This window comes from Vigna umbellata, chromosome 5 (genome assembly GCF_029865625.1).
Source record: "Vigna umbellata cultivar VRB3 chromosome 5, Vumbellata_1.0, whole genome shotgun sequence".
NCBI lineage: Eukaryota > Viridiplantae > Streptophyta > Magnoliopsida > Fabales > Fabaceae > Vigna > Vigna umbellata.
Genome location: NC_142169.1, coordinates 25,353,158 through 25,425,246, shown reverse-complemented (window position 1 = coordinate 25,425,246; position 72,089 = coordinate 25,353,158). Strand labels below are relative to the sequence as shown.

Below are 72,089 nucleotides of genomic sequence, written 5' to 3'. Positions count from 1 at the left end.
CATATCTGTTCACCTATTTCTTCATTCTTCTTCTCACAAACACCAAACCTCTTTCTTCCCTTCACCGTCGTGAATCACAATTTCACCACCATTTGTCCTTATCAGAGATATTATCACCATAGCCAGTACGAGCAAAGCCTTCCGTTCTCAAACATAAAAAACGAAGTTAATGTCAATTTCCTTGGTCTAGCGAGACACCACTATGCGACTTCACCACTGATTGTCCCCCTTCACACCTAAATCGAAGCCGCCACATTTCAACTTCTTCATTCAACCACACACCAACTCCACTCCTTCAACCAATTACACACAAAAGCCACAAAAACCTACTTCATCCCCTTCTCTAATTATTCACCTTCCAACATAACCTTCATCTTCTTCACCACTTTCAATTCTTCCTTTATTCAAATCTAGTGAGACATAACCTATAAAGAACACACAACATTTACTACTCCTCACACTCGAACCAATGCACATAAAGAGACAATCATTTATCCATTCAAACATATAATGAAAGAAGAAGAAAGAGAGGGTGTTGGCTGTGACTAGAGTTTGTTCCTAGAGTGTACAATGATCTTGGGCGAGAGAGAGAAGGAGAAAAGGGATGTGCCAATGACAATCACGATTGTTGGCGCAGTGATGACGATGGCTAGAGATGTAAGTCATTATCATGGAGGAACGAGCGAAAGAGAAACCCCTTAGAAGCATTGGCCTAGATCTCACATAGGGAAGAAGATGAATATCCTTGGTGGCTCTCATTTTAGAGAAGAGTAAGGAAGCCTCACGCGAACAGGTATCTCCGGTGTCGCTAGTGACAAACGACAACAACGCTATGATGGAAAATGGAAACACTAGTAGAACGCAATTGAGACGACTAGAGGTGACCTTGGTGCAAGCTATGGGTCACACGTAAAAGGAGGAGCATTAGGGTTTGGTTATTGGAAGAAGATGAAGTTTATTAGACCAATCTTTTACACATTTAAACAAATTAATTGTTATCCAAAAAAAATTAGACATGTGACACCACATGTCACTATCCATTGATTAGTTAGTTGTATACGTTGTTAAGTAAGAAAAAAATTAAGAATGTTGATTATGGAAAACTAAATTGCTCACTGTCTAAAAGGAATGGATGAAAATGAATTAAATTTTGAGAGAAAAACACAAATCAAAATTCTTGATAATTTAGGAAAAAAAATATCTAATCCAAAAATAAACTATCATTATCTAATTAAATATTGACGATCTTAATACTAAAAAAAAATTTATTGATAATAAGTTACAATTAAAAATGGGGTATGAAAAAAAAATAGTCAACATTGTTTTCATATTTATAAAAAATTTACTATACAAAATATTTATGAGATAAAAAAATATATGAAATTAATATTTCACTTTCAAGAAGAAAAAATATATTTTTCTTCAATAATGAAAGATGAAAAGTAAAGAAAATATATGAAACTAATATTTCACTGTCAAGAAGAAAAAATATTTTTTTCTTCAATAATGAAAGATGAAAAATAAAGTAAAAACAATAAGTTTGTGTTTAATTTTTTTTCTTTAAAAAAAATAGCACGTGGAAGAGAGTAAAGATAAAGAGATAAACACAAAAATAAAATAATTCAAGAGACAAATAGAGAGAAAGTAAAAAAAATATCATAATAAATTTTTTATTTTTTATTATATTTAATTTTATATTTTCCATTTATTAACATTAAATGACATATTTTATAAAATAAATTAAAAATTTATCTAATTAGTCTTCATAAATGTTTATTATACATACACAAAATTTTAAAAGTTCAGGAGGTTAATACCTTTCTAGCCCAAGAAAATCCATCTCTGTTTAAATGTGTTATCTTTATCCTTTTATGTCTATAATTTAAATGTAAAATAGATAATTAATTTTTTATTGTGTTGTGTAGACTTTTAAATTTTACTATGCATATCTATATATTGAAGTAAAATGAAAAGTATAAAACATAATATTAGGTTACGAAAAGGAGACAAAGACGAGTCTAGCATCTACTGGTTAAAACGCGCTGCATATGGAAAGATTCACCAAAAAAAAATAGCATTGCTCAGAGAACTCTTTTAAATTCTTTTGAGTATATCGTGACTTTTCTTGCTTGCAAACTGATAAACAACAAATTGCAAACAAAAGATAATTTAACTTTTAACAAAGAAAAACATTAGTTTTATTCATCGTTGTTGACATATAACGTCCTTGTCATATCAACAATGTGAAAAATGCTGTCCACCTTTTCTTTTTGTGTTTTCTTCATTCGTTATCTAGAGTCTCTATTATCGTTGGGGAGTCAAGTACAACACTGTCACCCTATTTTTGAGAAAAATGTTACGAAGACTAATTAATTTATTATTCTTAATTATACTGTTTATTTTAGAACCAACAAGAATAATGCTATCTTCGAATATGTGGATGCCAAAATTATCTTCAGATAATAATCTTATTTATCTACAAAACTAAAAAGTCTTACGTTTTTTTTTTCTCTTGATGGATTTTTCAATCTCATGTATCTAGAACTTCGTAGTGTTTCTTTTCTGTTCATATATATAAATGGGTTTAGATAACCTTATACCTATGTATTTATATAGAGTGCTGCCTTTGTTAGAGATTAAATATTACATCTTTATACATACGAATTATAGTAAGTTTCCTAGGTTCATTATCGTATCAATCATTAAAATGTGAAAATTAAATATGATCTTACGTTTGCTGTAATGTTTTTTTAAAAAAAATACTTCAACACACATAAAATTTTTACATTTATCTAACATTATTTTATTTACTTTTGAATTTTCTTAAAAAATATATAAAAAAATTTCTTTTTAATAACTATTTTACTTTTATAATATAATCAAATAAAAGTAAGGATCGTGATATTCTAACAACGCAATTTTGACAAAAAATTGACAACGTGTCAAAAGGCTATTGGATCATTTAAAATATTTTTTTTTCATTAAAGTTGATAATGAATTTGGTTTCCGAAAATGTCCTTCTCATTTTTGTTTTCATTCTCCTCCACTTTTGCATTTTGGTTTTGATTTTGTGTGTGTTTTCTCTCCTTTCTCTCTTTCTCTCTTTCTCTCTCATGAAGGAAGCTTCATCTTCTCCGGCGAGACTCCGGTGAAGCAAAAGAAAGCTCCGGTAACAAGGTATTTTCTTTTCCCTTTCCATTTTCCGTTTCTCATTTTTCATTTCCCATTTTCCCTTTCCCCTTTTTTCCTTTTCCCTTACTCCATTTTCATCCTCTCTCTACCTCTTTCATCGTTCCCTCTCCTTTCTCTCTTAAAGCTTTCTCCTTTCTCTCTTAAAGCTCACTCCTTTCTCTCTTCAAGCTCTCTCCTTTCTCCCTTCAAGCTTTCTTTTTTCTCTTTCGTTTCTCTTTATTTTAGCTTCATCTTCTTCGGCAAAGCAGCCCAGCGAGAAACATGTTCTCCTTTATATTGATTTTGTTGTGGAAAATGGAAAACTCCGGTGACTTCGGTGATGAGAGCAAGATATCTCCACTATTCCTTTTCCCCTTTCGCATTTTCCCTTTCCCCTTTTCCACTTCCTCTTTCCCATTTTCCATTTACCCTTTCCCCTTTCCTCTTTGCCAATTTGTGTTTCTTGTTTTGTTAATTATTTTTTGGATTGTTCTAACATGAATTTTTTTTATGCAGTTGTGTGTGCAACATTCTTTCAAAACCAAATTTGTTGATGTTTTGAATGGAAGATTGACTCATGAGGAGAGGAATGTCTACTTGATAAAATTATGGAATGTCCACTTTCCAATCATGTTGACGTTAATATTTTTAAAAATTATTGTAATGGATTGTATTGAACATTTCCAATTCACAACATGTTTTTTTCAATGTTAATATTCATGGATTGAACCAATTACAGGGACATAAATAGAAAAAAGCCAGGCAAAACCATCATGGGGAGTCCAGTTGAACTACCTTGGTTTAAAAACCTATAAAAGCCCCTGACAATCAATTACAGGGACATAAATAGAAAAGAATCACCCATAGGGACAGAAAAATGACCCTGGGGAGTGCTGTTCATCCAGGTGGGGAGTACAGTTGAAGTTTATGTACAAATGACAATTTTTTCTCTGCTAATCGATTACAGGGGTCTTGTAATCGATTACCAGAGAAAAAATTGTCATTTGTACAGAAACTTCAACTGTACTCCCCACCTGGATGAACAGTACTCCCCATGCTCTATTTTTGTTGAATTTTTCATTTTTTTAAGATGGGTGAGTGAGTTAAATGTTATTGGGTGTGCACCATGCACCAATAATGAGTTAGGTCATTGATTTTAATCAAAATAAAAATGTTCATTTAAGTGGTTTTCTCCAATTGAAGTGAGGTGCATAACTCATGCTGTCAACTTTGACCTTTGCTGACTATTTTAATCATAACTTTTTTCACAGACCTCCAAATGATGTGATTCTTTTTTATTAGAACGTAGACTCAAAAATCTTTCCAATGACTACTAATTTATAATTTTTGGACATCTGAGTAGGTGCAGTTAATTCCTTAAAGTTAAGGTTTTATATATTTCTATCACCTCTCATCTTTGCTGGTTGTTTTGCTCATAACTTTCTCCACCGAACTGTAAATGAGTCGATTCTTGTTTTGTTGGAAATCTCTTTGAGTCTAGATTCCAACAAAACAAGAATCAAGTCATTTGGAGTTCGGTGGACAAATTTAAGAACAAAACAAGTAGCAAAGGTCAGAAAAACAGAGTTGGGGTGTAGTGTTCATCTAGTTGGGGAGTACAGTTGAAGTTTCTGTACAAATTATCATTTTTCCTCTGTAATCGATTACCAGAGGAAAAAGGGTAATTTGTACAGAAACTTCAACGGTACTCCCCAGCTAGATGAACACTGCTCCCCAAAAAAAGGTTTCAATATATATGGTCGAAAACCACTGGAAGAAAACGTATGGTACTCTATCAAAATTGAAATTTTATTTATATAATATATTATCAGTACATATTACCCAACATTTATAATCATAATCTTTTGTTTACAAAAAACATGTACAAGGCTCATACAATGTAAATATCTAGGCAACTAATCAACATATAATTAAAAACCTATAAAATCCTAAGTGTTGCAGGACTTGTTCTCTTCACACATTGTCATTGTCTAGAATCCAGTCCATATATATTTTTGTCTAAATACTTGCAACTGCTCCTGAAATCAACACAAGTTACTTTAAAAAATTAACACAATACCAAAATCATCTAGTCTTTTAACAAAGTTACTGATACTTACATTGTTGTAATCAAGCATACTTTTCTCATTGTAATTGAGAACATCATCCCACAGTTCAATTTTTTAACAACATACCAAATAATACCTAATGTTCTCAATCACCAAGGCTCCTAATAAATTAGTTATTACAAAAGTCTATAAAAAAGATTACATACTTTACCTTGCTCTGGCGAAACAAATATCTCAAATCAAGAACCAAAAAATTGGGCTGCAAAAATTCCAAATATGTAAATATAGAGAAATAATTAAAAAAATAATATAATTTTGCAAAAGCAGAAACAACTAAGAGATATAAAGATTACTAACACATTTGATAATTTCAATACCCCAACCAAGAAGCCAATAGACAACAACTTACCCCAAGAAAAGGCCATGTTAAGAGAAACTTTATTCCAACCGACGAAGGAACAATAGCACGAGCGAGAAAACGAAAGCTTTGAAGAAATGACGCCAACGGTGGACCCAAGTGATACAAAGACAACACTTCAATGGCGGACAGAGAGAGACGACTTCCTCCGGAGACAACGGTGGACCCAAGCAACGAACGAACAACAGTGAATAAACACAACACTTCGGTGGCGGAGATTCGAATGAGGAATGTCGAAGGCGGTGAGAGAGTTTCGAAGAGAGGAATAGGTTTTTCTTCTGAATATTATTTCAAAAAGTGAAAGGTACCAAAATGTTCCTGAACATTCTTTCCAAAGATGTCCTCGAAGACAAAATGAAACTTTTAAAAAAATTTGATAAAAACAACCAATGATAATGTGACACGTATCGTTGTCAAATTATTGTCAAAAATCGAAGAAACCTTTTCCTAAAAGTAAATATATATCACTCTATTATTATTATTATTATTATTATTATTTTGGTGATAACCACGCATGATGCCCAGTGTTGTTAGAATCTAAAAACCCAGAGCGTGGAGGAGTTTTCAACGTCAGAGTCAGTAGTGTGGCCCACAAAAGCCCAAAGTCCCAAACCAAAGAACCAAAACAAGTTGAAAGTTTGGGCACAGCCGCCGGATGTTCAAATTCACGTCACAAACCACACTTTTGCAGTTTTCTTACGTTTTCCACGTGCTTCCCCTCTCAGTCCTCCATGCCTAGCTTAGCCACACACTACACTTTCCATGCAGTTTTCTGCTTCTTCTTTTTATTGTGTTTTTACTCTGTTGAGCTTTCAATTAGATATAAAAACTGTTTTTAATATATTAAAAAATATTAAAATCAGTGACGGTATATTTGGAGAATAAAATGGAAGGAAAAAACTTGTTAAATTATTGTGTCATTTACTTTTGATAGTAAATTTTTTTGAATAAAAATAAAATTAATTTAGTATATATATATATATATATATATATATATATATATATATATATATATATATATATATATATATATATATATATATATGGGTGAAATCACTTTACAAGTTACCTTCGTAAGAGTTAAATTTAAAGTTTATTTTTTAATATAATATAACAATAAGTTAAACTGAATAAAATTTGTTTATTAAATGTATTATTTTAATTATATTATATTACTCATTAATATTTATATGTATATATTATGATAGGAAGAAGATGTATTAAAAAATTTATATTTTTTATTATTTTATAATAATAATAATAATAATAATAATAATAATAATAAGTTAGGTTTGTGAAATTGAATTAAATTTAAAATTTATTAATTGATACGGCAAAACCTTATCTTATGAGTTTTCCATCACGTGTCTTGTTCATTTATGAGGTTGATATGTATGGGTATGTGTTGACGCTTGAGTCTTGAATTAGGTGGTTAGTAACAGTGGTGAGAATGCAACTAAATGTGTTGTTTGGGAGATGAACCTTTTAAGGGTCCTAATCTGTATTCTTTACTTCCACATTTATGGGTCATATGCAAAGTTGGAATTCGACATAGTCAAAAAGATATAATGGAGAGTTAATTCGGTTCCTCAGGAGTCTGGTTCCAACTCGAATATATATATATATATATATATATATATATATATATATATATATATATATATATATATATATATATATATATATATATTTTGTTATCATGCACGTCTTTTTTAGTTGGTACATTTTAAGAATGTGTACCGAATTTTACTAAACAAAAATATTCTCTTATATTATGGATTATAAGTTTTAAGGTTAAGGTATTTGAATAATTTTCATTCTCAAAACTAAAAAAACAAAAAACCACAAACCCTTATTCACCTTCCTTATTCCTTTCAACCATTTTTCTTTCATCTCTCTCATTTCAACATTTTCTATGTCATTCCTAATGTAGTCCTAACAAAAAAAATCAGAAACACTCACTTAATCCTAATCTACCTTCCTCACTTATCTAATTTGTTTCTATCTCATCTCCATCCTCTCTCACATCCACACACCGCAACCCGCGACACCGCAATTTGTTACTCTTGCTCTGTTCGTTCTTAAAGTGGAAAACAAATGAACGAGCAGAGCAAGAGCAACAAATAGGATAAGTGATCACGAAGGTGAATTAGGGTTAGACAATTGTTTTTTTATTTTTTCCATTGAAGCTATAGTAGAATGACAGAAAAAAGGTTGGAATGGAAGAGATGAAAGAAAACGGGTTGAGAGGAATGAAAGAGGTAAGTAATGGTTTGGAAATTTCTTTTTTCTTATTTAGTTTTGAAAACGAAAATTATTCAAATATTCTTAACCTTAAAACTTAGAATATATAATATATAAGAGTATTTTTGTCTACTAAAATCCAATATACATTATTAAAATATACTAAGTAAAAATAACTTACGCATGTTATATATATATATATATATATATATATATATATATATATATATATATATATATATATATGTTAATTCTAATATAAATAAGAGAAAAGGTCAAAGAGAATGACACTTTTGCGTTGCAATAATTTGTACAACAATGGATAGTTGGGACTGGACCTGTATTTTGACGCTGACCTGAAGGTGGAGTCTGATCGGGGGCATGGAGTAGGTTTGGAATTGAGATACAGTGTAGCTTTCAATATGAAAATTTTAAAACGAAAATAAGGTTGACTCAAGAGGTATATGAAATAAATTCTTTACTTTTTTTTTTCTTTTTATTCAGCTCAGAATTTGTAAAATTTAATATCTTTATTAATTTGAATTTAATCATACATGAGTTAAAATAGGTTCAAATTTAATATTTAAAGTCTAAGATAGAATTTTAGGCATGTGAAAAGGAAAAAACATCTTAAGGGTATAATATGTTATTAGTTCCGTCTAGACAATTACTTATTGGAACTTTATTTTTTGTTGTGGTTAATTTATGTGATTTTTTTCTTCAATGATTAATAAAAATGAAGATGTGTTTAATTGAATTTTGAACAATCTAGACGTGTTTTTCTGTAAAAGCTGTAAAAAAATTTATTTTAATAAAACGGATGGATTGAAGAAATTTGATTTGGTTGGATAAGGTGCTACCTCTTAAAACTCTAGTTCTTTGTCATTTACCTATTATTTGAAGGTTAAAAAAATGAGTGATTTTATGCTTTGTGTTCTTTGTGTGGTAATAATTTTGGATCTTTCTCTCCATTTTTCTTTTATTGTTATACGATTATGAGAATGGTTGAAGGCAATTTTTCAAGATTTGCATTTGTTTTCTTTACATCTAGTTGTTCAGTTTATGAAGTTTCCTTGTAGCTTAAAGTAATTAAAGTGACAATCATTACTACAGTTATTTGGACTACTTGGAGGATGAGAAATTATAGTACATTTGAGGATCCTTATGTTATCTCTCAAATTAAAGAGTTAATACATACGGCTCAGAATAAATATAAGAAACATATGAATAATACATTATTTATTATTTTTGGTGTTGAAAATTTTTAACATTCAAATTATGGAGGGTATGGCAGTTTCATTTATGGACATAATATAAGTTTCATATGCTAATTAATTTAAGGTGAATACTGGTAATACAGATAAAGATTGAATATGTGGGTAGTTTTTTAGTTTTTTTAAGAGTACATACTTTTATTTATATTGAGTTTATAGGGTCATTTATGCTTTGGAGTAATGAGAACTTTCAAAAACTTTGGTTGGAAAAAGATTTTTCTTTAATATGTCATGGTTTTTGGATCAATGAATGATTCTTTGGAGTCATAGAGAAATACGGCGTCGTTGTTTGCATTTCTGTACACATATGTAATTCAAAGGTAATCATGTTTTTCATGAAGGAAATTATTGTATTGTTAAGTTAGTTAATTTAACTTTCATTCACAGATAAAAATATAGGTGGTTTAATGTTTTACCTCCATATATTTATTTAGATTTTGAGACAAACTATACCTACTATGAAAAAATTTAAATAAGGATATATATAGTATGTAAATTAAAATTTAAACTATACCTACTATGAATAAAATTTAAATAAAAATACAAATATATATATATATATATAATATAAATTAAATTAAATGTAAATTAAAATTTAATTTAATTAAATTTAAACTAATAAAATATAATTTTATTTTATTTTTAAGTAAATTTAATTAAAAAATATATAAATTATTTCTTTTTAATTTTTTGCGGGTAACGGGTACCCGCGGGGCGGATAGTATACTACCCATACCCGATTCGTTTACAAGCGGGTATTAAAGTATCCGCTACCCGTTACCTGCGGGTAGTAAATATCTGCGGATAGTTACTATCCTCCGCGGATTTTACCCGTGGATACCCATGCCGGTGGGTAAATTTGTCATTCCTATTCATGAACCTTAAGTAATAATTTGTTTTTCTGCTCACTTTTGAAGTTGGATTTGAGAGGCAGTGAGTGGATGAATTTTGATGGATTTGAAAATAAATATGTGTTGTTTTTTCTAACGAGTGGGGGCACTTCAACATATTTCCTATTCATACAAATGTAATAGCAAGGTTCATGCGTGTTCATTTCAATGTACTGGTATGTATTTTAAAGTGATGATTTGCATAATACAAATGAAAAGGATCACTGGTATGGAAAGGAGATGTGCCAAGAATTACAGTTGATATTAGCTGCTTTTACTTATATGTCCTACAACTTTTTGCTATTACACACTCTATTCTCTTTCTTTTATTGTTCATGGATGTCTAAGCATATATTTGTGCTTGTCAGCTAAGCAAAACAAACATTCATATTTTCTTTAATTACAAAACTAAATATTTAATTTTTATTTTTATATCAAACAAATTGTTGTATTTGTTTTTTCTATTACAATAATTAAAAAAAATTGAAAACTATTCATTAACCTTTTTTTAATATAATTCCAACTAATCCAAAAATAATTTTATATTACTTATAACATTAAGAATAATTTGATATTCTTCATTTTCTATCTATTAAAACATCTTTTTAATATATTACATGAGTCAAATATCTCACAAACTTTACTTTCAAATCTAGTTTCTATCACTTCCAAAACCCTTAAAATAAACAACATACATTTTACTTTCAAATTCACTCAAATTAATCTACTCATTCTCCCTTAAATTCATCTTCATAAGTGAACACATCCTAAGGAATTTGGAGGTGCCATTGAGTGAACTTAGAAGTAAAGTTTGTGAAAGTTTGTAAGTGATTTTACTATGTGATAGATTAAAAAAATATTTTAATAGATAGAAAATTAAGATTACCAAATTGTCCTTAATGTTAAAAGTAATATAAAATTAAATTTATGAGTTACATTTATTTTGTAAAAATTATTTGAAATACTAAACTTAATAAAAACATTGAAAATTATATGTTTGATGAAGTGGAATCTATTATAGGGACATCATATTCAGTTCCATGTATGCTGGAATCGGTTTCAGTGTTATGGGAATCGATTCTCTTATCATTGCATCTCATTTGCAATTGGTTCCAAGCTATGGGAATCAATTCCCTTGTCATATATGCATCTCATTGGAATCACTTACAACACAAATGGGAATTGATTCCCTATGTTGGGTTCGCTCCAAGGTGGAATTGGTTTCACCTCAATGGAAATGGATTCTCACTCCTTCATCTTCAACCATGAGCTTCATGCCCTCTAGCTCCAACACCAACGCCATGCACATGAAAAAAAAAATGTGAAGAACAGATGATTTAATTTAAGGGTAAAAATACATTTTCACACTTATCGCTCTCAGATCACCTAAGTTAAGTGAGAGTAAAAAATCTCTACATCCCGCAAAATTTTTCATTTTTTCGCTCTCAAATTTGCGAATCAAAACATCTTAGTCATCTAAAAATCCTTCTTCACCATTTGTTGTCAACAATATCACACGCGCAAATGAACACAACTTTAAGTCTCTTTTTTTTAAAAAAATATTTTGACACACTTCTACATTCATTTGACACATTATTTCTCACTTTTCTATTATAAAAATCATGTTAAATAAGTGTAGGTATATCAACTCACCGTAGTCTTTTTTCCATTTTCTTTTTATTACATTGTTATTTTATTTATAAATTCTAGTTCTTTATATTCTTTACATTGTTATTATTATTATTTTTCTTACCGGATTCATCTCTCATTTCCTTGTTATATTTTTAATGTCATGAATATTTTTGAGTAAATGAATCATAACTTTACATGAATTCCTTCATGATTCAAGCCATAAATGACATTACATTTCTATTCTACACTATTATTTGACTTAATATTATGTATTTTTTTTATCGACATTTATGTGTGTACATATATATATATATATATATATATATATATATATATATATATATATATATATATATATATATATATATATATATTCCTATTTGTATTCAATTAACAGCGATAATGACAAGGAACATTTTACAGTGTTTTAGGTAATTCTTTTGTAAAGGATGGCATTGTTTATCTAAGATTTTACAACACTACTCGCCAGCAAAACGTGGTGTTAGAATGAAAAAATAAACATATAATTGAAATTGTTAGAGCTCTCTAAAGCAAAAGTCTCTAAGTATGGTTAAGGAAGTTTATTTTAACAATCACCTAATTGATCAATAGAGTACATACTAGGATTTTGAACTGCCGCACTCTCATACAAACATTTACCACACGTTTTCCTTATTCACGACTTATAACTAACATTCGCTAAGTATAAAATGATTTATTACACTTGTTACATATAATTAATATAATTAAATAACCAATTAAATGCGTATGTATACATGCCTAAAATAATCTATTATAACTATTTATTAGCATCTCAACTTAATGATCAATTATCCACTTAACAATTGATTATTATGACTTAAATGTGTTTCACAAGCTCTAAATAATATATTTATTTGTTTTTTATATTTTTCAATAATATTTTTCACAAAAAATAAATAATTATTCTAAAAGGTAAATCACTCAATGTTCTAAAAGACCTCAGGATACATATTTATGTATTTCAAACTGAGATATAATTGTATTATATTATACATGTCCAAATGTATTTCGGTTACGTCAATATAAAATTATCTTTGGCTAAGTATATATTAGTCAATTGGGTCGATATATATCTGGTTCACATATTCAACCAAGAGGGGATCATACCAAACATATTGTCACTCATGATAATTCATAATTAAGCTAAGAAAAAAAAAATATCAATAGATAATTAGGTCATGTGGCTTAAGCCTATCCAAATAAGAATCCATTAACATAGTAATATAAATAACATGTTTTATGAGGTACATTAATTATATTAATTAGTTAGCGCATTTATTGTAACCTAACACACTTAGCTAACTTTAGAGGACAAGTATATCGTACTTTGAGCTATGATTGCTTGAAGTTAGAGTGACATATTCGGCTTTGCATAAACAATAATCATAAACACGGCCAAAACACAAATCTTATCTACATAAAAATTGAAAAAAATACTTACCATAAATATAGACAAAATTTGCAAGACAATAATGCTAGAAACTTTAGCAAATCATTTGATGATTACTCTAGAATATTTATACTTTCAACATATTGTCACAAAAACCAAACACACTAATATTACAATTAAGTTTAATGCTTAATTTATTCTCTACATTTAATATTATGATTCATTTTTCAATATTTTTTTATTGAGTGCTAATATTTATTAAATAGACTCAATGTAATTCTTTTTGTTAAATTAATCATAATATCATTGAAAGATGTCACGTCTCAAAATCTTAATATTTTTTTCTTTAAAAAATATTACATACTTAAATAAGAGAGACTCTAAAATAAAAAAACGACCCAAATTTTAACATATTAATATTCAAATTTTGATAAATGACATCTTATAAACAATATTAATACAAGCTACGTTAGATTACATATTAAAAAAAAAACTCTATTAAATCAAAATTAAATATAAAAATAGAAAGAATTGAAAAAATAAATTACTATTTTTTATTAAATGTTTTTATTATTAAGATGTTATATAAATCATCAGTCTTGTATGTTATACTAATGATATATTAAATTTTATGATAGTGTTATCATGTAATATATTAAAAATTACTAAAAAAAATCAACTTGTTATAATTTAATTTTATAATAAATTATTTATAAAATTTCTGAATTATATTTGTAATATCACAAATACGGATAATTGATACTTTAAAAATTAGAAATGTTGTTTCGAAGGTTTATCTATCATCCTTTATATCTATCTTTTACCAAAACGAATATTTACTCATACGAAAATTATGGAGTGAGACTCTGGCACATACAAGAATTTTCTATAACCCATCAATGTGGTGTCACAGACAAGCTAAACGATCAGGCTGTCTATCCCCTAATTATCAGAATCCCATTATTAATGTCACTGTTTAACCAAAAAAATCTGGTTTACAGAAGTTAAAAATACTTTAAGTTTTATCCGTTACTTTTTTTTAGAAAGAAAAAGAATATTTTCTTTGAGTAATTATGAGAGAAAATACTCCATTAAAATAATAAAAGGACGGAGACATTACCTTACCTAGCAGTCAAAATGTAATTAAAGATTGGTTGATTTTGTTGGTCCTCATTCATCTGTGATCTGATGAGAGTACTTTTGATGTTAATTAATGCATCTGATCCTTAGGAATAGGGTTTTTAGGTAGTGTTTGCGTTGCAGCAGCAGCACGGATGGTGGTGGGCCAAAAATTTGGAGTTTTGACGCCATAGAAGGGGAGCACACATACGTAGCAGTAGGCGTAGGTACTAGCAGCAGCAGCTACCCTTTGGGTTACATATTCTGCTTTCTTCAGTCAGGTGAGTGACTCACTCACTCAATGCGCCTTGCATTTAAGAGCTCTCTTCTTTTGGTACTGCAATTAAACACTCTTTCCTATCATCTTCTCCCTCCCACCTTCATAAACAAATTTCATACAATAAATAATATGTAAATTTTATCTAATTTTAAAAATAAATAAAATTTAAAATTTCATTTCTTAACTATCATCTTAATCTTCCATTTTACTGCTCTCTTTTCTTCTCTCCCATCGTATCATTGAAAAAATTGTCCAAGACAGACTTTTTTTACCCTCTCCTTTCACACTCGTGCACACCAAGGAACTACGTTATCCTATTCATTACACAAGTACCTTCAAATATTACTTATAAGACAGTTTCGCAGATATGAACTTTGGTCGAAGGTAATAATACAGTAGCTTACTATTTAAATATGAAAAGTATGGGATCTTTGGTCTGTTTTTTCTCAATCTAAAAGTCCAAAAAGTTACAAAAGTCATAATTTAGGTAAAGCGGAGAGATATAGATTTCTGCGGAAGATTCGGCGTAACAACAACTGAATTACTCCCACACTTCCCCATTTCATCCTACAAAAATGTACCTAAAATGAAAAAAAAAATCCCCTTTTGTCTTTTTTACTTTAATTATAGTCTTCGGCTATACGATATAATTTCGTGGTATTCTTTTGGGGTCAAGTATACGAATAATTGTGATGAAAGACTTGGCCATGTTTTAAATTTTATGTCGTAAGATAATCGCATTAATAGTATAAAATTTAATTATGCTTATGCATTAATAGGATGAAGATAAAATGATAAATTAGAAAATGGGGGCAAATAGAAAAAAAAAATTGAAAGGAGGTTCCAAAATTAGGAAACGGAAGCTGTCGGCGAAACCCCAGACTGTCCCCACTCCTATTTATATACAAAACCCTTTTCATTCTCATACCATCCTCACCCACTCACTCTTCTCCAATGCCTGCCCACGCGCCTCCAATCAACAAACACTCTCCGCCGCCGCCCAAAGAGGCCCATTTCAGAGGCGTCCGCAAGCGTCCCTGGGGCCGCTTCGCCGCCGAGATCCGCGATCCCTGGAAAAAGACCAGAAAGTGGCTCGGAACCTTCGACACCGCCGAGGAAGCCGCCAGGGCCTACGACACCGCAGCAAGAACGCTCCGAGGGCCCAAGGCCAAAACCAACTTCACCTACGTCGTTGCTCCTGCGATTTTCGCTGCCCCTGAATCTCAGGCCCCAGCCCATGACCCACTCGCTAGACCGGTCGAGTTCTTCGGCCTTCCCTTGTTCTTCACCACGGATGCAGATTCCGGGGCGCCGGTGAGGTCGGAGTACAAGGGCTACAAATTGGAGAACATTGCCGGATTTGTGGTTACCAAGGAAGAGAAGAAGAAGCCGTTTTTGTTCGACCTTAATCAGCCGGCGCCGCTATTCTGAAGCGGCCGGCGGAAAACGTCGGCGGCGATGGCCTAGTGTTTTTCTTTTATATATATTTTCTTTGAATTTGTTTATATGACTTATTTTGGGTGCTACATGGCCATTGTTGTGATGTTGTACAGTTCAGGTTATAGGTTTTGAGCAACATTTTGATTATTGCGGTAGAAACCAGCTGGGGATATGTTTAAAGTTTATTTAGCTATTTGTTTGTCGTTTGTTGCATCCTTGGATTATCACTGAACCTATGTTAGTACGTAAGTTGCATACTTCAAAGCGTAAAGCTTTTTGGGTCTGTTTTCACCACCGTATAAACTTGAAATTAATCAACTCTAATTTACCCAATCAGTTGTTTTGCAGTCGCAAGACTTTGGCTTATTCTGTGTGAGCAACAGTAAATTAAGTAAAAGTTGCTTCTTCTTTTGTTTTCAAAATCAGGTAAAGGTAATACCTTACAAACATGAGCAGGCAGAAGTGCAGAATCGATTAAAGTTTCAGAAAAATGGAAAGAAGAAACAAAAGAAAAGGAAGGAAAGGGGCGAAGGTTTAATGTATACTGTGCATGAGACTCAACGTGCCATTGGCGAAGGTTTGGATGTTCAAGTCCCATTATATTTATATATAATTTTTGTTTCCTTAGTGACCCACCTAAATCAAACCATACACACACATAAAGACTATCCAAAAATCTTCCTACCAACAATCAATTACCATTATATATTTTTCTTAGATTACTAAAAAGAAGAAATTAGAATAGAACAGGTTTTTGTGTACAAGGTCTTTCCGTTCTTATGTGCATTGCATTTATTGTACATGTGCTGAGTTCCTTTCCAAAATTGTGAGTGAGGTGAAAAATTTATATCTTTCTGAACATATTTGGGTTTTGTCATCCCATGTTGCATTCCTTTTTGCTTCATCTCCTTGGTGCTTGAGGTTAACTTGAAGGATCTCCAATTCATGTGTTATTTATTTGCTTCTTCTCCTAGTTACTTGAGCTTCACATATTTGATGGTTTGTCCATTCAAACTCATCACACCTACAAATGACTAAATACACCTACACATGCTATCCGGAATCAATTGTCACTACAATCCCTAATAGTCATAATTAAAGTGATACACACACATATATATATACATAAATATATATATATATATATATATATTTAAAGGCCATGCATTCTAGATTAAGATAAAACCCTATGATTTTTATCTCTTGTTCACAATAATTATAAGTATAGCATTGAACATTAGTAGCGGTCCGGATATGGGAAAGTTAGATTGGACAGTGAGTTTCATTTCTATATAATATTTTTATTTTAAAATTTAAAAATAAATTATATAGAATCATAGTCTGTTATAATAATTAGTATTGAAATTATGCATGTAATTTTTTAGTTAAAAATTCATTATATTTGTTTTATTTATTCAAAATAAAATTAATTTTTTAGATACAAAAATTAACTTATATAAACTTAAAATTTGAATAATCCGACCAAATTAACTCGCAATCTATATTCAACTAATCAATAAATTAAATAATTAAATATAAATTTTAAAATACTAAATTTAAGTTATAGTAGATTGATCAGGTTGAATTCGAAATCGATCCAATCCAATTTATGATAAGATCTACCTATTGCTGTATTTTAAAATAATGATTTTTTAATAAAATTAAGTGGAAAAGTTATCAATTATAGTGAAATAAAAGAAATAAGAATAACTATAAATTTTAAAAGTAGGAAATATATAAAATTTAAAATTCCTATGTTTGAAAATTTTCATAAATTTTTCTCGCCTCCATTAAATTATTTTTATAAATGTTCATAAATTTTTAAATTTTCAAATTCAGTTATCTGAACAATATATTATATCATAAAAACTAAATTATCGTGTCGGTATTCTCCTTCGAAAAGTAAGGATAAGTTATATTATTCTTATTTTTTTTAAAAAAAAAACACTAGTTTGTATCATCTTATTTCTTTTTTTTATATATAATATATTTTAATCATAGATATGGAAAGTAGAACCACCTTAACGACGTTTTTTTGAAGGCATCATTCTCCCTGAACCCACCCACCAGACAAAGTCGAATAGCACGGGCAAGATACCGTTCAAAGGGACGATGGTGATAATGGGAATAAAAAAATGGGAAAAGAATGAGCAGATAACTTCGAACCTAGTCAAGATTGAATACTAGGTTTTTTTTTTATGAATGGATCCATTTTCCTTTTAAATTATTGAAATGAATAAATTTTTAAAATTGCTCACATAAACAAATTGTACTTTAATTAAGCTTATAATTTCGTTTTTCAAGTTTAGATATTATTTAAAAGTTCGTGTGTCATACAACATTTATTTTGAGGATGAAGATCAAATCATAACTTTTTTATTATATATGCAGAAATCTTCATTACTTAAGTTTTTTTAAAAAGTTAACAATTTAACAGTGTTCAAAATTTGAAAAAAAATGTTATTATTTTTTATTAGATTTAAAAAATTTCAATACATTGAACCTTACTCTCTTGGAAAGTGGTCAACATTGATTAATAATGACATGAGCTTCGTTCATTCTGACTAGGACGAATATATTGAAAAAGATATTGGAGTGTTATATTTAAGTACTTCTGGATTTTTATCTATAAAATATAAAATATTGTTCTCTTGGATATACCGACAAGTACAATTTGTATATAGTGCTGCCTATATGATGAAACCGTTCTTAAAACTAAGCGCAACCTCTTGGATTATTAAACATTTTTTTATAGTAAATAACATTTTATACGGTAATAATAGAATTAAAATATTGTAATGTTTCTAAAGAAATTATGTAAAGCATTCTAATTTTCTTATCGAGAAGAATTTTAAAAAATTACATCTCTTTCATGAAAAGCTCTAAATGAGCATGAAAGTGAAATATGTGGAGAACTTTTACACTATAATAAGCATGACACAAAAGAACCAAACTTCCAACTTTAAGATAAGAAAGTACTTAATGGAAAATGGGGGAGGAGAAAAGAAGAAGAAGAAAGCAATAGAAATAGACCGAATAGTAAAATTATTTAGACGAAGGAAAAGAGGGTACAAAGCAAAGAAAAACAAATAAAACATATTTTTTTAATTCTAATTAATATGATAGAGTAATTTTTTTAAAGAAAAATACTAAAATGTCTTATAAAATGAAATTTAATTAAATATTAAAAATGTTTAAGTGCGTAATTAAATGTTAAAAATATTTAAATGTTTATCGCGTAACTTGAGTTGTATTCTTTCTCATAAAAATAACTATTAATTATTTAATACTTGTTAATGTTCGTAATTTTATAAAATAATTTTATTTTTAAAATGTAAATTACAGTTAAAATAAATCATAAATTTAAATAAAAATTATTATGAAGTTTTGGTTGATAATAGATATTATATTTCAAAACAATGTATTAAAATAACTATTTCATAGAATACCAAAATTTAAATTTATTTATTTATTTTATTATAATAATATTCAAATATTAATTCAATATTAGTCATATTAAAAATTAAGAATTATATTAATATGATTAATCCATCATGTGCTTTATAGAGTTTTTCTTTATGTTGATAATAACTTTCTTTTACTTAATATCTTTTTTAATTTCAATATTTCCCGTAATTGTTTTTTTATGATTGTAATTAGTATGAATATTTTTATATTGTATTATTTTATCAAGTCAATGCTTTTTAAAAGGGTGACATAATGGGTTAACCTGTTTAGGCCTCACTCGATATTAGTCTGTCAAAAATGAACCAGGCCAGACTGATTTGTTAATTGAAAATAGGTTGAACTTTACAACTTGGTCCTTCGAGTTGCAAGACTAGTTCGTCTATTTTTTTTATCATCAAAATATAATATCACATGGAAACAAACTGAAATTTTATATTTTTTTGTGTGAAAATGGGTTGATGTCGGACTATCGAGCTATCAAGCTGATTTCGGATTGAAAAGAACTATTATCTGGGTTGTTTGAGATATTGGTCGAGCTATATCAAACATTGGTTATGTCGTCGTACTGTGTTAATGAAGTTGGTTGGCTCGACGTAACTTACTATTCGGCTTATCAAATTGTCGAACTTGGCGAACCGAGTTAGTTTGAGTTCTCATATTAAAAATGTTGTCTCAACCTGTCTTTCATTGGTGGACTAATAAAATAACTAATGAGGTTTCACCTTTTTATCATCTCCAATTCTCTAATAATATTAATGTTAATTTAACAAAACCATATTCACTTTTTTTAATAATATTAAAACTATATTTAATAAAAAAATATTGAATAATTACTATAAATATTATAATAAAAAAGAATTATTATTATTTTTTTACTTTTGGAAAGTTGAAAAATGAATCTCAAACTCACATCTAATCGTCCATTGGAATCCGCATGACATTTACTCTTTTAAGAAAAGTGTAAAGTTTTTACACTTCTTTCCTTTGTTTTCTTTCAGGTACTTGTTATTTTACATTGTATCTTGAAAAATGGTTGAATTTTCAATCTTGAATCTGTAAATGAATTCTGTTTCAAACATAATATTTAAGGTTATGTTTTAGTAAATTTTCCCAAATCTCTGCAAAAGAAGATTTATTGAATGTATGATCCAAGTGGCTTTGGATATTATAGACCAGAAAAATAGTTAAAAGAGAATACCTCATTAAAAATAGTCATGAAAGTTTTCAAATTGTACCAATAATATAGTTATAAAAAATACCTGAAAAATATTTTTTCATAAAGTTGATTTCTTTAATAATTTTTTGCAAATATTAAAATTTGATTAGTTTATCAGGTTAGTCAAAAATTCTGATTCGGTAGTTTAAGACTGAAGTTTTTACCAGAATTGAAAACTGTATGATTTTTTATTAAATAAATTTATTTAACGTGTAATATAAGTAATTTCAGCCATAAGATTTGATGTCTATGTACGTAGTCTTCTAATAATAATTCAGGCTGTTTTAAATATGTTTTTTGAAAATATTATTGAGAAAAAATGTTTTAAATTTTCCATATTAAAAATATTTCCAATCCTTTCTTTCTAGTGTAGGCCTTTGATGTTGGGTTAGGCTATTTTTTGTCAACAGAAACAGGAAAGATACGGGAATATTTTTATGCATCCCTTTTTTCTTTCTACACCCCATTAAAAATATGATTCACTTCAATGGATATTTTCAGGATTCATTCCATTTTTTTATTTAAAAATATATTTCGAATTGTGTAATCGGAATTCATTTGAAAAAAAATATTATATTTAAAATATTCTTAATAATATTAAAGGAGTATCTATACTAATAAATATAATACAATAAATCTAGACAATAAATAAAAATATTCATATGAAAATAAAATCGATAAATATTATGTGAAATTATTCTGATTGTTCTTCATTTTTATCGTACTCTCAGTTGGCATTAAAATACTTCAATTACTCTTAATATTAAATGATTAATTTTATTAATGAATATAGACAATAAATAGAAAATATTCTAATTATTTTTGTTATTAATAAGAAGAAGAAGAAAAATAAATAAGTACACTAATAATAATAATGATAATCATATAATAATAATAATAATGATAACGATAACAATAATAATAATATTAATAATAATAATAATATATTATACAGTTCAGAATAAATTTTCAGATTAAAAAAATACATTATAAATGATATAATCAGAATATAATAAAACCTCGAATAATATAATTTAAAATGTATTTATGACGAAAATAAACTCAAAACTGTATTCACGAATTGTAGATTCCTAAATAATATAGAATATATTTTCGGTCAGAAATATATTTTGAATTATATAATCGAAATGAAATAAAAACCTTTACAAAGCTTGAATGTTGAGATGCGTTGGAAACCATGGAAACTCAAGAGACGATGGGTTGAAGGTATGGATGACAAAATAATTTATATTGTGAGTAAAATTTGGAATAAATATTAAATAAATATTTTTAAGAATATCCACATATAATGAATATGAATATTTAATTCTTGATGGAACAAGTATAGTTTTATGATATTTGATATATGAATATTCACTATTCGTTAATAATTATTAATTATTAGTAAATTTTATTTAAGTATGTTTTCTAAATTTAAGTGATCAAAATAAATTTATCAATGAAAAATATATTAATAACGAAAAAAATATTTAGAATTGCCTTCATATATTTTTATTCTTTTAATTTATATGTATGAGAAGTTAATTTTGTAATAGTTTAATTTTTTTAAAACTTATATATTTGTGGAACTCGTTTAAATTTATCTTATATTTACTACTATTAATATTTTATTGTGTGATTTAATTTAAATTTTTATTAAAATTAAACTTTTTAAACTAAAATTATACTTTAAAAAGTTATTTTAAGATTATTTTATTTAAAATAATAAAATAAAATATAGTTAAAACTGTGTTAGTTTTTATTTTGAAAAATTAAGTTATTTTCCGTTAAAACTGTGTTAATAAAGTTAAATATATTCGTATTGTTTTATTTTAAAATAAACAAAAAAAATATAAACTAGCCCGTAACATATTTTTAATATTATTAGTATAATATTAACAGGAAAAACTTGACTGCATCAAATTTATCAAAATAAAAACCAAGTATAAAAGTAAATTATATATTTGATATTTTCCTATAAAAAAGTTACATAATTTAACCCAAAAATAGGCCATTCTAACGCAAAAGGAAGTTATTGTACCAGTGGCATTTCACCATTGTATTTAAATACTATTTTCTTATAGCTTGTATGACATTGAATACAATTTTCTTATTATAATTAAGTATACTAAGAATTCACTGCTGGTCTAAGTGTGTTTCAATTATTGTTAGTGTGTTTTTTAATCTTAATTTACAAACGAGACAAGTTTTTATCCTACGAGTCAAGTAGCAATGATCATTATTATTTGCCTGTAGTTTCTTCCATTGGAATCTCCCACTTATATAAGATTCTGTTACATTAAGTAATTACGAGTAAACTTTTTACTCTTGAAAACAAGTTTTTCATAAATTCTTCTTAATATATTTTTAGCTGTAATAATCCCCTTTAATTTTTTTTTTGTTTTAACGAGAAAAATAGCTATTTACTTATATGTTTTTATAGGAAAAACTGACACAACACATTGATATAACTTTTCAATTGTGTTTTATTTCCATTTAAGTTTGAAATACACTTATATTTAAAATATAATCTTTAGCATGAGCTTCGTGAACAAGGCAAAGTAAATCAAATAAAAAATTATTATATCTATCTATTTACTACAGATAAAAAAACGGAAATATTATATAAACATTAGTGTTTTTGTGTACGGTAATAATAAGATGATACTAAAATAATGAAAAAAAGAATAAATCAAAATGAGTTTAAAAATGTGTCGCGAGAAAGTGAGACAAAAGTGATGGTCAATAATTTTGGGGTTGTTGGAACCGTTGAAGAGGTTGGGCCACGGAGGCAAAATGTAGCCGTTGGTAATAGGATGGGCCAATGAAATATCGCCAAGTGTGAAATATGTACCTAAAGTTCCTTGACTACTGCCTGGTTTTTAGGCTATCTTGCGATTTAGGTGAAGAGTGTCTTCTTCTTCCGTTGACATTAAGTTACATCCATTGTTAGGTTCAGTTTTTATTTTCTTTCAATTTGGGGTGCAATGAAGAAGAAAATGTTTTCTCACAAACTAATCAACAAAATTATACTTCTAATCTATTTCCTTTTATTTTGTTATCTTCTAATTTATTTTGCTTCACTTTGTACCATCGGTCCTAACATATAAATTGATATTAGAAACTATTTTCTCAAAAACAAAAATCTACAAATAACAAGTTTATTGTCTATTATCATCATGGTGTAAATACCATTTTTTTATTTAACTGATTTTTTCAACCTAAACATTTTTTTAATTATGAAAAGAATAAAAAGTATTTACAAGTAAATTATAAAAATCTATTTATATTTTTTTATAATAATAATAAGAATAGTTTTATTATTTTAAAAATATAACACATGCAATGATTATAACTCATCCTGCAATAAAGTTATAAAAATTATTTATATTTAATTTTATTATAAATAATGATTTATATTTACGAGATTGTGTTATCCCCTCAGTTGGTCAATCTCCATTCAGTTTTTCATGTCCCAACTAAGAAAGTATGTACCTGATCCTTCTCACATTTTAGAAATAGAAGAGATTCAAATCCGAGAGGATCTCTCAGTGGAAGTACAACCTGTTTGTATAGAAGACACTAAAACAAAGGAACTTAGAGGGAAAACTATCAATTTAGTCAGGGTGGTTTGGGATAAGAGAACAGTGACTCTACATGGAAACTAGAAGATGACGTATAGAATTTTCGATTTTTTTGTTGTTGGGGAGAATGTAAGACCCATGAAAAATATTTACAATTTTATTACTAATAGAAATAAATTTCTTTGTGAATAGAAAATATAATAAGTCTATGTAAAAAAAATGTGGAAAGTTAAATAAGAAATTTTGGTAGCTTAATTGGTAGAAAATTGTGGTGATGTGTTCAAATTATTTTCTATCTTTTTGTTTAAAAAAACGAAATAAAATAAAATAAAATTTAAAATATTGATAGGGGATAAAGCACTCAGATTTAAAAACATTATTGAGGGAGCAAATAGGCCAAGTGGTGATTAAAATATTAATATAATAAATAATATTAAAATAATAAATAATATTAAAAAATTGTTAAATAGTAAAATTTTTGGACTATAAATAGTCATGAGAGGAGAGGTTATTATGCACAAAGAGAGAGAAAATCAAGTGAGAGCTTGAGAAATAGAGAAGAAAGAGTTAGGAAAAAAAAATTAGTTGCAAGAAGAGTAGAGGTTCTCGAGAGTTTTCAGGGAAACAAATTCGGAGCAAGAGAAATGTGGAATAGAGGTAGGGGAGCTAACCTTTCTAAGCTTTTATATTATGATTTAGTATTGTTTTATTACTATTCATGTCTTGAAATTTTGTGTACTGTTAATGCTTACTGTATATCTATCTATATTGAATTTCTATGTTAATATTATATGTTGTTGTTTTGAATTTGTAAATAAGAAATTTGTTAAAACTAGTTGAGGAACACTTTGGCTAAGGAAAGACTTGGTACTTAAGTTGTCCATTGTGACGCACCTCTCTTTCCTGGAAGTCTACTCGACAAGCTTTTAACTTAAATCTTGTTGAACAGATTCTGTACTATTAAATTATTGTGCGATATATCTTGTTGGAAATGAAAATTTCTGATGAATTCATGTTATTGTGGTAGATATGGAATTATGAATTTTAATTGTGATGGTAGGATGGAGGAATCTTAAAAACCGGAGTTGGTACATCCCTGATCATAGAGCAGCCCTGGTCAAATCCAGTAAGTTGTGACTAGTCATATGTACTGGCGTTTATGGTGAGTTTGATTCGTCAAACATTTGATTCTTCTTCGGTGACCATTTATAGTGATATTTTATTATTATTAATTTATTTATACATTCATTTTGTATGATTTCTGTGATGATTGTATTTTATTATATTGGATTTGAATTTATGCATCTGAACATGATATGAGTATTATGGGGAGATTTTGTAATGGTATGATGTGAGTTGAGGAATACGAGCATGGTACGAGTCTCGTGGAGAGATTCAATAATGATATGGTATTTGTGTAGATGTTGAGGGTGTCGTAGTTGGAGATTATCCTGATACTCTAATAATCATTCAGTCTCATGTAGAGAAGGATGAATTATGTGGTGAGAGGAGCAGGAGATCCTGGTCTATGTGTCGGTTTTGAACATAGTGTTGAGGACTAACCTTGTGGATGATATGTAGTATTTTGGAAGTGTATTTGTAAGAAGAAGTAGAAGTCATCACAAGTGCATAACCTCCCGTGACCACTCATCAACATATTATCGAGATGAGTGTCTATTGTAGTATTGTGGGATGAGTATCTAAGATACGATTGTTGTATGATGGTATGAGGGTGTCTGACATAATTATATGAGGTTTGTTGAGTGTATCAAAGTAATTATGCATGTTTTATAAATAATTGGTTGCATGTTAGCTCACCCTACTTGTTTGTGTTTGTGTATGTGCGATGATCGTATAATTCGTTATACAGGAGCAGATGAAGGAATGTCATCTGATCCCGTGCCAATGAAGAGAGAGATAGAAGAATAAAGTAGAAGAATTCAAGTTATATTTATGATTTTGTAGTTGAAATTTGAGTTTAAAACATGTATAGATAAATATCTATGAATTTTCAAGTGTGGGATTACATGATGTTACCTTAATTGTAACGTTACAATATACAAATTATGAATTATCAAGTGTGAGATTATCAGATGTTACAAATATTACGTTGAACACCTACTGGATTCGACGTACTATTGGTGGTTTAAAAGAAAGAAGAAAGAGAATGACGCGCTAGTTTAAATAATTACCATCATAGAACGTCGAATTGAATGCGGATTCGACGTTCTACAATTGCATTTATTTACAAAAATGTCACCGATCATTTTTAAAATTGGCTATTAAGTGGTGGAACGTTGAATGCGTGAAGTTATACGCTATTTTTACACTAGTGAAGAAAAAAGAAAAATGAAATTTGAATGAAAATGTGAACATTTCTTTAAATAATTATTACCCATGATAATTATTTTATAATATAAGATTATCTTAGACATTATCTTAAAATTTATTAATCATTTGTTATTATATAAAAATTTATTAAAAATTAAAATAAAATAATTTATAATAAAATGTACACTTTATGATACATAAATAAACTATATATGTTATAAAAAAAATTAAATAAATACATAAAAACAAAATATTGAACTACTTATATATTGTTTTTTATAAATAAAAACTAAATTAATTAATTTATCAGTATAAAAAAATTTCAAGAAAAATATAAAAAACTCTAAAATGTATATCTCTAAATAACCATTTATGGAATATTTAAGAATCAGTTCTCAATAAAAGAAAATTCCCCCTCCAAGCAGTTATGGAAAAGAAGGTTCCATGATAATTTCAGTGCTTCTGGAAAGTCATGGCAAACTTATCTCTCTCCTTTCATCTGAAACAATAGACAACATCTTCATATTATGCGTTGTAGCTTCTAACCTATTCTCGCATCCAGTACTACCACGTAGTCAAAACCCCAAAACGCCAAACAATGCTCCTTTACTTACTTGACCCATTCATAGTTTTAGAATAAAAACTAATGTAAAAATACTATAATAATCACAATTATGCATAAACACCCAATGTTTAGTTGTCAACATGTCATGTTTCTGCCGCGTGGGACCCACATCGCTCGAGTGCCCCACGGGATTTCATGGACTCGCTGGCATCGCTGATCATGAAGTAAACGACAGCCAAACACTGCCTTTCCTTTTTATTATTATAACGCTAACACAATACCTAAACGACACCGTTCATACCCAACTCAACACAGGCACATGAAAAACTTTGCCCTGAATCTTCTTCTTCTTCATTATCTGAAAAACACAAAAACAGTGTGGATCTATAATTTCATCATCCGATTAACGTTAATCTTTCAAACTTTCCGATTTTAATTACTTTAGATGCGATGTCATCCACGTCTTCCTCCACGCCACATTACAGTTCTTTCCCCTCGCCCTCATCATCATCCACCGCCACTCGTCCTTACTTTATCGCACGCGCCGCCACATCCGCACGCGCCGCTTTTGCCACGCGCAGACCATGGGAAGAGGTATTCGCGCTCTACTCTTTCACGCGTCCCCACTCCATCAACGAAGCCACCATGCGCGTGAAACGCAACCTCAACCACTTCCGCGTGAACTACTTCATGATGGTGCTGTTTGTTCTCTTTCTCAGCCTCCTCTGGCACCCGCTCTCGATAATCGTGTTTTTGGTGGCGCTGGTCGCTTGGTTCTTTCTCTACTTCTTCCGGGACGAGCCGGTGATGGTGTTCGGCTCCTCGGTGGATGATAGGACGGTGGCGGCTGTCCTTGCGGCAGCGACCGTCGTGGCCTTAGTGTTCACCGGCGTGTGGGTGAACGTGGTGGCTTCGATTGTCGTCGGGATTGCGCTGGTGATATTGCACGCTGCTTTTAGGAGCAGTGAAGATTTATACTTGGATGAACACGAGGGTTACGACGGTGGGTTGCTTTCGGTGGTTGGGGGTACCCCTACAAAACGAACGGGAGGGTACACTTAGTATCTAGGTCACTCTTACGTACATTTATTTTATGGAAACATCATTACCTTAAATACTATACCATGATTTTTGTTTTGACTTTTGAGCATTTGGGTACAGTGAAATGAATGTTCACGCATTTTTTAACCGAGCCAGTAGTAGGGAAAGTTTATGTTATGGATTCTTTCTGGCTCTTCGTGCATACAACTTTTTTCTTCTTTTGCTTAATTGGTTTAATGTGTTTTACTTGGTCGGGTTTGTAAAGTTTAGTCTAGGTTATTTTGAGTTCTAATTTCGGTGTATACTTTGTTGTTTGATTTTGATATGCTCTTGTAATAGGCCATTCATGTTGTTGTTGGGTAAAACTTTTTATAAGTTGAAAATGTACATGCATCTCACTTTGTAATTATTTTCTCATTCTTTATTCAGTTTACATCCGAATTTAATTTTGTCAATTCAGTCTTCCAAATGTTACAATCTTACATATTATCCTTTTCCAACATCTGGATGACAAGTTCTAGCTTGGTGTCTAGTTTTTGAATAAAATAGTAAGAGGTATTGCTAGACCCATCAATAATGGTATACCTAGAACATGTTGGTGATGATAGTAGGGTTGTTTCTGTAAGAAAGATTGCTCATTTTGCAAGTACTTGAAATGGTAGGCTTTTTTGGTTTGGAAAAAGCGATTCGTGTACCCACAAACAGGTCCTTAACAATAATGTTGGAAATGGATAGAGAAAGTTATAGGGAATTTAAATTGTTGAACGAAGCTAATAATAGATGCATCTTTGGAGAGAAAGGGTTTGGGTTTGGAGATGTGATTTGTGGATTATGAGTGGCATGTGTTGTTATACACCTTGTAAGCGTTGTCTTTTGGGTCCCCATGTGGGTAGAGTTTTCAAAGAACAACGCAAAAACAGAACCACGGAACGCCTATGCTTTTGAGTTTTTGGAATCTGTTACTCTTGATATCTCTATCTTGCTTATTTTGGATATTTAGATAGAAAAAACGAATCTTGTCATGTTTGTCAAAAATGAATCAGAACCTTATAAATGAACCACAGCCATATATAAAGCTTTTTTAGTTGTATGATTGATAAGAGAGTTTCGCAATCATTTTCAATCTGTTATCACATCATAAACTCTCAGCTGTTAGTAACATACTCTCTTTCAAACACTACTAATTTAAATTTTATAAAATTATGTAGATCTAACTCTTTTGGAATATTCAAATCTCATATGAAATTGTTTAATGCGAATTATATTTGTATAAATAAATAAATAAAAAGTCCTACAAAAATCCAATCAATGAAGTAGTTTATTAAAATTTATATGATTTGAATATATATATATATATATATATATATATATATATATATATATATATATATATATATATATATATATATATATATATATATACATTTTTTAATCTTTTAAAATCTTAAAATTGAAAATTATAAATCTTTTAAAATGTTTCAAAGTTTAATTTAATATCATAATTTTTTATGAAGAAATATAATTTTTGTAAATACTTCTTCCAAAATCAGTTGTATGAACTCAGTCTAAAATCAATCAAGTCTCAGACCATCTTAAAATAAAGAGCTTTACTTTTAAACATGAAGTCTGGATTGTACTAGTCCAAACTTTTGAACATAAAGTCCCGATTCCAAATCAAGTTCAATTTTATGTTGTTATTATCTCATTATCTTATTATTTTATATTTAGTTCTATTGAAATATATATATATATATATATATATATATATATATATATATATATTATTAGGAAGTAAGATAATTATTACTCATAACTAAATACTTTATATAATATAATTCATATTTTTTTATTAACTTAAATATCAGAAAGTATGTTATAAATGAATCTTTCATCTGGTTTTATCCTAAGAGTCAACCCTATTCACTAACTAAACAGCAGTTCAATCTTCAGAAAATATTAACTCTTCTTAAAAATTTTCTTCTAAAAATAATTTTAAATATTAAATAAACATATCCTTTTATTTAACTTAAGCATAAATAAAATTACCTTCTTACTCGTTAAAAAAAGCTATTTAAATTCTTTTAAATTGTTCTTACTGTAGATATTATATTGCTTTTGTTAATATATGTTTGAGATGGTATTTTAGTTTAACTATAATGGTATTATTAAATAATATCATTTAAGAAATGAATTTTAAACCTAATTCAACCCTGTAAAAGTGATAAATAATAAATTTTGTTATGATAGACTATAATATATGCCACCAATATCATATTAAGAAGTGAACTTTTAAATCTAACACAACTTTATTAAATCAACTTATAAAGTGAGGTCTTTTTTACCTACTTATATATTGTAAATTGGACTTTCAACAATAACCTAATAATAATATGATTCTTTTTCTCACTTAGGTTTCTATTTTTTAAAATGTGATATAATTTGGTCATTTTCTATACTAATAATGTTAAATATATATCAAGTGTCAACTTGTGATTTTTTTATTTTAATTTTATTTTTTTCCATAAAAGTTATTTGTCACGTGTTAAGTTAGTGTCGTGGCATGCGACAATGACAATATGATATGGCAGTGGTAATTTCGCATGTCACTATTAGTGTCAGGAGTCATTGTCTTAATTTCAATTTGATCCTTATTTGTTATTTTATTACATTCAGTTTTAATATTTTTTAAATTGAGCAATTTCGTTATTTTTTAAATTGAGATCAAATTTAATTTTTATGCAAATATTATATGAATAATTTTATTATATATTTTTTAACAAGATTAAGTTTATTTAAATTTATATTTTAAGTTTGAAATTTATTTAAATTTTTTTTTTAAAATTTTAAATTTTTTTGTTGATATTTTATTACATCATATTTTATTATTATTTTTTATTTGAATTTATATTTCAAATAATTGTATACTTTTAAAATGTATAAAATTCAATAATTTCTATACAAATGTTAGAGTTGGTTTAAAATTAACAATTTTATAAATTCAAATGTAAAATTTTAAAAAAATTTAGAAACAACATAAAACCAATAAATTTAAAATTTGAATAAACTTACTCAATTTAAAAATATTAATAACAATATAAATTTTATTAAAAATATCATTATAATATGTATATAAAAATTAAATTTGGTTCCATTTTTGGAGAGTGAAATTATGCAATTTAAAAAAAATGAAATTGGATTGAATCAAAATAAAAAATACAACGACCAAGTTAAGATTAATAAAATGACCTTTGGTGTTGACAATGACTCCGTGATACTCTTACTATCACATCACATTATCATTATCACATGATATGAACTAACTTGACATGTGATAATTAAAAAAACAAATAAAAAACACGACTTACACACATGATACATCTTTAACATTGTTATTATAGTACTAACGAAAATGATCAAATTATATCACTAATAGTAATATAATTGATATACAAAAAAATTACATAAACAAATTTAAAATATTCATACAGAAATAAATATAAAAACATAACTAAACCAACTAATATCACTTATTCATTCATTATATTTTTTTATCGTGAACGTAAACATACTTATATTTTTTATCGTAAACTTAAACATACTTTAAAATGTTGAGATTGTTTTAGATGACTATTATTTTTACCTAACTTATAAAGTATAAGGTTTGCTTGAACCTTAGAAAGTGGAAAGGTATTGTAAAAACCAAATCCTTCATTTATTTATTATTGGGATATGATAGGTTCAAAACCCTCTTATAATTACTTTAATTTATATTTTAATCACATACATTAATTTAATATTTTATTATTAAATAGATTGTTTAACTAATTAAAACTTTGTTTTTATTAAAAAATGAGAGGGAGTGAAAAATGATGTATTTGAAAAGAGAGGTGAAAGCGAAGATATTTAAGTTAAGAAAAGACATAGTGACAAATATAACAAAAACAAGAGAACTTTTTTTGAGTGATTTGATTTATGTAAATGATAAAAAGAAAAAGTGCTTTAATAGAAAAAGTTATAAGATTACAATTTTATGTTTATAGTTAAAATTAAATAATAAATTTATATTAATTTTAAATAATATATAAGTTATTATTTAAAATAAAAAATGATAAAATTAATTTATGATAAAGGTGATTGATTAAAATTAAGTTAAAATAATATGTGATTGATTAATTTAAATAAAAAGGTATTTTTATTTGATGAAATTATTTTAAATTAATTTTATTTTATTAATAAAACAATTGTATTGTTAATATTAGTAATAATAATATTTGTGTTTTTAATTGTGAGTATCCCGAAATGACTTAAAAAATAGTGATAGTTTTTATGGAATAGGTTTAAATTATAGATAAATTTCTTATAACTAAAGTTTATTTTTATAAAACTACAATCTCTCTAAAACTTCTTATAAGTTTTCTCTTTATCATTTCTTGATTTCTACTTTTGTCCTTTTGAAGACAAATGAGTATAATCAACAGTGGTGAAAAACTCTATATCTTCATCCGATCAAAGAGTAAAATCGAGTAAGTTTCTTTTTCTCCTTTTGAGATATTTTTGTTTCTTGATTTGCATGTGGACTTCAGACTATGCATGTGGCTCAAGTTCTAGGAAAATCTCAATTACTTTATAGTCTAAATAATATACTTAAATATATAATTTGAGTCTCTCTCAAGTTAGGTTTTTTTGTATGAATTAAAATTTTAGAAAGCATTCTTGAAAGCAAAAGTTGTTTAACCAAGGTAATGACGAGTTAATTTTAATTCAGTATGCTTGAAGTATGTTTGTGTTGATAAAAGAAGATGTTGTTGGAGTTTCTGCTTCAAGAAAGCTGATTTTGATGATGATACCAAATTCAGATATGAAGTAGAAACGAAAGATAAATTGAAAGACTTGTATTTTTTTATTGATCTAAATTGTCTTTGTAATATGTGGTAGTTGTTGTTAAAGTAACTTAAGTTTAGTTTATATACAACAACATAGCAGCACTAAGTCATTTGAAGACAATAATTTTTTTTCTAAACTACACATCAATAATCGATTATCACATTTATTATCACTTAAATAATCAATTATCATTTTACTATAACTGATTATTGATTAAACAAGAATTTGTAGTGAAACATTTTTTGAAAAGAAATGCGACAATAATCAATTATTGTTTGCAATAATCAATTATTGATGACAGTTGTGATCTGACTCTTCATCTCCTAAACCTAATTTCAAAATTGGCTTTTATAAATCATGTGAGGGTTCACTTTCAAAGATACAAGAGTTAAAGAAGTTATTAGAACTTGAGAATTCTTTTGTGAAAGGCTTTGAAAAACCTAGTATGGATAGAGCGATAACTTTCGTTTGAGTGATTGAGTGTTGTTGTTGCTAAGAGAAGTTATTCTTTATGTGATTCAAATGAGATGTGCATCCCTTATGTATTCAAGGGAAGTGTCTTCATCTCTTGTGGCTTCAAAAGAAGTGTTTTTTCCCTAAATTGTCTTATTGTGCTTGTAATCTCAGTTTATTTGAATGATTATTTAATTTCTCTTTTAGGAGTGATTAACAATTTCACGTAAAATCTTTTGATCTAATCATACCTTCCTTGTGAAATTTTCTCTTTTTTGATTTTTTTTAATTATTTGTTGATTATACTAAAAGAATCAATTTTATTGCCAAGTAAAATTTTAAAAATAGAAAAATATTTAAAGACATAATTTTTATTAAGAAATTCATCTTTCATCTTGGTTTTGTCCGATTTCATTGCGAGATTCTAATAGTATTGACTAAATTCTGCATTGGTAATTTTATTTTAATGGGTGAATATTTTTTTGTTTAAGTTGGATTAGTGTGTATACTATTTGATATGAAAGTTGTAATGATGTAGACACAAAAAAATTTATAAATAATAAATGATTATAAATAATTGAATAAATAAAATAGAAATGTGTTAAATGGAGTTCATATTTTTAACTTTCGATATTTTTGATCCAAATATAAATGTATACTTGACACAAAATTCATGAAACTATATAAGCTAAGAGTCAGAGCCGGAAAAGAAAATAGGGGAATAATCCCAAAGTTTTGGAAATTAAGAGGTGAAGGAAGCAAATAAAATTTGTAAATTATTTTGATAAGTTATAACAATTTTTAAAAATAATTTGTTTGATCAATTTTAAAAAATTATTTTATTTATTTTAAGAACTAATTTTTACCATTGGTTACAATGTCATAAATTAAATTGATCAACAATATATAATTATCAAAAGTATTTTATTAAATTTAAAACTAATTTAGTTAATCTCTAATGAGACTGGCTATACAAGTTATTTCAAGTTAAACAAAGTTTACATAGTAAAATTTATTATCGAGATACATGACGCGTAATTGTTTATGAAATCACATATAAATAATTATTGCTTAACATTTGTTATACGATAAATGAGACATATTAATAAAAATATTTAAAATATTAATATATAGGTCAAGCCTAGGATCGTAAAATCAAATAAAGTACTTATAATAATATTAGAGTGAACTCGTCGAAACTTAAATTGTAAGACTCGTAATATTGAAATAAACAATTCATATCTGTTATATATACTCTTAATCAATCATTATAATCCATAAACAAAATCAATGCGTATACTCACTCAAAGATTTGCATATTAATGTCTAATCATGTTATCTAATTAATTAACTTCTATCATGATTATTTATGACCTCGCAAAAATCTTCTCACTAACCGTAGACAATAGTAATTGAACTCTTCATAGTCTTGCTGTAAAAAAAAGTCTGAAAACATAAATTATAACTATAAAATCTCGATTCTAGAAAGAAAAGAAAACATAGAACCAATGAAATACGATGTCAAGATTACATACATACATACATACATAGTGTTTGCATGTTCTACGGTTGGTCATTGGAGAACAAACAAAAAGAATAAGGGATAAGAAAGTAAAACAAAAATCCTCTTCATTCGAATGTCAAATTCTCAACAAAGCATCTCTTCTAAGTTCTAAACAGGCATGGCTTCTTATGTCTAAGTCACATGTGCCCTCCAAATTATTGGAGTAAAACGATTGTTTTTTTAAAAAATGGTCTTGAAAAATGAAGATCTAATGAACATTAAAATAACTACCAGATCAGAATGCCTACATTAATGAAGAGAAGAAGGGTATGTTTTAATGGAGAAAATTTTGCTTTATAATTTATGTGGCCAATCCAATCATGTCCTCACGGTGGTGGTGGTAAGTGAAGTGACTATGCTATGAAGAACATTTTCGGAGTACGAATCATGGGTGTGGAACCTTCCGAGCATAAGCCAATACCATGACAAAATCCTTTGCTGAGGAACCGATAGTTGCTGGAGTTCTCTGTGAGGTCGATGCTGTATCCAACCACAACTCAACCAAATTATATAGACGCAATGTAGGTAGCACTGATTGTCCCATACATTTAATCTCAACCTGCAAAATCAATTACCTCAAGAGTGAAGTGACATAAAAGCAGACATTTTTTAAGAAAACAACAATCATGTAAAGAGTAGTGTAATTCAAATTCCATGGTTATTAAAGTTGCGACAGATGGGAATTATGGCTTATATTAATGGAATAATGCAAGTGTGATGAGCTTCTAGACAATCAAACTGTTTATGTTTTGGTATAGCAGACAACAATCAGAACAAGACAATAAAATCTTTCAGGTTCCTGTTGATGCCTTTTTTGATGTTACCTCTGTTTCACTAGTCAAGTCCAGTTTCTTCATTAGGTATTTTTGGATGAATGAGACTGGTACGCTACCATCCCTGTAGCAAACAGAAAAGACATTATATCGTTTTCTAGTTCAGATGGATTTCCACATTTTAAGAAGCTTTAGCAGCAGCATAAATAGAGTGGACATGGTTTTTCAAGCATATTTTTGTCATGTATCAAAAAGCTAGCTGAAACCATTTAAACTAGACACAGAAAACCCATAGAGATGGTACAAATGCATTACACAATCAATATACCCCATTCTTATTAAAAAGTCTGAACTTTGATTTACCCTTTACTTGCTCTCTCGTGTTCATAACCAACACAGCTGATATATAATGAAAAAAATTGCAAATTTCTTTCTTGACTAATTTTTTTGTAAATGTAATGACTACAAGGATAATTTATTCTAAAAGGGGGGAAAAGAGGAGTAATATCTTATTTTTTTAAGTTTGTACTGGGCAGAGTTTATATGAAATCTAAAGTTGAGATAGATACAAATACACGTTCTTCAAATTTCCTGCTGCAAGCTAAAATGAATTTTCTGAAAATCAAAAACATTAGAAAAAAGACAGAAAGCATATGCTAATTGCTAGATTTATTGATGGGAGAAAAATGTATCTAAATATGGCTGGATTTCTTGAAAGCATACAGATTGTTAAAAATCTTTATTCACACTCTTGATAGGTCCCTGTCGAACTTCAGTTTTTCAATTTTATTTTTCCCAAACCATCCTAAAATAGCTTACATTTTCCTTGATCTGCACAAATTCTGACAAACGAATTAATCATATTATGTTACCCACCACAGCAAAACGGGGTAAAGAAAACAAGAGGTGTACACAGAACATCTCTAATGAAATTGCTTATGAGTTTTTTTTATCAATAAAAGCAATATTTTAGCATGGATCTCACAAATAGGGGTTCTCAAAAATTGAAGATAAGTGTTTATATAAAACAACTCTTTTCAATGTTAAGAAAACCATGTTTGAATAACCGAGATTAGGATATTATTTTTGTATATAAGAAACTCATGCAAGCCATTCCCACTGAAGATGATCAAAGTAAATATAAACAGAAGAGTTGTTGATTCCAACTCCCAACCCTAATGAGTTTTGGCCTCCAGACTAACCCTTAATTGGTAGAGTAGAAGAAGAATGACTGAGAGGGAGAGAAATAATATTGTATATTAGGCGGAAGGAGAAAAAGAAAAGAAAAATATAGTTTTAAAAAATAGTCGGACGGACCTACCTTACTATTTCTTATCTATTGTTATTCATCTCTCTATCTCTCTTCTTATATCCAAATTAATAACACAACTTTCTAAAGCCTTTTTCTCTTTTATTTATACTATACTAAACAACTAAACGTTGAATTATACATCTTATCTATTTATCTTTTCTCAATTTAAGCTGATAAAAAAAAAAGTCTTCTCCATTTTCACTCCCTGTAAAAGCCCAGGTGAGGACAATTTCGAATGGGTGAGAACTTGAAGATATGTATGTATCTGAGTAATCTAAATTGCTAAAGGGTATAATCCTCCGGTTGTGGAAGACTTCAGAATGACAAGAATATTTGTGTTTTGAGCAATAACAAATTATTGTACAATCAATAAAATTAGAGGTTCAACAAGTACCCTTTAGATTTTTTTAGCATTTATAGATTATTATATAACTTAATGAGATGTTAAAAATATTAGAGTAAATTAAGTAGACAATTCCAGAAGTTTGTTCAGATTGCACATAACCTCCCTCTTTTTGTAACATTTACAACAACTTCCACCACAGAAAGATGCACAGTTATATTTTTCAAACAATTAAGGGGCGTTGGTGGAATGTTTTTCAAATAATTTAGGATAAGGAGATATTAGGCCACAATTTAAGAAAATTAGTATCCATGTAATTTATTCTTCTTGATAAGATTGGATGGGATGCGAGGACATTGCTATCATCAAGAAGCAATATTGTGCTGTCATTAAGCATAATTTTAAATGTTGCTCAAACTTATTACACGAAGAAAGGCTCACTGAGATAAAAATTCATGAAATTTTCTACAGAGATTCAGATATATAGTAGTGAGTAACGTAAGTTATACATTGCTCCAAGCATGACATTCCTCTTATAAAAGAACGCAACAAATAAAAAACTAAAGTACCAAATAATGAGAATAAAGGTACATGGAGTCCGTAAGAACTTACTTGATTCTCACATAACTTGCAGGAATTTGTGGCAACGGTGCATCTCCTCCCCTGAAACATTAGTGTGAAATTAGTACTTAAAAAATAACCAAAAAAAGGATATGAAGGAGATATATAATATCCTTAGGATTTGATATTATAAGTTATTTAGTTTCAAAGATTGATATCTCACTGGTTTTCTGAAGCTACCAAGGAGAACCAGATTGGACCAGTCCTAGAGAGTCTATTACTGCTGGCAGAATCAAGCACAGCTTGGGGTGATATGCTTGATTCTCCAGAAGCAGGCTCCTTCTTCTTGCGCATTCTGCGCAATTTATTGGGTTTTGCTGTATCTGAAGAGGCAGGATAAGGGCTAATCTTTTCATCCTCAACTTTTGCCTTGCGTTTATTTTCCTTATTTTTAGTTTTGTGCATCTGAGAGTCACTCTCACTTACTTGAGTGATTTCTAATTTAGCATCAGACCCTTGCACATGAGACTTGAAAGATTTACTCCTACTTGCCACCTCTACTAAACAATTCAAAGGCTTCCAGAGATCCAATTTTGCATCCCATGCTTCGCCACCATTCTCTGATCCTTTATTGGGTGCAGATTGACTACCCTCACAAGGGGACATACTCTGCACCAGGAAAAAAAAATTAAGCATAAGAATGTTAGTAAACTAGTGGTCCTATAATCCAGGAAATCATATGAACCAGGATCAAGAACTTAACACACAGAGACAGAACAATACAAAGCAAGTTCAAAGATAAGAACCAGATTGTTTCTCCTATACCTGTCCGGAATTCTGAGCAAACTTATTTGAATTTTCAGGTGAGCTTGAACTCTCAAGATGATCTTCCAGTAAATCTTCCTCTTTTTTAATGGGCTTTTCAAAGGAAAAACTAGTGGACCGCAGACCACTAGCCTTTCTTGAAGGTTTTGTTCTTCTTCCTGTCATTGTTGCCTGTGTAGATACCCTTGGAGTGTTCACCACCAAAGACGAAAGAGATCTCTCCTTTCTCCTAGCTGGTAATGGTATTGAGGTCACAATTTCAGGTGCCTTCACCTTTCTTCCCTTCAAGGGGAAAACTTTGGCCCTCACATCTTGCAAACTGTGGTCTGGCCTGGTAATCAGAAACTAAAGTTGGTAACTTGGCACGCAACAATTCAAAAGAGAATATCAACATCGTCAGCTATGTGGTTTTGTTTGATTGTAGTTTTCAAAAAATGCTTGAAGTGTGTTTCATTATATGAAATGGTGGTGTAGGTAATTCATTAAAAAAAAAACATCTTCCTGATCTACTTCTTTTCAGATAGTTCAGATTACTCTCCTGTTTTCCCTAACCTAGAAAATTCATCAATGCAATTATTATAAACCCAATTTGTTTATCCTAGTTCGTCATCATCCTCCTTAAGTTCCACACTATTTCGCTGTTTTTTTTATGATCAAGTACATTTGGTAATGAGATAATACATCAATTTTGGGTAATACCACAATTAAGACAAGCACTGCAAACAAGAACACCATCACTTGCAATAGAATCAAACGATATCATTTTGAAGACAAAGGAAATTATTAATAAATCTACATTTTAAAATTTCTCAATCAAAACAGATGCTAAATCCCTCCTTGTTGATATCAATTATCTCAGTCCTTTTATCAAGTAAGGACCATCCTTCTTCGTTTCATCTTACTCTGTTTCCAACTAAAAGTTCAAATGAAAAATTATTAAATGCAATCAGCAGACCAAGAAAACATAATTGTTACAAATTACATTTTACTGTTACCATAATTTTGTATTTCTCAAGCCTTAAACACTTTACATTTATGATAATCTATATTATTAACCATATGCAATGTCTGTCAGGAAAACTATTCAAAATAAAGTAATAACCTACAAGCATTACCATATGTATATCATCAACTAAATTTTGGAAATATGTCAAATTTGAGGGCATTTAATTATTTCCCTGTATACTATATGCATGTATTAATCTAACAAATTCGTCATGCAGGTGGTGGATCCTTCTTATGTCAGTTTTCATAAAGTAAAAGGTTGATGTAACATTATCTTGACAGCACAATAAAAGCATGAACATTTATCATTCTTGCAGGCTGATGCAACAGCATAATACCACCTAAGAAGAAGATCGGATAACGGTATGGTCTATGACAGCTATTTGTTTCTCTGCTCCCAGGCAGGATCTTTCAACAGATTTTGAAAGACAAAGAGTATTCAACAGCTTTATAGCAGACATTCGACCCATCAACAACATTATCCATTTTCAAAAGAAAGGTTTCATCTTGTAAAGGTGTATCTCCATTTTAGCAGGCTAGTAAGTTGTAGCACTAATTAGGGTGTGGGTTGCATAAAGATAAACTCTTACTACACAGCATACCACGTTAAAGCAACACCCTCCATGCATATTCAACAACTTAAAGTATAGCAGAGAGGCATTTTGTTTTCTTTTCTTCTTTTTTTTTTAAAGGAAGCACAAGAGTATACAAGAGTGACTTGGAATTCAATTAAAGGCAGAGACTGACCTCAGTTTCTCGAGTGGAACACAACCCAAATCAATGCCGCATATTGGACAACTTTCCAATTCCTCATCCATAATTTTATCATAAATGCACTTCCTGCAAACTGAATATAGTCCATAGAAAAAGTTAAAAAAAAATCTACTATTAGTTTAGTAGCCACACACAACAGGCTTTGCTTAGAACTTGTACTGGTGAAACAAAAAAAAGTGCATGCAAAGATATCAAATTCGACCAAACAACACATAACAAACACCAATAGAAAATTAATCATAAAATGCAAGAATCAACCCCATAAATATATTCAAGCTTCCACAACAGTTAGTATAATTTTGCATGCAGTGAGATCAGGACTGAATCTTAGCGTGAGAAAGGAAGCAGTTTTACTAAAAAAATACAGTGGGAGTTGTAGTAAAAAGTTCAAACACCTTTCCACCAAGGACATTAATGGAACAGCATAAGAATACTTAGTCAATAAAAAGCACACTGCTTCTGACGAGCATTCACGTCCTCAACAGGTATAGTTAGAGAGAGAACCCAAAAGAAAAGAAAATTAGAAAAAATAAATAAAAAATAAAACTTTTGTTGGACACGTCAAATTACGAAATACCCATATCTCCCTCCGGTTACGCAAAGTCCAGATGCTCCCGCATCGGGGCGAAGAGTGAAAGAGGAAGCGAATGCAGAGAAATCGAAGAAAAAATTGACACGGATTGAAAGAGAGGAGGGCTCACACGTGTGAAGACATTCGGATATGGTTGTGGCTTCTCTGAACAACTTGTTGCAGAGTGGGCAAGTCATGCATGCTACAATCGTGTTCCTCCGCACTTTCACCACCTGATTCGACATGCTCCTTAATTTTCTTGGACGCTCACGAACTACTCTCACACGCTCACACCCTGCATGCTATCACCAGGCCTGCACCTCCCAAATTTACGTCCATTCTCTGGCAATCACTCTATGCATTAAGAAGAAGAAGACGCAGTGTGGAAAAGGGTGGAACGGAGAACGAAGAAGCTCGTGGGAATGGATGGAGCTGTTGGTAACGGTGGGTATTGCAGCAACAACGATCGGTGAGGAAGGAGAAAAACTGGTGCGAAAATGAAATGGGTCGGTGAGATTCGAAAGGATTTGACGTGGGTTATGCTGGATTTGGCAGAGGGAGTTTGTCTTGCTTTGTGGGTGATCTGAATCGAGAGGACCTCTTGTTCCAGCATGAACCGAAACCGAGTGTTTCTGTGTTTATGGTTGTGTTCTCTGTGTTTCTTCTCTCTTTTTCTATGTGGTTTTTTTTTTTTTTTTTTCTTTTTGGTGAATTTTAATTTATTGGAAAATATGGACAATTCAAACAAAATATTATAAGGACATATGTTCCACACTTCAACCAACGACAGCTAGACGAAAAAATAAAGGACAGCTAGAGAAGTTGAGGTGTGCGATAATGTGCGCCGGGGTTAAGGTGCGCACCCTTGGGCGGCGTGTAACGAGGGAGGGTTCACGGTATAAATAACCTCTGCAAAATTAACTTTCAATTTCAGTCTCTTTTCTCTTTGAAATCTAAAATACTACGAATGGAGTGTAGTGTGTTTTGAGTGTTCAATGCGTTGAATCTTTGTTCCAAAGGGAGTCCTTTTTTGGGTAATTTTTAGGTGCATGTATATAATGTAAGAGGACTCTCTCATAACAATGTTTTGTTACATTTTAAGGAAAGATTTATTTAAAATAAAAAAAGCACTCTATCTAAAATAGATTAATATCATTTAATATTGAATCAATAAAAAGTTCCTTCTAATTATGTTCTTCATTATTATTAAAGGCTCTATCTCACTTTATTGAGCAAATTGCATGAATGGTTGTAAAACTATTTGATTGCAATCAATTTTTATAAATAAATAAAATATTGGCAAATCAATTACTAAATAAAATATCATATATATGCTATGGAGCCTAAAATTCCACTGAATAATCAGAACTGAAACTCGATCAAGTTATAATTAATAAATAATAAAAAGACCTGAAAAAAATCTATTTAAGTAACTATTTGATGATAATTTTCATTTAAAATTTAAAAAAAAAGAAGCTCTTTTGTTCACGTGCTAAAGCCGTTTATTTGCACAAAAAGGATAAAATAAAAATGAAATTGTTCTAGTATCATCTTTAAAATATTACTTGACGCAGTACCTAATATTATAACATATTATAGTTTTTACCGTAAATATTTTAATAAAATTTCTCCTTTACTGTTTGGAGCATCAGTGTATTATCGTTGTTGTATGCAGCTTTATGGTTTACGATATTGAAATGGTTGATGTGAGGTGTAGCAATTCCATGTAGAAATGTTAAATACGTGCCCGAATGTCATTTGCTTCGCATTGAAGGTTTGTTAGTTAGGGTACCTTTATCCTCATCCAGAAAATAAAATAAAATAAAACAAAATAAAATAAACTAATAAAATTAGGTTTCCACACACCAAACCAAACCCCAAAGTTAAAAAGCTCCTTCAATTGGCTTTGTCCAAAAATAGAACATGTGATCTTCGTTTTTATCTTATTTGCAAAAGGGTCCTCACCACTCTACCCCTGGCCCATGCGCAATTCAGTAATTGAAACCCGTGCAATGTGAACAAAAAAATAAAAATAAAAAACCATGCATCTCGAGGTCAATCCACGTCAGAGGTTAAAAAGAAAGTTTTGGGAATTTGAAACACTGATTTGTATATATTAATAACAGTTACCACCGACAACTACAACTTTTTTTTGTGCTAACCTTAATTTTCTAAAGTTCAGACATCACGTCCACACCCTGACCATGCTTCATTGTTTGCTAATATAACATGATTACCTGGGAGAAATGCTACCAATAATTACTCTTGTCTTGATTATTTTCTCCCACTTTTTCATACTACCATTTATTATGGACAAAATAAACCAATGTATAATCATTGGGCCCAAACCAAAGTGGTGGAGGAGAACGCCCCGAGATCAGAAATTGTCGTGAAACGATGATAAATTCATAATAATTGTATGATTGCAGTAATTGATACCTGCATGCGCATAATCGATGGTGCCGTAAGAAGATGGAACTGGAGCAGAACTGATTTGACCAAATACCATACATTAGAAAGACAATTGATGTCTTCTTTTTTTTATTTTCACTTGTACATGTAAGGGACTTTGACTGATAAAATGAAGGGGTTTCGCCTTTAAAAAATAAGATAAATAATCTCAGTGGATAGTGAAAAAATTAATGTGTTCACTTTAGAAACAGATATATAATAGGAAGAAAGAGATATAAACATAATATTCAAAAAAATATAGTATTGTTTTGAGGCAATGTGTGAAAATTGACCACTTTTGACTGAACCTGATGTCTCCCTAGCGACATCTTTAGGCTTTACATTTTTTCAAGACCCGACAAGGCCTTTGCGTCGGGCATAAGATACTATGGATAAAAACAAGGATGCACAAACCATTCCCGCAAAGATCACCACCTAAAATTGTAAAAATTGAATTGGAAAAAGAATCAGGAAAACCTGTTGTAACAAACACTGTCCTTTTTGTGACAAAGGTTGCTTTTGAAAACCTTTCTCTTATAGTTGCAAGTGATGTGCATACCCATTTAAACACATGTTCGTGGCCTGGTGATTTCCATGTGTATGGAATGTTCATACCAAATATTGCAGCCACCAATGAATATAAGGACATACACACAGTGCCGGCACTGATGAAGAGCTCCAGCTGTCCCAAACAAGGATAGAAAATAATAGTAGTATTTAAAGGTTTCAATCATGGCTTTGGTAGCAAATGTTTCTAAAAATGTTAGTGAGAATTATATGCACATAAATACTTAACCTCATAAGGTGAAAACAATGGCCTTGAAAAACTTATACCTGAATCAGCTGGTTTCGGTGATTGTCAAGCTGCGTGCATCCATGTGTGACATGTTACAAAGAGTTGTTATGCTATAAATGGGGTGTTCGATTTCACTTCAAAAATTAAAACTTTTTCCCCTCCAGTAATTAAGAGCTTAAAATATACGAAGTACTTGTGTCTAAAATTTACCTGTATGTTGATGTAATCTTCTGTGTCATCGATGTATTCTCGCAACTGAAATGAAGGGAAGCATATATCAAAATAGAAAAGTTTATCAGCTAAGCAGTGCAGATCAGAAATGAAGTAGGAAAGATGAGAAGAAAAGACAGTTCATACAGTGGCCAATTTATTTAATGTGCCGTCAATTTGCATGAAATTGGCCTGCAAACCAAAGCACAACATTATTCAGTTCAATGGTATTCATTTAAGTAAACTATCTGTGTGCTGTGGCAACATTAAAGATAAAGAGTTCTTATAACCTCAAGTAACATTTCAAGCTCCTCAACATCATCCTCCCTTTGAACTGTTGTTCCACTTGCTCTGCTTGATTTGTGTATTCTTGAACCTGTATTTGGAGAACCATAAAGCCACTTGGGAGCATCAGAGCTACTTGTTGGAGATGATGAAACCGTCGACTTTCTTGATAAGTAAAGATCAGCCATGTCGTCGTCATCATCAAGTAGGTTTTCTAGTTCATCTCTAATCTACAAGAAAGCTAGTAAAGTAAAGGCAAACTAAAATATACTGGTTGTAATATGAAAAAGAGAGGGAAAATCAGGGACAGGGAAGTTAGTTACCTATATGAATCCCAGATACTTCTTATCTTACTGATACAATATGATACATACATATACATATATAGATATATATACTACACACCCACACGTGTGGGGGTTGAGACAATTCTTTTTAAATAATTTTGGATAAGACACATTCAGATAGTGGACAAAAATTTATAAAATATTTTATGTATATACAGAAAATACATCGAATTTCTCTTAAATTTGTAATTATGATAATCACAGAAATATTTGTGATCATAACAAAATAATTTACTTTTTGTCTGTATCTCAACTAGTTTTGGCTAACTACATCAATAAAATCACATTGGGTTGAATTTAAAACAATTATTGACTACAATAGCTAACAATTCAGAAACATCATTACTAACCTATTGTGTAATGCTAATTGTATCATTTCCATCTCCTCGGTAACCATCATCCGAAGAAAACAGCTTCTAAGTTCGTTTACCAAGTCTGCTAAAGTTCAACATCACCATGAAGTTGATCGTACTCTAATAATAGCCCGTAACCTTGTTTCTCCTTTTTTACACAATTAGACCTTTCTTTCATCTTTCCTAAAACGAAGTAAAGAAAGACTAGATTGCATATATAATCTAAATATTTGTCCCTTTAGGATCATTTTGTTTCTGTTCAAATAATGCATAAGGAAGTACGCATTACAATTCCTTTCACAACATGAAGAACATAGCTAAAAAAACTCAATTTTAGTTTTGGAGTATGCAGGCTTCATAGAACAGCATTGCCACGTTCTTATTTTAGAAGTACAATTTAAAAATAAAGAACACGTAGAGAAAAGGAAAAGGGGAATTCAGTTGTGAGGGGCAAAAGAATCAAACTGTGTTAAAATATCTATCTGTTATTTGAACATACCTTTTGAACACGACTGGTCAGCCTCGTCATTGCACATTTCAATTTTCTCACTCTATCCAAATTACGACTGCTAATCTGGACACAAGTGTCATGCAACCAGAGAGGTGTGGAAGGGGAAGAGGAGGATCAAGTGTCAAAAATTTGTACTGATAATGAAAAATCAAACTTCAAATAACAAACTGCATGTTTATGCACCAGATTTGCATAGGATATGGAGGCTATCTGAAGTTCTAAATCAGAAATTACCATTAGTATTAGGTTTTATCCTTAGGGATACTGTGCTGTCTTTCTGATAATAGTTATATATCTCATTCTTACTCCAAAACCATTGTGCTAGCATAAAAGGGGGAGACTAATTTTAAAAATCAAAAGGAAATTGATATCACAAATTATAAACAAAATGGTTTCTAGCCTAGTTTTTAAGTTGACATATGTTGCTGACAAATTGTCAGTGACAATACAATGATGTGAAGATATGTTTAAGCTATGTTCTTGTACCAAGGTGAAAAATCTATGAAAAACATACAAAATTCTTATGCAAAGACTTTTTACCTTAGAGGTAAGTTCGTCCAAAGCTGGATAAGCAGCAGTCTCTAACTCTCTCGTTCGTGCGTCAAGGAAACTACAAATTGCCTCAAATAAAACTTCCAAAGCCCGTATCTCAAATGGAAATTCTACGAGCCATGGTCAATTTTCTATTATCGCAACAGAAGGAAAACTAAAGAGCCCGAAACAGAACAACACTAACACTGTTTAATTATAGCAAAAAAAGAAATCAAAATGTTTCACAAAGCACACCATTTTCGTCTCCTCCTTCACCATCTTGAGCACAGGTCTCTTCTTCTCCTCGGCCTTCCCCAGAAGCACTTACTTTGGGTAACCGTCGTCGAAGCTCTTCAACAATTGGCACAACGTCATCATCCGTTGGGTCTCTCAGCAACACCTGCATCACCAAGAACAAACAACACAACCTCACAAAATTGATTCTGTTTCCAGTGTATCTACCTATAAGCTAGTAAAGAACAATGAATCGAACATGAGACACGTATCATTATAAACTAAAAACCAATGAAAAGTCACAAATTTTAGTGATAGAAAAATGTTTTTCTCCCAATAACTACTTCGTACGGATTGATCAACGTGTTCGACATGGGTAACTCAGTGAGTAAATATTAAAGATGGATTTTTTTAAAAAATATTACATATAGATTACTAGTTCATAATTTTAATTGTGTAGAACTTTATCAGCATACCTCATCTGCAGTGATGATAGCTTTAATGTGCTGCAGAAAAGAAATGAATGAATGAGTTGGTGAAAGAAAGATTAGAAAGCGGGAGAAAGAAGTGATGGAAGCGAAGTGTTTGCCTCTAGATTGAGAACAATGACTTTGTCTCTTCCGAAAATGGTGGAGGGATAGGATAAGAGAGGATCGAGAATCCGAAGATCCCTGGCGTGAATTTTAACGAGGCGCATGATGGCATGCTTGTCTGCATCGAGCACAGTGGGTTTGCCATGGTGGTCGAGCAGAACCCAACTTCTGGAAACAGCAGTTTTCTTCTTTTGTGAAGAGGGTTGAAGTTGAAGCAGAGAGGCAGAAAGAGCCATTCGGTGGAAGTGAGGAAGAGGATGAGAGAGTTAGGGAGCAATGAAAGATATGTTGCATGAGTTGATTTGGTGACAGGTAGTGTGTGGGGTTCTTTCTCAGTGCCAGAAGAGGAGAGGTTAAAAAAGTACCACAATTACGCTTAAACACCCTTCGTTTAAATGGAACAACAGATAACTTCCATGCCTGCCCTCTCTAGATAACTTAGCGTAAAATATAAAAATAAGAGTGGGAGTTATATGATTTCTTTTAAGTAAAAAGTTATGTAATTATTTATTTATGGACTATTAAAATCAATTTAATTTTATATGTGTAAACTTGTGTAGTTAAAAATTGGTAATAAAAACACTCAAATTTGTCTCTTTTGCATACTGGTGTAAATGATACTGTATTTTGGTTCCTAAATTATTATTTAAAAGAAATACAATGTCTAAAATAGAATTACCATCAACCATACTTTCAAAAGAAAAATCGTAATTCTATTATACTTAATAGATTTATTTCAAAATATAAATGCAATTTTAATTAACGAAATTCTCAAATTTTTCTTATAGTAAATTTGACAACATCGATAGAATCACGTATGTATGCACAAGTTAAATAAAAATAATAAGTAACAACTTTATTTTCAAATTATATTTTAAAATTCTTTAACAAAACAAACACACTTTACTCTTAAATCCAATTAAATTATAATATGTAGTCATTTTTTCTCAAATTTATCAAACAACTTTAGGATCTATTTCACTTTGAATTAAAAAGAAAAGGTTATATATACTAAAATGTCCTCAACGCTTGACTAAATGTATTGTAATGTAAGGCCTCTTGTAGTGATTGTAGTTGAATTGAAAAATAAAGGTTTAATGATTATTTACCATTTTTTACTCTGCATGAAGACTCCAAATGTTGCATCACCACAACAATGATTTGAAGGGGAAGCACAATGAGTAGAGGGACATATAACATTAATGACCAAACACATAATGTTACCGTAATTAATGGTGGTGATTGTCTATGTGTTAACCTGTAATGTTTGACTTGATATATAATCTCGCAGTATTTAATGATAATATTCCCTCTAATATCATCTACAGCCCCTTCTTTACTTAACAGTTCTCCTCAGCTCTGTAATAATAATAATAATAAATGTCAGACATAAAAAATTAAAATTTATGATTGGAAAACAATAATATAATATTATAAAAAAAAACAATAACTTTACTGCTAAAACAATCACAAGAATCTCTTGCATGAGTGAAGAGGTGGTCCAATTATTGGTGGGGTAAAAAGATGTCCAGGTCCAAGATTTTTCTAATTCATAAAAATAGTATTTTAATTTATAAAATATGTTTGAGAAAAAAAAATATGTCCTTAAGATCATTGAAAAGAAGAATGGAGATAGATTGTAAAATTTAGATGATTTAAATTTGAAATTATAGAAATATTGGGAACCAGAATTATTAAAAGCGTAAACACGTGAAATTGGCATGTAGGATACGTGTCAATCGTGTCTGTGGTGAGATTGATGGTGGAAAAGGATCTCTGATATAGTTTCAAATATCTCTTATATTCTTCTGAAGCACTCATTTGATTGTCATGTTCCTGTTTATTTAACTTTCTAGCCTCAATCTTTTCTGTTCCAAAAGACGCTGAACTACAACTCAAGTTAAGAAATAACCCTTCATCTTAGTTTTATGTACCTTTTATTACTTTTACGTCTTAAATTTTACAAAACTAAAAGGAAATGGACAAGACAAATATATGATAATATTATTTAATTTAGACAGTAAAATTGTATGGTGTATTCAGTTCTGAGTTCTTCCAGTTTTGAAATGTTATACTCATCATTTAATAATGTAAATAAACTTTATTTAATAAATATTTGTGTTTCATTAATGTCAAAAATGTTATATTTCAACTTATTAAAAAAACATTTTTAGTATAAACTAGTTACTGTTAAAATTAATTAAAGTAATTACTATTAGGTTTAAACATGTTCATAATCCCGAGTGATTTCTTTTTTATTTTCGTCTCTTATAATAAAATATCTTCATTGTAGTAAAATTTAAAGTTTATAAAATTTAAATGAATTGATTCCTGACAATGGTGGTGGAGAATGAGTGGGAGAGAATAGAAGAGTGTTTGGGGTTGGATAATCAATGAATGGGTTATCTAAATCAGAGTAGTGGAAGTGAAAAAATAGAGATTGTGTGTGGTCTTTTGGATTGGAATTGGAAGTATGACTGCATAAAAAGACAAAAAAATAGCACTGACAGAAAAGTCTGTTGCGTTGCGAGAGAAATAGAGGAGAGAGAATAAGTTAATGTTGTTTGTGAGTATTTAACGAAAGAAATTTGATTGAGACAAACTTTATCAAGTGAGGATGCAATTGACACTCTTTTAAGAAGAATGACCTAATTGACACAACTCACCAAAACTAGGGACAAAATAAGCTATTAAATCTTCAATCAATTTAGAAAATGCATAATCAATTTCACCCCTCCTAAAAGACATTCAAAATCTATTCTAGATGTCATATATTACTTCCAAAATCGATTTCTTATTCTTTTAACATCTCTATGATAGATTCTCTCTCCCTCTTGCATAATTGATTATACCTTCCATGCATTCTTTCTCACAAGTGAAATTCATCCAAAACATGTTTTCTCTTAAAATACATGGATGTAGAACGTTCTTTCAAATTAAAGTTAAGTTTTTTTTCATATTTCACTCGCTGCATAAACAATTCATCCCTTAAATTTTGATGTTGATGCATGAAATGTTTCATCATTCTCTCTCACAAAACGTCGTCCGCAAATCATCTCAAAACCATTTATCCAAACATTTCACTCACTCACAAATGCATCCGCACACACATGTTATGCTTGGTTTTAATGATGTACTATTGACGAGTGAAAAAAAGGAAATAGTTATATGTCTAGTTCTAGTGATCTGAAATGAAATTAGAGCAAGAATTTGCGATAAAAGCTTGCAAGAGTGCCCTCAACCAAGTGAGAAGATTGTGAAGGAAAGACATCTCACCCATATGAAATTTCATATATGGCCATTTGATGTTTAAGGTGAAAGTTTTTTTTTTTTGCTAAAATCTTTTTTTTTTCTAATTCTTATATAAAAATTCAATTAGATCCCTAACTTTTATTTGATTTAATTTAGTCCTATAATTTTTTAAAATGATCCAATTATGTCATTTACGTTATATTAATATTAGATTTTTGTTAGAATTTAAACATTAAATCACTTAACCTAAAAAATAAAATTGTTTTGAATATTTAGATTTGTAAAGTGAAGTAATTTGATGTATAAACTTTAACGAAAATTTAATGTTAATCTAACTGAAATGACCTAATTAGATTATTTAAAAATAAAAAGCTAAAAGACTAAATTGGTCTAAATAAAAATTATGAATTTAAATAATTTTTTTATAAAAATTTGAGAACCAAGGGATTTTAGTGTTTTTTTTAATATATTTACTGTATTTATCATGTATGGAGATAGGGATTCCTAGAAAGATGGCCTCCAAGTAGGAAAATACAAGTAGGAAAATAGATTCATCCAAACCAGACAATCGATTCGTAAACGTTAAATAAGTCATATATGCAGGACTAAATTGATTTTGTGATGCATGGAAGATACACTAGGAGAATTGATTCTCCTATTTGGTTTTAATGTGCAGAACGATTCTCTCCATGGACAATTCACTCGAATCGATTCTATGCCGTGGAGAATATGTTTTCTCCTCTCATTTTTCAACAAAAACTGATTCTCGTTTTTTTCCTGATGTAGTGTTTGCGATGGGTTGTAGGTGGTGGTCAACTACGTGGTGGCTGGTGGAAGTTACCACAAATTTTGGGTTGCAAGAAGAAAACAATGGAGTGCAAGAAGAAGGCTCTCACAAATTAATGAGACTCGGTTTATAATGGGCCAGGATATTTAGACAAAGAGTGTTTCATCCTACACCTCTAAGATCTCATCCTGCACCTCCAAAAATTCCACTTTTAACCTTCTGACATTTCATCATTATCCTACACCTTTAACTTTATAGAAAATTTTATTTTTAATTTTAATAAATATATTCTTATTTTTTTTCTTTTTCTTATTAAAAAGATTCTATATCACCTTAATAATAACTAAATTTAAAATTCAAATATTATTTAATATAATTTTATATTTTAATAATTATTAAAATATGATTTATGTTATAATAATAATTATATTAAAAATATAAAAATAAAATAATTAAAAATAAAAATAATAACAAAAAAGTAAATTATATTAAATAAAATATTTAATATATTCAAATATATCAAATTATATTAAAATATTAAATTAAATTAAATAATTATTAAACTTTAAATAATAAACAAAATTTTAAAACAGTTATTTATCAAATAATAAATAAAATTATATTAAATAAAATATTTAAATATACTAAATTATATTAAAATATTAAATTAAATTAAATAATTATTAAAATTTATATATAAAATAAAATTTTAAAAACACTTTTTACCCGATTTATAACTTATCGGATATCTATATCCGATATCTATATCCGATTAACAAATTTTTCAAAATTGTTTTTTTAAAATTTTAATAATTATTAAATTAAATTTAATATTTTAATATAATTTAATATATTTAAATATATTGAATATGATTTTAAGTATTGTTTTTATTTTTATTTTTATTTTTATTTTAGTTATTATTTTTTAATTTTCTTAATAGAACTATTTTAAAAATATAAATTATATTTTATTAATTATTAAAATATAATCATATAATAAATAATATTATAATTTTTATTTAAGTTTAATATTTATTAAATTTTAAATAAAAGCAAAGTATTAACATATTTTGTAGATTTTAATATATAAATAAGCTTTTTAAAATTTGTATTTTTATTTAAAATTTAATAATTATTTAATTTATTTTAATATTTTATTATAATTTAATATATTTGAATATATTAAATCAAATTTATTTTTATTATTATTTATTATTATTTATTATTATTTATTATTATTATTACTATTATTATTATTATTTTTATTGTTTTATTTTTATGTTTTTAATATAACTATTATTATAATATAAATTATATTTTAATAATTATTAAAATACAAAATTATTTTAAATAATATTTAAATTTTAAAATAAATTAAATTAAATTATTATTAAGGTAGTGAAGATTGTTTTTAATAAAAAAAAAAGAAAATGAAAAAATATTTATTAAAGTTAAAAATAAAGTTTTGAAAAAGTTGGAGGTGCAGAATGATGATGAGATGTCAGAAGGATAAAATTGGAATTTTTGGAGGTGCAGGATGAGATCTTGGAGGTGTAGGATGAAACACTCTTAGACAAATTTTGACATCAAACTTTAGCTGGAATTAACCTTTTGGGGTATTAACAGAAGTAGTTTTCCTACTAATGCATCAATTTAATAATTTATAGATTTTCTTGGAACGTAAAAATAGTTGTTTATAAATTTTAAATGTATAATATAATTATAATTTAGTGTTTCTATTATTTGATTAAATATAAACTTATGTATTTATTATACTGTCTCATATAATTAACCTTCATATATTTTTATAGCTTATGTTAAAGTGAAAGCACACGCCAAACTACTTAACAATGTATCGATTTTATTTGTTGAAAAGGAATTGTAGACTAATACTTTTCGGACATTCTTGATAGAAGCAAATCACCAAGAATTATTTCATATAAAAATTATTATTTATGGTCCCTGGATATTGTTATTATGTAACTTATATTTAATTTTATTTCAACTTTATAAACTTCAAATACAATTTCATGTTTCTTAATTTGTGAACTTTGGTAAAAATATATTTTGTAAACAATTAGTAAAAAAAAAAACTTAAAGTACCATAAGAAAGTTTTAGCAAAAAGGAATTACTTAAAACAACTAAAAACAATTTAAACAACCAGTGAGCATTTGTTCTTGTAATTGCAATATTGGCAACAATTCAGGATGTAAATTTTTTATTGGAATTGAAATTCATGGTATAAGTGTATTAGTAATATTTTTAACGCTTCTACTTCGCTTACATACTTATATATTATTTTTAACACTTTGATTTTGTTTATATATTAATATATTGTAATTTAATTTTATATTTAAGTAATGTGTGATTTTCATGTTTGGCAGATTAAAAATGGTTTGTGAATTGAACATCAAAGTCAAGTTTGTCCAACCTCCACCTTTAGTAAATCAATAACATCGTCATGTGATAGTGTTGGATTGCATTTAGTTTGGTGTCTACTAAATTGATTTTCACAAGCATAACAAAAAATTAATTTTATCCAAGCAAATTTGTTTTTTTCTTTTGCAATCTTTTTTATATTTTGTAACCAAGTAGTAATAATTTGAATGTTCTTAATTTTTTAATATGAAATTTCAATTGAACTGTATTTCAAAAAAATAGAAATTATAAATTAAATAATATTAAGGTTTAAACCCTCATTTGATCTTTGTATTTGTGTGTCAATCTCAAGTGGGTTATCGTTTTTTTTTCAGTCTCAATCGGGTCTATAAACTTGTAAAAATGAGCCAATTGAGTCCAAATATTTGAAAAATTGATTCAATTAAGCTCTCTCCGTTAAATTTGTACATACGGTGTTTAACATATGTTGAGCTGTAATTTTTTTTTATGACGTGACATTATGTATTAAATTAAATTAGTGATGTGTTGTCCAATAATAATTCCATGTAGATGTTTAAAATTTTTATATTTATCCTTATCCAAGACTGAAACAAGAAGCAGAGATTGTGAAAAGGGAGTTCAAACCCTAATCGCCCCACTGGTTGTCGCCTCTTCTCCTCTAGTACCCGTTGACCTCGACTGCCGGAAAGATTTATTGGTTGGATCACGCGGCGAAGTGTTCCACGTGCGCCTCACCAATCCCTCCCTTTCTTCCTCCGGTCTCCTACGTGTCCCCGAGTCCCTTGTCTTCGTCGCTGTTGGTTCTCAATAATGGGGAAAAGTTGAATGCTTGGGTTGATTATGAAGGTGGGCCTAAGGTGATGGAAGTTAGGTTAAGCAAATGGGGTGAACAAAAGTCTTTTGATCATATGCACCGCTTCTGGATTCAATCGATGAATTTGGAGACTTTTTGCATCGCTTCTGGTTCTGGAAGGATCTCAAACACTACATTACCATCATATGCATCTTCTGGAATTTTCAGTAGGCTGAATTCCCCAACTGGATTGAACATGCGAGGAATTCACTCAAAACATCAACAACTCCTTAAACACACTTGGAAACATTCAGCTATCAATTTTTTCTTCAAATCAGAGCTCAAATTTGTTACAAGGCATTCCAACATCAATTGATAATTCATAGTTGATAATCCCCATCTGAATACATACAAATTTCATTATTAACAGAATAACAACTTTATTTTTCCACAAAACAATCACACAACTTTATTAATAGAAACAATTTTTAAAATAATTCAAAATTTAATTATTTTGCAAATTTATATTAATCACTAAAGAATGTAATTAACAAAGATAAAAAAAAAGTTGTTCAAACGAACTTGCATCTGCATAATTGAACCACTCTTCGTATAGGGTTTGATTATCTTTTAAACTTGAATCAACTGGAACTATAGCAAGTTCCATTATAAGAACAATTTAGAAAATTGATTCTTTATTATGATTTTTGTGTGAGATATATGAATAGGGTCTCAGATGCTTGTAGAGGAATGGTTATCCCATAGAACAAATCATTGAGGCCACCATTTCCAATTCAGAATCTCTATAGAATATAAATAGCAAACTCAATAATATTATTGAAGATATAACCACACTCTTATTCCCTCTGTCTTTCCATTCTGCTTCCTCTATCCCCCAATTCTCTCTCCCATGAATTTTTTATTCCACCATTGGCAGCAAGCTCGTAAAGATGTTATTATTTCATTCACTCTTGCTGTGAAGAAGATGGTAATGGAGAACTACCGTTCGACCATATCTTTATCAAGATTCATCCTTCACCTTCTGCCCCGTTGAGAGGCTACGCTGTTGGGAGGCGCAAGAAGAATGGAGGATGGCGCTGCTGGGTTACTCATCTCTCTATTTCTGCTGGGTTACCACGTGATTCTCTCTGTACCACGTGTTTGTGTTGGGTTATCCATGTATTTAAATCATTATAACTTCGTTAATTTTCTGTGCACCACGTCATTACAGGCAAACGGCGATACTGAATAAATTAACGATGAGGGCTTAATTGGCTCATTTTAACAAGTTTATGGATCCGATTGAGAGCAAAAAAAAAACGATGACCCACTTGAGATTGATACACAAATACGAGGACCAAACGAGGGTTTAAACCATAATATTAACCTACCTTTTCAGTGAGATGATAAGGATATTGATGTAAAATAATAATTAACGTTGTCTTTAAGATGTGTGAAATTATATGTGATCAAGAATAAAAATACTGAATACTATTATATTATATTCCTCCGTTGTAATTTTCTGCCATTGGTTAAGCTAGTACGAATTAAAAGAAAATTCAAACAATTAATGCATTGTTCTGAACAACTTTGTTTTTTTTTTCAATGTTTCCACAATTAATTGTTGAAGATGAAGTGATATGTTTCCTCACTGCGCATAAAAGCCACAATGATGCCAACCACTATTATTTGTCTTAAAGTTGATTAATTATTTTTGTGAAGTTGCTAAATAATTTCAATTTTAATTGGTATTTCATTAACAGTGTTAAATACTCTATTTCCATCATAAAATTGCTCTAAGTTGTTTATTTAATTGCTATATTTTTACAATATAATATTAATAATAGACTTTTCATCATTTTTATGCAAGATAACATAACATAATAACATCTGATAAAAAAACAAGAAGTTATATTATTAATGACTTCCTTTAAAACATTGGTTTCGTTAAGTTGTCGGTGTAAGACACTCTGCACATGGGAAATTGAATGCATTTTGTTTAAATAGTTGTCAATGGAAGCCACGTTTCAGGCTCCCATTGGCTTTGAAGAGAATAAGATTAAGGACAACTCCATGGATCTACTCTTTAACCGTTAATTAATGCAAAATCTAACAGCCAATTATAATGTACCACAACACAAATGGAGAGCCTCATTTTTGTCACATACATACACTTGATAAGAGTTTTTGGTCCCACAAAACTTTTGTATACATCCATTTAAGAACTTGTTGAGGTTATTGAAAAAATTGGGTTTGATACCACAAATATGACTAATATTGTTATTTTCGACACAAAAATTATTTCAAAATAACAAAAGTGGTTACTTTTTTTAAATTAGGTTGGAAACAATAAGAATTAGTGTTGTCAAATAACCCGACATGAGGTCGGGTCACTTAGTGAATTAATCCAATCTAATTCATTTATTAGTAAGTCAAAAAATTCAAACTTGATTTGACCCACCACAGATTAGTGGGTTAAATGAGTTGGCTCACTAACTCACTTAATTGTAATTTTCTTTTTTAAATTTAAAAAAGATTAATTTTTTTGTAATTCAAATCTAAATAAATTTCCCTCTAAAATGATTTTCAACTCCAAACACAATTCAAAATAAAAAATATATCAAACAATCTAAATGTAATTAAAAAACAAGCACAAAAAGCAAACAAATAAGTTTCTAAAATTGATCATTTTTGTGTCACCTATCCATTTATAATATTAGAGTCTTTAATAGATAAATTCATAATATTTTACTCTTTTTGAAACATATTTTTCTTTGTCCATATCTACAAGACAATAAAAAATATTAAGTAATAATATTGAAATATAAATTAATAAATAATTAAATTAAATTAAATTAGGTGAATTGGTGAACCAACCCCACTCACCACGGGTTCAACCCGGGTGAGCCGCGTTCTATGTAAGTCGGGTTAAAAATTGACCCATATCAAACCATGACATTTTTTTCAAACTCAACCGACCTAAACCCGTGATGAACCGGATTGACGTGCGGGTTCTAACCTATTTTAACAACACTAAATAACAGTTCAAATACAATAAAATATTTCTAAAATTTCTTATACATTTACAAAAACATATTTTACCTTCCGAACATCATGAAAAATAACACTCATATATTAATTTGTTTATCAAATGTAATAATTAAGGCAGGATAGTTTATCTAAAAAATACATATTAAACAAAATAAGTTTGACAAAAAATTAACATCTAATCATATTAAATAAAATAATAATTTAAAATTATAAATAATTAAATTTTCTGATTTAAAATCACTCTAACTTTAAGGCTGTGTTCGTTTGGACTGATTTCTCTGTTCACGTGCATTAGCGATAATTGATTTAGAAGAACAACGTTGTTCTTTTGGGCCGATTTGCCAGGATTTGGTCGCATGTAAAAGCGCTGATTTGCGAAAATACACTGTTCAAGTCATCTCGCCTTAGGTGCACGGATTTGCAAGGAAATGGCATAGAAAGACTGATATGCCCTGCACGTATTCGGTTACACGGAGGCGTAACCGGTTACAACTTCATGAAGAATTTGCCTTAATGGCGTATTCGGTTACATGTTCACGTAACCGGTTACAGGTTCACGTAATCGGTTACAACTTATTCCAGATGCTTATTGCGTTGCACAGTGGCTTCTCCGTATTCGTACTAAATTATATTACAATTTAATACTACATTTTAAAATACATTCATTTTACTACATTATAACTTTTATAATTTTTAAACATTAATTTTAGGGTTAAATATGTTTTTAGTCCCTAAACTATTGGCCGTTTCTGGTTTTCGTCCCTCTTTCAAAATAAGGTACAATTTGGTCCTCATTCTTTTCGAAACGTTCGTTTTAGTCCTCGGAATTTTGGTTTTAGTCCTCATTTGTTGCTAAATGAGGACCAAATTTTTAAACAGTGTTTAGTTTTCGAGGACTAAAACGAACGTTTCGAAAAGAATGAGGACCAAATTGTACCTTATTTTGAAAGAGGGACGAAAACCAGAAACGGCCAATAGTTTAGGGACTAAAAACATATTTAACCCTTAATTTTATAAATTATTCATAATTTTTTTCTCTTTATAAACATCTCTACAGTTAAATATAACATTACAAAATAACATTTTATAATACTTTTATAACTAGGGGCATTTTGGTCATCTTCATTTTCTACCAATTAAACTAATTTTTAAAATCTATCACATCAATCAAATCCTATACTAATTCTGACAAACTTTACTTTCAAATCTACTCTCAATTAACCACAAATCCACTCAAAAAAACAACTAAAAAATTACCCTCAAATTCATTCAAATCATCTCTTGCAAATCATCTCCCCCAAATACACCCAAAAAAACACACCCTAAATGTGGAATATAGATACCTTTTGATCTCTCTAATTGTAGGGTAAAAAGTCTTTTAGGTGTGATATGTTTTGAGGTCCCACTTCTTGCGAACAAACTGTTGGGAGAAAAGGAAAGTTAATGGCAAGTTGAAAAGTGATAAGGGTATCGATGAATCAATAATGAATTAGAGCAGTAAATTTTGATAGTTGCTTTACCTTCCCTCCTCGATGCGGCAGTAGAAGGCAGCTGGATGCGCCTCTATTCTTGCAATTCTAATTAATGCCTCGGCTCAAAACCTAATTTAACAACACCACCACATTGTCACCTTCTCACTTACGTGTTATTGTGAAATATCATCAACTTCTTTTTCTTACATAAAGTTTGCACATGGTGAAATATGTGTTTGCTAATATTTAATATTATAAAATAATTTATAAAATATAACACTGCAATACCATCAAGTTTATTAATACTAAAATTTAAAATTTTAATTAGTATAAATAATAATAACTTTAATCTTATAACAAAGTGTAATTGGCGTTTCAAGTTTATTCCTATTCTCGAAGTTTGTAATAAATCAGTTATTAGTGAAAACTTTACTATAAATCAAGTGGCAAAATTAATTCAAATTAGACGCGAAGTTCTTCGGATCAAACAAGAAAGTAACATTTATTACCATTGTTTGGAATTTCAAGATTTACTAAGAAAAACCACAAATTCGAAGTGAGGTTTGTTTTTATTTCTTAACCGAAACCAGCATGGCAAAGGTTTCACTTTCGCATGGTATTGTTGCTTTTTCATGGGTAGGTAAGGAAGTCACATTTTGCCTTGATTGGCGCATCACCACTACCAAACGGACTTAAAGCGCCACACAAAATTACATGTAAATTTCCTTAATTTTAACTTAAACACAGGTATTATATCAGTTTAAATTTCATTAATTTTTAATTTTCAGAACATTTAAGTATATTGAATTTAAACTGAAATAACTTTAATTTCTTATACTTTAAATATTTTGTTAAGATAAATTATTTTAAATCTGTTGAATTTTAATTTTTCCACCATGTCAATTATCATCAAATTCAATTAAAAAAATTACCAATTATATCAGTTTAAATTTATTTTAAACAGTATTAAAAAATCAAAACAAATAATAACATTCCATAGTAATAAAAATCTTTATAAACAGTGAAAATAAAGTCATAATATATGTCAATAGGGAAAAGAATTTAGTTCACATTCGCAAAAGAATAATATCATTGACATTAATCTATAAAATCGTAGTTAATATTGAGCATAAAATAATAATATTTTACTACAACAAAAATGAAATAAAAATAATTTGAATAAAATTATATATTAATATCGATAAAAAATTTCATTCAACATCAATAAAAGAAATATCACTCTAGCAATATTTCGATCTTACTAGCCATAATCAAACAAAGAATATTATATATATATATATATATATATATATATATATATATATATATATATATATATATATAAAAGATTTAAAATTGTTAAGGAATCAAATTATACTGATGAAATTTTTGAATTTTGTTTTCTTTTCAAATTTTTTGTACTTACAAATATATTACTATCTCCGTAGAGAGTATAATATCATTAGGGATGGGCATAATTAATCATTATCTATACTATATTAAATTATAAAAACTAAACTACTTTTACAGATAACTAAATTATCCCATGTTGTGGTTCAGTTTTAAAAAACTGAACCTTTATAGTTACAGTGCAGTTAACTGCATAAACTATCTCTTTTATGTTTATCTTCCAACGTGCTTTGTGGTAAAGTCTTTTCTTATCACTTTTTTATTTCAATCATCGATTCACCACGGTTAGAAAGATTTTTGTTGATAGTCCTGTTAACGTTCTATTATTGCAATTTTAGATTTAATTTTCTCATATTAAACTTATAAGTTTTTATTTCTGATTTAATTTTAGCATCTTACCTTAATTGGGGATTTTTTATTTAGTTAATTTTTGTATTAATTAGTTGTTCTTAAGTTTAGACAATCCATAGCATAATTAAATTGTGTCTCATTCTTATTCAATTCTTCATGAGGAAACATAAACAAATTATCTGCCTAATGATTTCTGTTAAAATATAGTCTAAAAATATATAATTTATCTTAAAGACAAAAATAAATAACAAAATTTAAAACAAATTGTCCTAGAAACTGTGTAACGGAAAAGTCAAGAGTCTGATAAAACTGACTTACACTTATAATCTGAAAATAGTTTAGTTATTAGTTAACTGGTACAAGTTTACTTTTTTAAAACTGAACTCTTAAATAGTACAGTTTATATATAATATCAAGTAGTTCAGTCTTTTGTAGTTTATTAAAAATATAGTTATCTGTAATTTAGTACATTTTAGTTACTTATAACCAGCCCTAAATATCATTAGCATTGAATCAAGTAAATTATTTAACTTATTTTTTTCTTATCTTTCTTGATTCATATTTTCATAATCTTTAATTTGGTATTGAATTCAATGTTTTATTTTCTAAAAGTAATAATATTTAAAAACAATAACATATCACAATATAGAATATTTATTATAACTCATATAGTAAAAACATATTTATTAATTTATTACATGTTTTAAAAATAATATAATTCATATGTTTGGAAGCAATCATTTAAACTAATAGTATAAAAATTTCTCACTTTTCGTTTCTCCATTCTTTTATCCAGCAATCATTTTTTTCATCCCTCTTATTCCTATCAATTTTACAACCTTCCAAATGAAGCATTAGAATAAAACAGATGTGAAAACAACTCATTTATCATTCAATCAAACAAAAATAGTAATATTATATTTGATAAAGTTGATACACCTTAAATCAATAATGGTTGAAATAAAAATAGTGGCATTTGGTAAAGGTTATACGGCTTAAATTAGTATTAAATAACTCTCACTTTACACGTATTTTTATTTTAAAGAGCATAATTCCTTTTCATGAATGGTAGGTGTGACGAGAGTATGCATATGAATTTATGTCCCACACGGGCCATCACATCATCGCATATCTGTCATCAGCACCATCATCTACTACTATATTACGATCTATATCACGAACGTTCGATTTTCAAGTACTCCTCTCATTATTTTCATTATTCGTCAACCTGGCGACGCAATTTCCGAGGCAACCCTATGTATAAGAGGTAAAATAAAAATAATTAACAAAAAATATTTATAAAAAAAGAGAGAAATTAAACGAGGCAACTCATCGCGGAAGGGGCGAAGATGGATCATAGAGCTGCTTCTAATTATTCTCTCTCTAGAAAACACAAAAGCGAATAACTGAAACCCTAGCCTCTGATTTTTGTGTGTGCGTGTTTGGTGTTATTACTTCTGTTTCACGCATCGTATTCAATTCTCTTAGATATGAATCTGTGAAATCAATGTGCCTCTTTCGGAATCACAGAGCGAGGAACGGTTCCGTCGGCGTTTACCGGTGACAGCTATTATCGATGAAGTTATCGCGTTGGTGGCAGAGGACTCTGATCCTCGCTCTTCTCTCTGTCTCCGTCGTTGCTCCGGTTTTCTTGGTCTATCACCGCCTCAATCTCACTCCCTACGGTAAAATAAGAAAAAAAAACCTTAATCTCCTCTCATTTGGATTTCTATGTTCCGCGTGCTTTCTTTCCGTTTAAGTTGACCTTTTTGCGTTTATGTTGAATTCCGTTGCAGCAAGACGAGAGTTTCAAGAAGATATATCCAGTGTTGTAAGCATATTGCTTCTCAAGCTTGGTTAATTTGTTAATTTATTTGAATTTGAATTGCTTCGATAGCTTAAACTGTGTGTTGCTCGAAGAGAATGCCTCCTAGGTGGAATGTTTTGAAGTATTTCTTTCTTTTTGTTTTTCTTCTCAGTGAATTTTTATTTATCGGTGAGTTGAAAAGTTTGCCGGTCGATAGTTAACTGGAACTTCTTGGCTTTCAGTAATTTTCTTATGGTTAAACCGATTTTTATGGCTTTCAGTAATATTACTTAGTGTTTTAGTTTTTAATGTTTTGAAATATTTCTTTCTCTGTTTTCGTTCTCGGTCAATTTTTTATTTATCGGTGAGTTGAAAAGTTTGCCGGCCGATAGTTAACTGGAACTTCTTGGCTTTCAGTAATTTTCTTATGGTTAAACCGATTTTTATGGCTTTCAGTAATATTACTTAGTGTTTTAGTTTTTAATGCTTCATCAGCTCCAATTGAAATTCTACAGCTTCCTATGCTCTGCTGTGGAATGGGGATTGATTATTATTATTTATTTCTTGCAGACATTTAGGACAGATCCTTTACAGCTAAATGCTATTGGGCAGGTAGTGGAAAATTTTATCAGAAATTTTGCCATCGTATTTTAAGTTTCACTTTCTTCTGGTTTTCCCCATGAATTTGAGAATAGGTTTTTTGTTTGTTATTTTTGGCGCTTTTTGTGCAATGCAGGAAGGTGTTGAAGAATTGGAAGAGCCAAAAGAAGTTGTTTATAAAGAAAAAGATTTTGGTTCAACAAATAGTTCCATACAACAAAAGATTAATGATTGTGAGAAATCTAAAATCCAAGGGTGTAGAAATAACATTTTGGAAAGAAATGGTTGGTGTTTGTTGGTGCACTTTTGAAATTTTGCGGTTTACATAATGCCCCTCCAATCTGAAACTTTTGCGTTTTTCAAGTTTCAGAATTTAACCAGGACACAAGGCAAGAACTGAAAGCTCAGCAGAAAGAATTATTCTCCATCGTTGGGAATGAGGTTTGTGCTAATTGTTTTGAATACTCACATTTCAATTTGAAGGTGACGAGACTGCTGCTTTTAAACTATTGGGGTTTTTTTTTCCAAGAAAAGTTATTCAAAGATTCTTCCGTTCTGTCTTCCTGAGAGAAGTTGTAGTTCTCTCAAATTTCAGAAGATACCAAAATTCTTTTCTTAATCAACATTTCTGCTACGATCTTCATTTTTTAAGGGTCATCTTCCCATGTCATGTACACAACTGTAAATTTGCGATGAATGCATGATTTCAATTTTGTTTTAAAAGTAGATGTAAATGCATGAATATGATAGTTAAATGAGCCGAATTGGTGTAAATAAAAATAAATTATTTGATATATCACTTGTGTGGTTGAGGTTATATTTTCAGGTTGCAACTTCTATGACCTTAATGTAAATGATGTTCATGATGAGAAATTGGATTTTTGGTTGTCCATAGTGCACTTATTATGCACTTTCTTTTACTATTCTAAATAAGATTACCGGATTTTAATTTGGTTTTATTTGCAGAACACATTTAATACAACAGTCACGCATAATCAGAGCATGCACACTCATTCTCAAAAAACGACAGATGCTAATGTTGAAATGAAAGATAAGAAATCTATGCCAAGAGCAACCCAAAATCATCAGAGTTCACGACCTCAGCCTCGGAGAGTGTTAAATCAGAAGGTTTTAGAAATTAAGGATCAAATTATTAGAGCCCGAGCATACTTGGGTTTTGCTTCACCAGGCAGCAGCTCACGCTTGATGAAGGAGTTGAAGCTGAGAATAAAAGAGATGGAACGTGCACTTGGAACAGCTACTAAGGATTCAGACCTGTCTAGGAGGTAAAATTTTCTTGTGACCCTACAACATGAATTTAGTTTGGCAGTTATTTATTACATGTACTTACTAAAATGTACAAGTTTCCAGACAAAACTAATGATTTGGTCCCTGAAAAATACATTATTTTCTATTTCTTCCCACTACTAGGTTCATCAATTGATTGAAGCAAATTAAAGTTTCAGCAGAGAAAATTAGAAGTGGATGGATACCATTAAGAAACTTGTTTTCAGAGACCAAAACATAATATGTTTTGTTACAAGCCCAAACTAAATCTTTGAAAATCTGGCAACTGCTTGTTTACCAATATAAAAGTAGTGACAGAGAACATTCACGCTTATCATTTTTATGTGATATGAACTGTAAAGAAAATTAGATGTTTTTTAATCTGAAAACAAGTGAAGTTCACAGTGCTTTGCAGAAAATGAGACACATGGAGGCTTCACTGTCTAAAGCAGACCGTGCTTTCCCGGACTGCACTGCTATGGCAACTAAGCTCCGGGCAATGAATCATAAGACTGAAGGGGAAATTCATTATCAGCAACGTGAAACAACATATCTTGTTCATCTTGCTGCAAGGACTACCCCGAGAGGTCTTCACTGTCTTTCTATGCAGCTAACTGCTGATTACTTTGCCCTGAGACCTGAGGACCGGAAGCTTCCAAATGAAAATAAGATTAATGATCCAAAACTTCATCACTATGTTGTCTTCTCTGACAATGTTCTGGCGTGTGCAGTTGTTGTTAACTCTACTATCTCTAATGCCAAGGTAAATGCATTTTTTAAATTGATTAACTTTTATTTTTTTTCCTTTCATTCGGGTGTTGTTAGCTTTTGTTGTTTCTTTTGCTTTTGGAAAATGTTTCAACCTCAATGCAATGCTGAGAAAAAAAACACTGATACTAGCAAATTCAATATTAACAAGGTTGGCTGTAATTTACTTTCAACTTAGTAGTCCCTTGGTGGACACTTTTTGAATAGTTGATACCCCTTATGTTTCACATTTATCAGCCAAAGCTGTCTGTCTACGGAAAATTGAAGCACATATTTATACTCAAGATTTTTCTTCAATTATTATGTAGTAAAAACCATTGGGGTGGGTGGCGGCCATACGACAGGCAGTATGAATGCATGATTCTACCACCAATTTATTTGATTTCATTCCTATCTTTCCTTGAACCCACCTTGCTTATAATTGGCATAAGATTTTTGAAATATTTCTGTCTACATTGGAAAAGTTATCTTAGTTGCTCTGCTTCTCAAGGCGCTGCAGAACATGCTGAAGAATTAAGAAGTCAAAACAGTAAAAACACAAGAGGACGTGTGATTTTTTATTATGGAATAACGCTAATAAGTCAATCATCCTATAAAATACTTCCCTCTACATCATTATCAAATAAACTTTGATTTTCTAGTTAGCAGGAGTTATTTCTACTTTATTAGTTTCTCAGCACTTTATAGAAGTGCCTAACTTGTAGTTAATACAAGAGATGCAGTAAGAAGGATGATATTATGAGATCCCTTAGAAAGTAATTCATTCCCATGAGAATGCAGTCTTATGTACCCGCACAAACCCTGTCACTTACTGTTGAGTTGTTGAAGACTGATTTTTTTATATTTGTGACAAGTACTGACAGTATACTATTTTTAAACACACTATTATTTACTGAAGTTTATTTGATATAAAAAAATAAAAAATAGTGTGTCTTAACATCCTTGTTTAGGGAACCTCACTGTTGATTTTGTAGTTTCCAATAAATTTTAATTAAAAAATTTTATTATTGAATATGAAGCTAATGCTTAAGTCTGTGTTTTAGTGACAAGAAAGTGTGACAATGACTTTTAAATTGCAGAAACAGGGGAAACTTGTTTTCCATGTAGTGACCAATTCACTAAACTTTCCTGCAATCTGGATGTGGTTCTTATTAAACCCTCCTGGAAAAGCCACAGTCCACATACAAAGCATAGAGAACTTTGAATGGTTGCTCAAGTACAATGCATTCAAAGAACAAAATTCCAGTGATCCAAGATTTACTTCTGAGTTGAACTACCTGCGTTTCTACCTTCCAGATATCTTCCCTACTTTAAATAAGGTTGTGCTCTTTGATCATGATGTCGTGGTGCAACAAGATCTCAGTAGGCTATGGAATGTTAATATGAAAGGGAAAGTAAATGCAGCAGTTGGCACTTGTCAGGAAGGGGAAACTTCATTTCATAGGATGGATACGTTCATAAACTTCTCAGATCCATTAATTGCAAATAGGTTTGATGTCAATGCTTGCACTTGGGCATTTGGGATGAACTTGTTTGATTTACAACAGTGGAGAAGACAAAATTTAACTGCTCTCTATCACAGTTATTTGCAAATGGTATGATTAAAGAAATGTTATTTTTTTGTACACCTATTTTTTTCTCTGTTCAGAGAGTCTGCATGTTGTTCTCCTCTCAGAAATTTGCCTACTTTTAAATTCTTCAAATCTTGAGTTTGGCTTCTAGCGTTGATAAAATAAACGAGCTTCCTTGAAATTGGATTTGCGTTAATCCTGGAATCCAAATGTTAATCAAAGAAACATGTTCATTGTTCTAATTTCGATTGTTGAATCTAATGAGAAGGTCTTGTTTATTTTGCAGTTATATGGAAGACAATTTTATTCTATTAAATTCTGATGCAACGATAATTTGATGTGTTTCTCTATGCTGTTAATTTCAGGGTTCCAAGAGGCCATTGTTGAAAACTGGAAGTCTGCCTTTAGGGTGGCTGACCTTCTATAACAAGACTATGATTTTGGACAAACGGTGGCAGATTCTTGGTCTTGGTTATGACTCAGATGTTGATAAAAACCAGATTGACCGGGCTGCGGTTATACACTTCGATGGAATTAGGAAACCGTGGTTAGACATTGCAATGGGAAGATATAAAAGTTACTGGACCAAATTTGTGGAGTTTCACCACCCTATCTTGCAACGTTGCAATCTCCAGGCGTAGCCCAAAATTTAAATATCACCTTTCGTACATGGCAGGTTTTATTTGAGTAATTTCCTGGCATATTAATTGCCTGCTTCAATCGATTCTTTATTGTTCTTGGCGATTCTTGTTGTAAAGCCCTTCATAGATGCATAAAGTTTACGTCATATATATTTTTAGAAGCTTAGCTAATTTGTAGGACATTGAGATGAAATAAGATTCACGTAGGCATTTTAGCTGCTTGGAGATGCTGTTGCTGGTTGTGTACATAAAAATTCGTTTCCGTGCTGTGTTAGATCGTGCTACCAGTGCTTACCACCATTTTACGCCAATTACGAGCGGAGTTAAGTTGTACACTCAGGAACTAATCTATACACAATTGTGGCTGCCATTTGAGTTGTAAAGCATTAGTATATGCTATTTTCTCATTATTTATCACAGAAAGCCATGGGATTCAAGTATTATGCGTGTAATGTTTGCTTCTGACTTCTGTGTCTCGAAAGTAATGTCTTTATTATCCGTGAACATGGGGGGTTCAAATTATGTTCTGCTTCTCCGCTTCTTTTAATTGTTAGAAAGAAAGTATTATCTGGTCGTGATTCTTTGGACAAATACCTTTATTAAAGATTTCTTAAATAAGTATTAGTGTGTAAGTTGCTTTTAGAATTAGAATAAACTATATTTAGAATGTTTTTGCGTCATTTTAAGTCGTTTTCATTAATTGTCCTAAATATTTTTAAAACATAAGCTGAAAATCGATTATAAATATTTTTGCATTTTTTTTAATACTGTCATAAGATAAATTCAAATATCTTCTAAGTCTTTGTTACCGTTGTAAAGTATCAGCTTCGATCGGGTAAAATAATATGGGGCTATGAAGAGATTATGTGACGCGTGGAGAACAATTATTGGGTTTTTGCAGATATGGATATCAAACGACGGGTTTTCAGCCTATCTATGGTGTGTGGTGGCCGATAATAATAGTGACAATTTTGAAATATTTTCTATTGCGTATGAAATAAACTGCAACCGCTACAGAAGCGTAGACGTACTCTGATTCATCACTGAAGAAAAATGGCATCCATCATCGCCGGCACCCCTACAACATCGATCTCTCGCACAGGTCTTGTACTCAAGCGACCTTTTGGGGTCTCATCCTCCACCGTTCTTGGTGAGTTTTTCCCTCAAGGAAGATAATATATTTGATTTCTTTCAGAATTTGCAATCAATTGATCTGTTTCTATTTCTCATTTTCTTGTACTCACAACGTAGTGAAACACAAGACGTAGCAATTTCAGGGTTCTCATATTTCACATTTAGACTGATAGTTTGGTTTTAGACTATGCTTATTAATGAACCAACGACCTTTTTTCTTACAATAACTAACATAACATCGTTCATATATGGCAAACATAACTGTATAGGATTGCCAGCAATGGGTAGTAGGGCAGGGAAAGTGAGATGCTCGATGGAGGAAAAACCATCCTTGCAGGAAAGCAGTTCAAAGGTGGGAATGGGAACATCCTTGCTAGCAGCTGCATTCGCCGCAACCATGTCAAGCCCAGCCATGGCTTTGGTGGATGAGAGACTTAGCACTGAAGGGACAGGGCTTCCCTTTGGGCTTAGCAACAACCTTCTTGGTTGGATCCTGTTGGGTGTCTTTGCTCTTATATGGGCTCTCTTCTTTGTCTACACTTCCACTCTTGAAGAGGATGAAGAGTCTGGAATGTCCCTCTAAACACCGACTCATTATGCATCGTATAAATTCCAAACACTCATCTCCTCCTCTGTTGTATTAAAATTCTACTTGTGTATTCATCTTCAATCTTCTCAAGTTATTGATTTCTCCATATGCAGAGGTTTCACATAGCTTATTCCATACATGCATGCCTTTTGCTTTCCGAGGTTGCCTGTTTATTGGTACTATAACATCTATTCTAGCCCTCTGAAATTAAGTGGAAGTGGAAAAATATACATTACAAATACATGTGAACAAAAATATGCGCCTTTTCTATTATCTTTCTTACATTATTACGTGGATCATTTATATGCATTTAGACGGACATGTAAACATCTAATTACTCGTGACAATGAAGATAAGTGTTCTTGTAATAACTGTAGAGATAAAATCTATATATAAAATTGTGATTGGGCCTCTAACTTATAATTCAGCTTAGTTATAATTTGTATTGAATGTGCAATTCTATGTCTCATTTGAATGTCATCTACTATATGAGATGTTCATGTATTGGGTATCATGTGTAACCTGAAGTGTTAATGTATAAGTTTTCTAGATTTAATGGTTCTCAAAATCACTTCTAGATTTACCTACTTTATGCCATATACTGGCTTAGCCCTCACCAAGGTGAATCTAACTTTGATTACACCGTCAGGTTTGTTTGAGAAGAGATACAGGGAGATTTAGTGTTAATAAATTGTAAACAAGTCTATATAAAAGACGATAATATTATTTCCGTTCCAAAATTTTAAAACAATTAAATTTACAATTTTTTTTCATTTTATCTAATATGAAACTTTCATCTTATTTTGTTTGAATCCTATCAGAAGGACTTATTAAAGATAATATGGAAAGATTATGGAACCTAATTAAAATAAGAGCATTAAAGTAACTTTAATTTTTTTTAAAAATTAAACGAATGGGTGAAAAAATCATTTAATGTGTTTAATTGCATTATGTTACGACGAACTCCGAAGTGCAAGCACAGTAAATATAATTCAATTGATATGAATCCTTATTTAGCGGTGTTAACCAAAGCAATTTCAAATACCATTGAAGTTTAAGAACCATAAATACAGAGTTCTTTTTTTTCATGATTTCCTCCTGCATACTGTCGATGTAATTGCTTTGGAAAGATGTATGATGGAATGATCTAAAAGGTTCTGTATTATACCATGTAAAAGTTAAAAAATTATGTATTATATTATAAATTATATTATCTAAGCTAAAAGTTTATTTTTGCTAGTTGTTTATCAGTTAGATTGATCATTCTTAATTTGCATCAGAAATAGTTAAATTGATTAAATTGATGAAGGATAATAAAGTGGTTTTGCTTTATAGTTATTTTAAAGGTTTAATGTCTCCGTAGGTCCCTATTTTGGTCATGAATTTCAAATAGGTCCTCGTTATTTTCGGCGTTTCAATTGAGTCCTTGTTTTTGTAAAATTGAATCAATTACAGGCCTGCCGTTAATTTGGAGAAACGGCCGTTACGGTATTGGTTAGGTGGCATGGTTGAGTGCAGACGTGGCATTTAAAACGGTTATTGTATAAAATAATTGGGATGCACGTGTGTTTATTCAGTTTTGGGTAAGGGTAAAGTAGGAAATTTGAAAAAATTAAAAGGGCAACTGAGATTGGGGAAAGAATTAAACCTTTTTATTAGGTTTAATGTCTCCGTAGGTCCCTATTTTGGTCATGAATTTCAAATAGGTCCTCGTCATTTTCGGCGTTTCAATTGAGTCCTTGTTTTTGTAAAATTGAATCAATTACAGGCCTGCCGTTAATTTGGAGAAACGGCCGTTACGGTATTGGTTAGGTGGCATGGTTGAGTGCAGACGTGGAATTTAAAACGGTTATTGTATAAAATAATTGGGATGCACGTGTGTTTATTCAGTTTTGGGTAAGGGTAAAGTAGGAAATTTGAAAAAATTAAAAGGGCAACTGAGATTGGGGAAAGAATTAAACCTTTTTATTAGGTTTAATGTCTCCGTAGGTCCCTATTTTGGTCATGAATTTCAAATAGGTCCTCGTCATTTTCGGCGTTTCAATTGAGTCCTTGTTTTTGTAAAATTGAATCAATTACAGGCCTGCCGTTAATTTGGAGAAACGACCGTTACGGTATTGGTTAGGTGGCATGGTTGAGTGCAGACGTGGCATTTAAAACGGTTATTGTATAAAATAATTGGGATGCACGTGTGTTTATTCAGTTTTGGGTAAGGGTAAAGTAGGAAATTTGAAAAAATTAAAAGGGCAACTGAGATTGGGGAAAGAATTAAACCTTTTTATTATTAGGGTTCGCGTGAGAGGCCAAAAATCGCGATCGTAAGTTCGAGACTGAAGCGGCAGAGTGCATGCAGTGGGCGGTGTCTGTGGGTCCTTTTGTTGTTGGAAGCAAGAAGCTGAAGCACGTGGTCAGTGGAGGTAAGTGTTTCTGCTTTATTGTATTCGTTTTGATTCAATCGAAACTACAATCACTTGTGGTGGTCCCCCATTGCTGTATGGTTTGGTCTCTGGTTTTGATTGCATTTTGGTGGTCCCCCATGTATGTTTAAAGTTATTTGACTTTGTCTGAGTGCGTATGTTTAAAGTTATTTGATCTCTGTGCCTGTTTTAATATATATTTTTTTTG

General features: G+C 29.9%; 5 protein-coding genes and 1 pseudogene across 9 annotated transcripts; 4 read left to right on the top strand and 2 right to left on the bottom strand.

Annotated features, from left to right (window-relative positions):
- Window positions 1-15,443: 15,443 nt before the first annotated feature.
- Window positions 15,444-16,182, top strand: LOC124829963 (ethylene-responsive transcription factor ESR1-like). Its single transcript, XM_047303552.2, has one exon. It carries the CDS (start codon window positions 15,484-15,486, stop codon window positions 15,958-15,960), a length of 477 nt encoding a protein of 158 aa, XP_047159508.1. The 5' UTR covers window positions 15,444-15,483; the 3' UTR covers window positions 15,961-16,182.
- An 11,004-nt stretch (window positions 16,183-27,186) lies between these two features.
- LOC124829973 (PRA1 family protein F3 pseudogene) lies at window positions 27,187-28,598 on the top strand (annotated as a pseudogene).
- Window positions 28,599-34,968: 6,370 nt separating this feature from the next.
- LOC124830171 (E3 ubiquitin protein ligase DRIP2-like) lies at window positions 34,969-42,091 on the bottom strand. Its single transcript, XM_047303819.2, has 7 exons — window positions 41,370-42,091; window positions 40,642-40,741; window positions 38,890-39,220; window positions 38,288-38,733; window positions 38,116-38,166; window positions 35,900-35,972; window positions 34,969-35,634 (listed from the first exon to the last, which is right to left on the bottom strand). Exons 1-7 carry the CDS (start codon window positions 41,482-41,484, stop codon window positions 35,461-35,463), a joined length of 1,290 nt encoding a protein of 429 aa, XP_047159775.1. The 5' UTR covers window positions 41,485-42,091; the 3' UTR covers window positions 34,969-35,460.
- A 1,816-nt stretch (window positions 42,092-43,907) lies between these two features.
- On the bottom strand, window positions 43,908-47,899 carry LOC124830178 (magnesium transporter MRS2-I-like). 2 transcript variants are annotated; one of them, XM_047303831.2, is made up of 11 exons: window positions 47,547-47,897; window positions 47,434-47,463; window positions 46,979-47,123; window positions 46,733-46,854; window positions 46,181-46,255; window positions 44,987-45,211; window positions 44,844-44,888; window positions 44,697-44,741; window positions 44,525-44,554; window positions 44,250-44,372; window positions 43,908-44,125 (listed from the first exon to the last, which is right to left on the bottom strand). In XM_047303831.2, exons 1-11 carry the CDS (start codon window positions 47,784-47,786, stop codon window positions 44,039-44,041), a joined length of 1,167 nt encoding a protein of 388 aa, XP_047159787.1. In that variant the 5' UTR covers window positions 47,787-47,897; the 3' UTR covers window positions 43,908-44,038. The 2 variants fall into 2 exon arrangements, with proteins under 2 accessions (XP_047159787.1, XP_087972627.1); XM_088116501.1 differs by having other exon boundaries at window positions 43,908-44,372; window positions 47,547-47,899.
- A 14,323-nt stretch (window positions 47,900-62,222) lies between these two features.
- LOC124830189 (putative galacturonosyltransferase 6) lies at window positions 62,223-68,245 on the top strand. Of its 4 annotated transcripts, none has more exons than XM_088115331.1 (10): window positions 62,223-62,334; window positions 62,598-62,752; window positions 62,864-62,898; window positions 63,445-63,486; window positions 63,611-63,758; window positions 63,839-63,915; window positions 64,441-64,760; window positions 65,167-65,524; window positions 66,609-67,124; window positions 67,466-68,245. In XM_088115331.1, the coding sequence occupies exons 2-10, from the start codon at window positions 62,644-62,646 to the stop codon at window positions 67,739-67,741; spliced, it is 1,881 nt and encodes a 626-aa protein (XP_087971457.1). In that variant the 5' UTR covers window positions 62,223-62,334; window positions 62,598-62,643; the 3' UTR covers window positions 67,742-68,245. The 4 variants fall into 4 exon arrangements, with proteins under 4 accessions (XP_087971457.1, XP_087971455.1, XP_047159811.1 ...); XM_088115329.1 differs by having other exon boundaries at window positions 62,253-62,334; window positions 62,556-62,752; XM_047303855.2 differs by lacking the exon at window positions 62,223-62,334 and having other exon boundaries at window positions 62,353-62,752; window positions 63,845-63,915.
- Window positions 68,246-68,721: 476 nt separating this feature from the next.
- PSBW (photosystem II reaction center W) lies at window positions 68,722-69,570 on the top strand. Its single transcript, XM_047303865.2, has 2 exons — window positions 68,722-68,891; window positions 69,145-69,570. Exons 1-2 carry the CDS (start codon window positions 68,795-68,797, stop codon window positions 69,456-69,458), a joined length of 411 nt encoding a protein of 136 aa, XP_047159821.1. The 5' UTR covers window positions 68,722-68,794; the 3' UTR covers window positions 69,459-69,570.
- The last annotated feature ends 2,519 nt before the right edge of the window (window positions 69,571-72,089 follow it).

Bases quoted from the DNA above. Each gene is read 5' to 3' on its own strand.
- LOC124829963 (XM_047303552.2), top strand. From the start codon at position 15,484: ATGCCTGCCCACGCGCCTCCAATCAACAAACACTCTCCGCCGCCGCCC.
- LOC124830171 (XM_047303819.2), bottom strand. From the start codon at position 41,484: ATGTCGAATCAGGTGGTGAAAGTGCGGAGGAACACGATTGTAGCATGC. The intron at 38,734-38,889 runs GTATAGGAGAAA...TTCCTGGTGCAG, and splicing joins TTGCTCAGAATTCCGGACAG to AGTATGTCCCCTTGTGAGGG. The intron at 35,635-35,899 runs GTAACATCAAAA...TTGATTTTGCAG, and splicing joins ACTTGACTAGTGAAACAGAG to GTTGAGATTAAATGTATGGG.
- LOC124830178 (XM_088116501.1), bottom strand. From the start codon at position 47,786: ATGGCTCTTTCTGCCTCTCTGCTTCAACTTCAACCCTCTTCACAAAAG. The intron at 47,124-47,433 runs GTATGCTGATAA...TTGGTGATGCAG, and splicing joins CTATCATCACTGCAGATGAG to GTGTTGCTGAGAGACCCAAC. The intron at 46,256-46,732 runs GTAAAAAGTCTT...ACTTGTGTCCAG, and splicing joins TGGACGAACTTACCTCTAAG to ATTAGCAGTCGTAATTTGGA.
- LOC124830189 (XM_088115331.1), top strand. From the start codon at position 62,644: ATGAAGTTATCGCGTTGGTGGCAGAGGACTCTGATCCTCGCTCTTCTC. The intron at 62,753-62,863 runs GTAAAATAAGAA...ATTCCGTTGCAG, and splicing joins CCTCAATCTCACTCCCTACG to CAAGACGAGAGTTTCAAGAA. The intron at 63,759-63,838 runs GTTGGTGTTTGT...GCGTTTTTCAAG, and splicing joins TAACATTTTGGAAAGAAATG to TTTCAGAATTTAACCAGGAC.
- PSBW (XM_047303865.2), top strand. From the start codon at position 68,795: ATGGCATCCATCATCGCCGGCACCCCTACAACATCGATCTCTCGCACA. The intron at 68,892-69,144 runs GTGAGTTTTTCC...ATAACTGTATAG, and splicing joins CTCATCCTCCACCGTTCTTG to GATTGCCAGCAATGGGTAGT.